Genomic DNA, 72,089 nt, shown 5'->3' on the forward strand with positions numbered 1-72,089 from the left:
CATACTCTAGATTTCTTTGTAATGATCTAGAATTGTCTAGAAGAGTCTAGAAGGGTCATGTATGTATTTAGAAGTGTATAGAAGGGCCTAGAATGGCCTAAGGACACATCAAGACACCTTAGAAGTATCTAGAAAGGACCATGGTCGACCTTAGGGGGCTTAGGTTGGTGGGAATCACTATAAATAGTCCAAAGGGGCCTCATTTGTAACCATCCCACAAATCACTCAACATCATACATCAATAAAGCCTCTCAATATTCTTTCAAACTCACCTACTTGCCCAACACCCTTCAAAACTCTAGGTTGCATACCTAAGTGTCTTGAATAGACATAAGCTCTTCTCGAAGGGCTTACTTGGTGCTCTTTGATAGCGAGATAGTACAAGTGCCGCACGGTTGGTCATCTCAAACACTGACCCTATGACATTTAGCTTGATTAGAGTGGAGCCTGATAGCTTAACAACAATATGTCTTTTGAAGACATAGAAGGTCAATTTTACAGTTGTGAGGTCCTTTGTGGAAGAGATTATGGAGTTGAATGCATGTCGGATGGGGAGTGATTTCAGCTTATCAACCATTCACAAAACCATGTGGCAGAAAAACTAATCTCTTGGGTATTTGATAGGATTTGTTCTCAGGTGTATTGGGAAGATTTCCTGATTGGATCCGCTAGCTTGCTGAGGCAGATTGTTGCCTTTTCACTTCCTTATTTGTCTTGATTATATGTTCTTCTCAAAAAGAAAAAAGAAAAAATCATCGCTACAAGATAGGTGCAAGATAAATTACATTATATTAAAGTGCAGGAAAATTACATTTATTTGTAAATAAAGTTGCTCCAAAACCTAGATCTTGTCCATACAAATGTGTCTCTTAACACATAAAGATTGTCATTTCAAGTATAAAATCGATTTTGAATTAGACATTTCAAGTTTAGAAGTTGCGAGATAGTTACGAAATAAAAAACAGTATCTAAATCAAAGCTAAAATATGTTTATATCTACCCAAAGTCACATAAAACAAGTCAAAAATGAGTTGTAGTTAGGTATTTTAGTTCGAGTAGGGCATTATGAAATCAAAGCTAAAAGACGTTCATAATTTTCTAAGGCATTTGCAATGTATGCACAAGATAAACGAAGTATACACATTATCATAAATTCTTCAAAAAGTACTACATAAAAACGAAGTATACAGATTATCGTAAATTCTTCAAAAAGTACTACATAAAAACATAAGATTGAGTTATGTTAACTTCCTTTTGCTTCATTAAAAACTCAAATGTAGATCACAATTGAATTATAACACAAGATCAGAACAAATTTCATACAAAAGCCTTGAAATATGAGAGTTTAGCAACTTCAACGAGTTAATTAACGAAAATAACAACAAAAGAAGGCAATAATCAGAATTTCAGACATTAATGGAGCATATTCAGTTTCACCAAAAAAGAGGTCTCAAATCCAAATCATAAAGTTCGCATTGCAACAGGACAATCTGGTGGAATAGTTAAATCAGATGAGGAGGTTGTTTGTTTGGTGGAAATCCAAGATTTCCATAGAGTAGGCATCGAAATTACCATATTTGTTTTGTAGTAATGTAAGATGTCCGGACATATTGAGATTTCCAAGCATCCTAGAAAGCCCTTACGGAGGACATCTCGAGAGTTTTGGATGCTTTCCTTAAACATGGGTTTCCAGTATTCTTGTGTTGAAGGCATTTCCTTTTTACTTTTTGAACCCTTCTAATTTTTTTATATATATATGAATATCACCCTTCTTTATTTTTATTTTATAATTAAAATAAATATTGGGAGCTATGCATTTCACTCTTTTTGGCTAAATTAGAGTTGTTTTTTATTTTTTATTTTTTCAGAAAGATATTAAAATTAATATTTATTTTATGAAAAACCTTAAATTAATATATTATTTTGTTTGAGAAAATGCCAAATAAAATGATAAAACTATACTAATTCTAAAGAAATTAAAAAATAGTGAAAACAAATATGTTATATAAGTTCCTACTATATTAAATCAATTATAAATTATTGAATAGTTGTAAGGGTATTCTTGGAACATTACGTAAAGTTAAAACATACACGAGTAGAAATCCTACCAAACAAACAAGTTATCCAAGTATTCCTAGATATTTTAAAATATATTACTGCAAAACAAATATGGTTATCCAAAGATGTCGGACATTTATAATTTCGAACATCTATAATTCCGAGCATGTAAAGATTCATGTTATCTACATTCACAGAAAAAGAACAACCCCTAAGTGAAATGTGCATGGACGAAATTTTGAAATTGTACAGCAAAATTTGATTTGAACGATGGCCAAATCCAATTTAGACAACAATAAATTGAGAGAAAAACTTTATTTCATTCGTTTACTGGGATGGACAAGGATAAAGAGAATAAAGATGTACTTGCTTTCAAAGACAGGAAATTTTCAAAAATAGGATAAATTTAAGGGTGTTAAAGATTTTTTAGATGGTTTTTCAAAATAAAGAGTTTTAGTACAAATGGGCGCATATGAAATGTCTATTATGTCCTTAGTGTAAAAACAACCTTTTTATTCTCTATAACACACATTTTGTGACTTTCATCCTTCCCTTCAATCTTTTCTCCAACTTCTCTCTAACTTCTCTTCTCTAAGACTCTCTTGCCATTCTCCAAGATTGTTAGAAAGTTCAACATTCTCATAATCTCATTCTATGTGGTAAGTTTTTGTGTTTTTCTTTTTTATTGTCAATAGATTTTTTTATCTCCTCCTTCCACTCATAGTTAATAGAGTTAGGTTAAGTTCTTTTTTTCCCTTTCTTTGTGCAAGGTAATTTTTTCTAGCAAAAAGTTTTTCAACTCTAGTGGGAACTACTAAACATAACATTTTTTATGTTGCGAGATAGATTTTTTTTTTTATCTCGCAACAACCTTCCAACTTCAATCATTGAAATGTCCAATTCCAAATAAATTTTATAAATACTTTAGATGATTTAGGCTAAATTTTGTACATATTTTAGATAGTTGTTTAGGTAATTTTTTTTATCTTGCAACAACTTTCAACTTTCGTACTTGAAATATCCAACCCAAAATCAATTTTATATGTGTTTTAGGTGATTTAAGATAGATTTATATGTGTTTTAGATAGTCTTTTAGATACTTTTTTTTTTTATCTCGCAACAATTTTCCAACTTCCAACCTTAAAATGTCCGACCCCAAATCATTTTTAAGTGCTTTAAATAGTTGTTTAGGTAATGTTTTTTATCTCGGTATATCTCGCTATATCTCGGAACAACTTTCTAACTTCCAAACTTAAAATGTCCAACCCCAAATCATTTTTATATGAGTTTTTGTGTTTTAGAATCGGTTTAGACATGTTTTAGATAGTTTTTTAGGCACTTTTTTTTATGTCACAACATCTCACGTTATCTCACAACAACTTTCCAACTGACAATTTTGAAATGCCTGAACCCATATCGTTTTTATATGTATTTTAGGTTATTTAGGATAGATTTAGACCTATTTTAGATATTTTTTTTATCTCGCAATATCTCATAGCAACTTTCCAACTTCCAAACTTAAAATGTCTAACCCCCTTGTCACACCCCTCCCCAGATTACCCTTTTAATCTGTGAAGAGATGTGAAGACAGCAGTTGTCAATCCTCCCATGACAATTACTACCAACATACTCCTATGAACATGTGTCCTTCATACCAATTAAACCTGATTAGTAGTTTATTTTCTAGGACTTAACATGTAATCTCAATAATAGCTCCAAGCACACAAGTTACTACTAATCAGAATATCAACTTTAACATACTTAGCAGTTTTAGAAAAAACAAACTTATTTTATGCTCTGACACAAACTCTGCCCTGTTCCCATGACATGAACATAAAAGCTAGATTAGCAAAACATGATGAGCCACCTAAGCTTCAAACTTTTTAAGGGTCTGAGAAGTGACTAACTGGCAGAACTGCTAGGCCTCAAGATGTCTACCGATATCTGGGAGGAAAACATTAAAAAGAATGAGTTGGAAACACAGTGAGTGACTTCTTTTATGAAAACATGCTTCGTAACTTATAGTATAAATAGTTTAATAATAAAACATTTTAATTAACATACCAGGGTTTAGAAATAACAATTAGGAAATAAAGAAAACATGACATGAAAACCCTAGTTTAAACTCATCAACATATCCAGTAGAATTTCTCTACTTGCTTGAACATGCAGGAGAGCCCTTTTGCTCAATCCTACTAACCTTAGTTGAGAGAGAGAGCCCTTTTGCTTGATCTTATCAACGTCAATAACATAAGCCTTACATGCATGTAGGACTAAATAGGATCTTGCTTACCTTACCATACCTTCGTTAGCAAGAATCGTCATATAACTAGGTACCTTACCATACCTTGCATACCAAAGCTTAGGAGTAGGTTTCATATTTTTATACATGTTAACATCATTAAATAACATGCGATTAAGTGTTATTATTGTAAAGAGTTTCATTATTTATTAAATCATGCATTTGATCCATCACTTTTGCCTCTGTTTACATACTATTGTGTGATAAATGCGTTTATGATTTGTTGCATGCTTAATTTCTAAAGCTTTAATCATTTTGATCATCTGGTTGAGGTTATAACTCAACTAAAACTATTTGAGAGAATAAGATAGCTAGAAACGCATTGAGTCAGAATATACTGTAGATTTAGAAATAAAAAAATACTTGTGTTTCACTCCTTTCTGTAACCAACACATCCACCCTAGAAATAGGAACATGTGTGTCATTCACATTGAGAAATGTTGAATAATAAGATCAGAGAAATAGAAACCTAACGCATCTAGAAATAAATGAATGAGTCACTCTTGAATCAAATAATACATATGTAGGTTTATCGTGAATAAAGACCGTACCATTAACAACCACTGGTGTACCCTCAGCCTTCTATTAGGTCATAGCTTAAACTTTGCCCTACTAACATGGTCGTCCCGCTGCACTTTTATAGTTGGCACTACCAGTACCCTCATCACCTATTGTGCCTAGCTTAGGCTGCATCACTTTCTGGGATGCTGCCTTCTGCTCAGTCTACGCCTTTGAAATCAATTGAGGACATTCCCTCCTGTAATGCCCAGGTTGTCCACACTGATAGCAAATATTCTATCCTTTATAGCATTGTACGGAATGAAATTTTCCACATCTAGTACACTGAAGCTTCCTACTATACTGGGCACTGACTCCCCTGAACGTCCTGATCTAGATCCCCCAACTATCTGGTTGGATCTCTGTCTGCCTCTCCTCTGTTGACTGCATGTTGTACTACCCTGAGAGGTCATTGGCCCACTAAAACGAAACTTAAAATATCTCCCGTCAGACTCTCTTAGAGTAAATTTCCTCTTCTCCCCTCAGAAGACTTCCTTGTTCTGACTGTCTTCTGTCAGGCTCCCCTTCACTTGCATCGTAGTCTCTACTAACTGGGAAAATTTGTCCAGTTAGCTATGGTTGTAACAGGAGTTCGTATCTCCTTTCTCAAACCACTCTCAAAATGTCTGTATCTATCTTTTTCTTCAGCTATAATCGTAAAAGCATATCTAGATAACTTCGTATACTTCTGCTCATACTCAGTAACTGTCATATTATCTTGAATGAGCTTCAGAAACTCGTTCCTCTTTACCTTACAGTATGAAGTAGGATAATACTTGTCTTCAAAAATCCTCTTGAACTCGTCCCATGTCGTCTCTTCTGATCTTTTCTTCTAGAATCTATCACACGCTGCCATTTTTTTGCCCATTTCTGTAACAAAAATATTGTTAACTTGATCTTACGATCATCAAGGCATTCGGTTACTTGAAAATATTTCTCTATCTAGATTAACCATGCCTTGACATCTGTAGGGTCAGTAGTACCTACAAATATCCAATTTTCCCGTGGGGACGGGGATTCCCCAATTAGGCGAGGAATGGGGGAGGGAGTGGGGGAAGAAAATTCCCTATGAGCTCAATAGGGGCGAGGACAGGGAATGCATTCCCCGTCCCTGCCCCGATTAGCTTTTACATATTTATTTAGTATAGTTATCTAATGTTATATTATTATTATTATATAAATATTACATTTAAATTTCAAATTTGATTATTTATTGGGAAAGATAATGAATTTGTTTAAATTGAATATTTAAATTTAGATTATATATATGAACACTTTGATTTATATTTTTTCTTTCTATTAAAAAAAATTAATTAGCTTTTTAAGTCAAAATTTGAGTAATTTATCTTTAAATTCAAATTATCATGTAAAACTAACCATAATAAACAATTTAGTGATCTTAATTATTTAATTAAAATTTTCTCATATTAATGATTTAAATTAATTGGCTTTTTATAAAAGGAAAAAAGAAAAAAAGGTAATGGGGAAAAATTCCTCGCAGGGAACCCGATCCCTTTGGGGAATTTCACAGGGATGGGGAATGAAATGGGAAGCGGGGACAGGGATGGGGAATGGCACCCCCGGCCCCACCCCACCCCGTGAACATCTCCAGTAGTACCCTAAAAAATAGTGGCACTCAATGCCTTCATTCTCTCAATGCCATACTTCTTCTCAGGATCCATCAATACAGATCCTACACTAGCTGACAGTCTCTCGGTGATTATATCAAAGACTTTGTCCTCCACCTGAGGATTTTCTCTGACCTGAGGGGTATTAGACTCTTCTTATGATGTAGCTTCATCTACTACTAGTCCTTTAACTAAATATGGTTTCTTTCGAGCTACGGGATCTCCAGTATGGTCACGATCCCTTTCAACCATCCGCCATGTCAGTCCATCACTTTCTTGAAGTTTGGTTCCTATAACGTATACATTATTAGGCTCATAACATTATTCACATGCTCCTAATCTAATGCATGATTATGTTCCCAAAATCTTATGCTCTGATACCAACTTGTCACACCCTTCCCCAGATTACCCTCTTAATCCGTGAAGAGATGTGAAGACAGTAGTTGCCAATCCTCACATGACAACTACTGCCGACATACTCCTATGAACTTGTGTCCTTTATACATGGTAAACCTTATTAGAGGTTTATAATTTTCTAGAACTTAACACATTATCTCAGCAACAGCTCCAAGCACACAAGTTACTACTAATCAGAATATCTACTTTAACATATTTAGTAGTTTCAGAAAAACCAAACTTATTTAATGCTCTGACACAAACTCTACGTTGTTCCCATGACATGAACATAAAAGCATGATTAACAAAACATGATGAGTCACCTAAGCTTTAAACTTTATGAGGGTCTGAGAATTGACTGACTGGCAAAACTGCTAGACTTCGAGACTGTTGGGATTGATGTCCTAAATCTCTCTTATATTCTAGTAGTTTGTAAATTATGTATAAACAAATTTTTATTATTAAAATAATTGTTATTTTATGAGCATGCATTCAATCCAATATACAAAGATCCTAGGTTATTTTAGGTAATTTAAACATGTAAGTAAAGACATATAGGTAGATCATGTTTACGGTCTGTAGTAGATGGATATGGTTGGGTACCTTATCTTGGTGACACTACGAATACGACCAGTTTTGTATATATTACAAGTGTTGTAAAGTGCTATAAATGATCTAATCCCGATCATTCATGTGGAGACATGTGAGCGAGGGTATCCTATACGAAGAGTTTGTATAAGACCGGACCACGAAATGACTAGTCTCATTATATAACGTCGTTAATAGTAGAGAGTACTTACATTTCACTAGGATGATCATAGGTAACATGACCTGAATCCTGAGTGAGTTATGAACTTTTGCCTATAAAGGCGATCCTTTGATTTGCATGGGTGACAGTGGCCAAATCGTCGACTCAATATGCCTACCAATTTAGGGATTCATCTGTTGGGGAGCTGGAAATACAGCTATACAAGACGAAATTCAATTTTTTCCTAATGTCGAGGTAAGTAGATAAATTGCTCCCTTAAAGGTTGATTCCAAAGCTTGAATAATATGGTCACACCCTCTCTTGACCCGAAGGTCATAGTTGGACTATGACTTATTGTTCATTAGAGGAATCAGTAGTACTTAAGGATTAGATGTAACTACAGGGGCAAAACAGTAATTTTGGTCCAATTGTACTTACGAGCAATTTATGAAGAGTCATCGCACTGTTGACTAGTTATATCCAATGGACATAGAAATATATCTATAGTCTAAACAGTGCAACTATCGGTCTTTAGTGAAGTGACTGATAATTAATAGATGTTGAATAATTAATTAAACAGTTTAATTAATTATTCAAGTACTATTGGAGCTTCAATCTACAGGTCCATAAGGTCCCCTCTGTAGCTCAATAAGGATTATTGAGAATTAATTTTGGATTAATTTGAATTGTTCAAATTAGTTAAGGGAACTAATCATATATGATATAATTAATATAATGTATTTGATACATTATAATATAAAGTTGTTTTTTAGAGGAATTAAATGTTTGAATGTGATTCAAATACTAATTGTGTGGATGAGATTCATATAATTGAATTTAGTATAAATGTGATTTAGACTAATGAATGACTGAGAGAAATTAAAACTATAGGTTATATGTTATATTTGATATAACATATAGTTATGTATACATAGAATAAGTTTGTTTTATATATATATATATATATACACACACATATATGTAACTATTATTTAAATTAAATTTATTTTTATTTTTAATTTAAATTTTCAAAATTAAAAGGAGGGAGTTACAATTCCCTCCCATTAATTCTCTCTCAATTAAATGTGTGTGGGGAGTTATAGGAGGTTGGCTGAAGATCTGTATCTTCTCCTCTCTTGCTTCTAACGTAGAAGTATGTACTGAAAAAAATCATTCTGGTTTTTTCTTCCAAGAAAACACAGAAGAAAAGTTGTTTTCTTCCTCCTCTCTAAAATCCTTTCCCTCTTCCTAAAATCTTAGCTGAGCCCAACATTCCTGCTTATTCTCATCCCTTAAGAAGAATACAGGAGGTTCTCTTGTGGTGATGGCCATCTGAGTTTTTGGAGATCGAAGTTTTTGTAATCGGATCGAGGGAATATGTGAAGACCTTGTGGCTTCAAGGGTAAGGTATTTTATTTCTTCCCTTCTTCCTCGATTAGCATGTTGTGAATTACTAGTTATGCATAAATTTGAATGTTCTTTAATTTTATTCTGTAAAAAATAAATTTTGGACGATCCTGCTTCCGTAGTGGACCTCATGGTTTCTTCAGGTACGTCGACCGCTACCTGGAGAGGAAAACATTAAAAAGAGTGAGCTGGAAGCCGAGTGAGTGACTTTTTTTTAAGAAAACAAGCTTTGTAACTCATAGTATAAACAACTTAATAATAAAGCATTCTTATTAACATACCGGGTTCAAAAATAACAATTAGGAAATAAAGAAAACATAACATGAAAACCCCAGTTTAAACTCATCAACATATCCTATAGAATTCCTTTACTTCTTTGCCCGAACATAGGGGAGAGCCCTTTTGCTCAATCCTTACTAACCTTAGTTGAGAGAGAGCCCCTTTGCTTGATCTCATCAACGTTGATAACATAAGTCTTACGTGCACGTAGAACTGAATAGGATCCTACGTACCTTATCATACCTTTGATAGCAAGGATAGTCATATAACTAGGTACCTTACAATACCTTCGATACCAAAGCTTAGGAGTAGGTTTTCATATTTTCGTACATGTTAACATCATTAACTAGCATGCTTGTCAAACTTACCGAAATTAGTAAATAATTCATTTAAATGCTAAGTCATGGCATGAAAACTCAAGTGGAACATATGGAAATTTCATATAAAAAATGTCTTTAAAAACATCAATCATGCATTAAACTCGATTCTCATTACTAAGAGCATCCGTTGAACATTAAAGTAAAAGTAACTATGCATAGAACATTCATAAGTAAAACATTTAGAAAATATTTTGAAAACTAGTCACTCATTGTCTTAAGCTACTTATCCAAGGGGTCTATAAGCCTGTCCTATTTCATTTACTCTGAAATATGGAAAGGTCCCTTGATCAGAGTAACTAGCTCCCTTTTGAGCTTGGTGCATAAAGTTAACTTCATTGCATACTAGTAATTCATCGCATCACAACTAGTTCAACGCATCATAACTCATCTTCACCGTATCAGTTATCCTTAGCCGTCTTACCTTATAACTTGGCTGAAAATTTGGATAGCTTTCCTCAGGATGCTCGGATAAGTACTGAAACACCTTCTTAGCCTATGTGATGAATGTTTACTATATGATGTACTTAAAGTGCCTTAATTGTGAACTTTTTGTCTACACATGAATGCATATCATCAATTGGTCAGCTGCTCGCTTGTTCTTCATATGCAGCTACCTGCTTATTCATCCACAACATCATTTCAAATTTCAAGTTTCTAGATTTCATAACTTTAATTCCAACGTTCAACTAGCTAAGCTTCATTTAATGAATTTGCTCATAAGCATCTTAACTTTTTTACCCTAGAACTTGAGCATTTCTCCCTTTGAGTTGATTGGAAATCTCCAACTTTCCTTCAAGCTTGTCGAGAACTCTTCACACTTTCTAAGTCTTTAGATGGCAGCAACATTCTTTTCCTCAAGTGTAAGAAAATTTTGGCAAACTATTTCCCTTCTTTTTAAGGTTAATTAATACTTAGGTTTGTATGAACATTCCAGCCTAATTAAACGCCACCTGATATACTTATCTTCCAATTATTATCTCTAAGACCGCCACTTGGCCTGCTTACAAATTAATTAAGTTGAACTCCTCAGCTTAACTGTGGCCTTGCGGCCACTTAAGCATTTTCCTGTCAGTGCATACTTTTATTTATCGTCATTTCCTCTGAGCAACACCTTCAACGCATGATCTTCTGTCGCCTAGCTTGTCAGCTTAACCTCAACATTGGCATACAAGGTTGGTCGCATACTTCCTCTATACCCCTTTGCTATGCTTAGCCATAAGATTCCCTTCTTGGACATCTAGCCGCATAGTTCAACAGGACTGGTCGCATGGCGCCTCATAGCTCCAATGCATGAAGTCCTCTACTTTCTCTAAGCGTTAACTTCCTCATACTTCACCCAAGAACTCAAATTCCATACTTAGCATAATTTATTGCCCTTTTTCCTAGCTTGCCATTGTTTAACCTTCTCAACTTTCTATATGTCAACTACTTAATAACCTGAGCGCATATACTCGTGATACTTAGAAAATTTTCCTTCTCTTAACATTTCAAACGCATCATTGATTAAGCATGGTTAGCTTATTTTTTTCATAATCTTAATACACATCTTTAACACATAATTAAGAGAACTTAAACTTAATTAACTAGTAAAACAAGTTTAGGGGTTTACACCCCCAAGCCCCAAATCATTTTTATATGTGTTTTATGTGATTTATGATAGGTTTATACATGTTTAGATAGTATTTTTTAATACTTTTCTTTTATTCGCAATATCTCGCAACAACTTTTCAACTTCCAAACTTAAAATATCTAACTCTAAATCATTTTTATATGTTTTTTTTAGGTATTTTAGAATCGGTTTAGACATGTTTTAGATAGTTTTCTTAGACATTTTTTTTGTTAATCTCGCAACAACTTTCCAACTTACAAACTTGAAATTTCTTACCTCAAATTATTTTTATATGCGCTTTAGGTGATTTAGGATAGATTTAGACATGTTTTAAATACTTTTTTTAGATATCTTTTTTTATCTTGCAACATCTCGCAATATCTTGTAACAACTTTTCAACTTCCAAACTCAAAATGTCAACACCAAATTACTTTTATATGTATTTTAGGTGTTTTTGTTTTATTTTTTCCTTTTGATTTTTGTAGGAATTAAAATATTTTTCGATAATTGAGGTAGTGGCGAGAGTTCGCCATCAAAAAGATAAAAGAGAATGTCGTTAGTTGTGAAGCTCCCATATTGCATAAATATGGCAGATGTAATCAAATTGCATACACTAAGAAGTCAATTGTACAAGATTAATATAAAAAATATTGTTGAACATTTTAGTTACTTTCATTATTGGTGGATATGTATGAAACTCACATAATGCTTGTTATATTGTTTCATTGTTGTAAGAGATATATGAAACACACCAATCCTAATAAATGTCACATTATTTGTTGTTGGATATATATGAAACACTTTAATTTCAAAGGTAAGATAAAAACTTGCTAAAACATGTTCTTACCCACCCTAAATTACCGAAAATAAGTATGAAACTGATTTGAAGTTAGGAGTTTCAAGTTTGGATGTTGCGAGATAAAAAAATAGTACCTAAAATTCCTAAAACATGTTCGTACCCACCCTAAATCAAAATGATTTGGAATTAGACGTTTTAGGTTTGGACATGCTTGTACCCACCCTACATCACCTAAAAAATATATAAAAGTGATTCGAATTTAAAGGTTTAACAAGTTTGAATGTTGCAAAATAATTACAAATGTTACGAGATAGTTGTAAGATAAAAAATAGTACCTAAAACTCTCTAAAAGATGTTTCTACCCACCCTAAATCACCGAAAATAAGTACAAAGGTAATTTGGAGTTAGAAGTTTCAAGTTTAGACGGTGGAAGATAGTTGCAATATAAAAAAGCAATAACTAAAAAGCGAGCCAAAACACATCCATACCCACCCTAATTAACTTGAAATACATATATAAATGTGTCACAATGAGTTAAGAGTAGAGGTTGGAAGTTTTTGTGTGTAAAGATAGTTGCGAGATATAAAAAATAACACCTAAAATGACATGAAATCCTCAAAATCACCCCAAAAAAAAAAAAAAAAAATAGCTAAAACATGTTTTGGCAACATAAACCCAACCAAAAAAATTCCAAGAAACAAACCAAAATAAACCCAACCAATAACAATATCCGCAAGTGATGTTAATAGAAAATAAATCCAACTAACAATTTTCGCAAGTCACATGTATATATGCACCCTAAATCACCTAATAATCCAACCCACAACAATTCTTTTTGCAAGAAGCAAAGTAAAATAAACCAACAAAAATTTTATGCTAAGAAAAATATGAAAAAAAGAAAGCTAAAAACCTCCAATTTTTTTTATAAAAAAAAATCAGGAAATCAATACAAAATTGACAAAAACCTCAAATATCTCAACTTTCTGTCCGTTCGAGTCAATGATGGTCCACAAAGATTAAGAAGTTGTCACTTCATAAGCTGTAGACTGAGGACACGTTGTAAAAGTTCTCAAATCCTATGTTTAATAATTGACGGGTGAATTAGGGAAATTGTCAAACATACCATGTTGAAATTTTTTTTTGAAAATTCATTGAAATAATTTTTTTTCGGTCTATCTCAAACTAGATCGCACTAAATTTAATTAAAAAATTAAATTTTTTGGTTACAATTATACTCATTTGTTCACATATTATGTAATATTCCAAATTTTATATCAAATTTTATATATTTTCAAATTTTTTCTAAATTTAGTTATCTTTACCAAATATTATATCAAAATCTTAAGTAATTTTTCAAATCTTTAGTTCAATTTCTAAGTTTCAAATAAATTTACCAATTACTCAAATATATATATATATATTATGGATCTCAAGTGATTGAATTTTGATTTTAAAATTTTGGGAAAGATTAAATTGTTAAAAAAATCAGGTAGAGATGGAAATATATAAAATCTTGTTATTAATCTCGATCAAATTAACACAGAGATCGATGAATTCTCGGGTAGATTAATACTAAGATTTTATATATTTTCTCTTTTTTTTTTGCAAAATTTAATATTTCCCAAAATTTAAAAATCAAAATGCAATCATCCATACGAAACATCTAATTGGTAAATTTATTTAGAAATTTAGGATCCGTTTGGTAAAGAATCTGAAAATATAAATTCGAAAACAAAAGATTCAATGAAAAAGGAGTTCGGATATGTATTTGGTAGCAAATTAAGAAATTGGATTCTAATTTAAACAATTGTTTAAAATGTGTTTAATACTATATTTCTAAATCATAAAACTAGTTGCAGTTACTCATTAGTATTTAGTTGACATTAAACTATAAAACTATATTAATTTATTTATGAATATGATTTATGTTTACTTAGTATATATCCTTTTGTTAAAAAAAAATGAAATTAGTTTATAACATAACATATTGTATTTCTAAATGTTTTTATCTTTATTTAATATAATTTTGCATTTTAAAATTGAAAATTCAAAATCTAGATACAATGAAAATATAAAAAATGTTGTTTTCAGAATTTGCATTATTTGGATCATAGAATCTAAAAATAGTTCAGAAACAGAATCCAAGTTGTATGTTAAAGACATATCTCTTAAATTTAGTGAATCTGAAAAACATAAAACAGAATCTGAATTCTATACAAACGAACTGAAATTCATATAGCGGAAACTGAGGTTGGCCTAAAGTTTGGAAAAATTACGCAAGAATATGATACAATATTTGGTAAAAGTAATTGAATTTGGAAAAAGTTTGAAAACATAAGATTTGGTAGATTACATGATATTTGAAAATTTTGGTAGAATCTCGGTGTAGTTTACATGTACCGAGAAGGCAAAAAACAATCGATAAATTAAAAAAGTTAATTTTTTAACTAAATCTTAGTGGTCGAGACTTATTATAATTCACTAAAAAGGTACATTGCTATATATATATAATATATATATATATATATATATATATATATATATATATATATATATTATATATATATATATATATATATATCTTGCAAAGGTATCGAATTGAATACAAAGTATATTTTTTTAGGGTTGCGAACGAGCGGCGATCAATCTCCCGAGGCGTCTGTTGTTGTCGTCGTCAATCTCCCGAGGGTTGTCGGATAGCCATTTCGGTGAGGTCGTCGTCGTCTTCGTCTATTCAGTCATCATCTGTTGCTGTCGCCATCTTCGTTCCAACGGTAAGAAGGTCATCGGCTTACGAGTAGCAGGTAGTAGGTAAGAAGGTCGCCGTCTTCTGTTCCGTGGCAGGTACATTCAATCGGGTACGGTAGCAAGTAGTAGGTAAGAAGGTAGGGCACAGAGTAGCAGACTTACAGTAGTTTCTCGTTGTTACAATCGTTAGCAGATGGTAGTTTAAGCAACGAGGACGGTGTGAGTTTAGATCTGTAGACGGTGAGGTTAGAAGGTGATGTTAGATGGTGCGTAAATGGTCCCTTTAAGATTGAAGGAGAATAATGGAGGTCGAGTTGCTCGACATCCCTTTCGTCTGCTTAGATCGGAGATCGATTCGGGATTGGGTGCTCGTTCTTTGGAGGTAAAGGGTTTTGGGATGTTTGACGGTCGTCTTGAGGAGGGTGAAGGGTCTGGTATGAGGAGTATGGCCAAAGTAGGGCTGAGGGGGTTGACAGTGGTGGATTTTGACAGTGGTCGAAGGGTTAATCATAAAGTCAGAAGAAATGAACCAGATGGGCTGGGGTTTGGGCTAGTGGTTGGGCAGAGAAGTTTGGGCTCGAGCGGAGTTGGGGTCCCAGGATGTGAGAAGTGTGTCTGAAGAGCCTTGAGGGTGTTAGGAACTGAAGAAAAACCGGGTTGTGAGGGGTGTTGGGTTGGGCCTTGAGGGAGTTGAGGTAAGCGGGGAACCTTGGTTTCCCCCCCCCCCCCCCAGGAAAAAAGTGTGATGAGGCTGGGTGAAGGGAGTGAACTGGTGCAGGTAGAGCTAGGGAGAGGGTCGAAAGGTGTGGGCACTTTAGAGGGTGGGTCGCGTGGTGCTGGGTTGGAGTTGGGAGCCTTGGGGGGGCAGAAGTTAGGCCGTGAGAAGGTCACACGGGCTGGCCTTATTGGAAGCGAGGGTCGTTCGGTGCACGAGCGGGGTTCTCGTGAGAGAGAGGAGACAGTCCTCAAAACCGGGCAGTAGGGGGGTTTGGTCCAAAGTCAGACCGGTTGAAGGAGTGGGTGATTCAGTTGGTTTCGATTCCGGTGTGAAAGGAGAAATTTCGTGGACGACCCTTTTTGGGTCAAATTTGAGGGGAAATTTAGAGTTTATTCCCCCTTTGGATGAAAATGACAAAGTTATTTGTTGAACCTTGTGAGGAGATTATTGATATAGGTGTGTGTTTATGGGAGAAATCTTTGATCAGTCAGTTTGTGATTGACAAACTCCTGTATTCTATTATTTGTTGCCTTATTCAGAGAATTTGGGGACGCGTAGAGATGCCAACTATTACCTTGTTGGAAAACAGGTTGATTATTTTTAAATTTCAAAAGGCCGAGTCACGGGATTGGGTACTGGAGAATGGTCCATGGCACTTGGGTAGCAAACTCATCTTATTATGACAGTGGTCTCCAGGTATTGTTCCTGAAACTTTTGTTTTTTATTCTGTTCCTATCTGGATTAAACTGGAGCGTGTTCATCTGGAGTTGTGGACAAATAGGGGTTTAGCAGTGTTAGCTAGTGCATGGGTAAACCAATCTCTTTTGATGTTGCAATAAGAGATTGGCAACATTTATCATATGTGAGGGTTTGTGTTCAGGTGGATGGTGATTTGTTATTGCCCTCTTCAGTCACTGTTAGAATGCAGAGTCAGGAGTTTATTATTCCAGTAGTGTATGAGTGGAAACCTCGTAGGTGTGCTTGTTGTGGTTTCTTTAGGCATACTGGGGCTGTGTGTGATAAACAATGTGTGACAAAGGATCAGGAATTGTGTATTGTGGCAGTTAATGATGGGTATTTGGGGGAGAATGTGAGACATGAGAGTGTGAGGAAGGGGCAGGATTTGGGTATTGGTGGGAGAGAAGTTAGCCCAGTGGTTGGGAATAGAGGTGTGGAAAGTGATGACAATTTTACTATGGTTAGTTGTCGTCGGCGTGATAGATGAAGTGTAGGGCACAAGGGTGGCAGTGGGTCACCGGGTTCGACACCCTTGAGGAGCAGAGTAGTTTATGGGTCCCCTGGAATTTTAGGTTTTGTAAAGCATGTTGACGAACGTAATTAGTTTGAAGTTTTGTGTGATGAGGGGAGAGACTCATTGCCATTGGCTTTAGTGCAGGCAGATCTTGATTCGTTGTCTATTATGGAAGGGATGTTCAAAAGTTTGGGCAAAACCCCAGTGGGAGGTGGTAGGTGTGATTTCTTGTAAGATTCATGATTTGGTGTTCCTGGAATGTTAGGGGATTGAATGACTCTGTCAAGTGTAGGGTGGTGGCAGACTTCCTGGCTTCCTCCTTTGTTACTTTTTGTTGTTTGCTTGAGACGAGGGTTCGTCGCGAGAACTTTGATATAGTGGTGGGTATGTTTGGTGATGCTTGGAGGTGTGTGTGTAATTATAGTGGGAGGGGAGTTGGGAGGATCTGGGTGATGTGGCGGAAGAGTGTATATGATTTTTTTATAGATGTCAATGGGGATAAGTTCATTTTTAGAACCTTGGTGGATATTGTATCTAGTGTTAGGGTTCATATTGGTGTTATGTATGCCTCTAAACACGTGAGCAAAAAAAAACTTGTGGTCTCAATTGATTGATGTGTGTGCCTCGTGGCAGCTTCCTGGAGTTGTTTTGGGGGATTTTAATGTTATTCGTAGTACTTCAGAGGATTTTGAAGGTTGCTCTAGCTTGAGGGAGATGGAGGAGTTTGATGGGACGTTGTTGGAGGTAGATCTGGTTGGGTTGGGTGTGACAGGTAACTAGATTACTTGGACTAGTAAAATTCAAGGGAATGGTATCTTGCGCCGGTTGGATCGCTGCTTGTCTAATGAGGCGTGGAAGGTAGGTTTTACGTATTCGGAGGTTAAGATTGGTCAGTGGGGGATTTCTGATCATAGCCCTCATCTGGTTTCTACGGGGGAGACGAGGAGTAGGCCACCTCCTACGTTTCGCTATTTTTCTCATTGGGCAAAGGTTGATGGTTTTATTGATACTATCAGGTCAGTGTGGAGAAAGTCAGAGGATGTGTCTCCCATGGTTAGCTTTGTGCAAAATTTGAAGGCAGTGAAGTGGGTTTTACGTGCATCGTTTGGTAGACGTATCTCTGTGTTATCTGAGGAGGTGCGGGTGGCTAGGCCGATTATGGAGGCTGCTCAGGCTGAAGTGGAGAGGGATTCTCACTCATAGTCGGATTGTGCGGAGGCGGCTCGGGCCACTGAGGTGTTCTAGTTAGTAGCTAGATTGGAAGAGGCGTCGCTCCAGCAGAAGGCTAGGTGAGGTGGCTGGAGTTAGGGGATATGAACATGACTTTTTTCCATCGTTGTGTCGATCTCGTCATAGTTGCAATGGTTTATTTACGATTATGGATGCTGAAGAGGACGCGCCAGACGGTGCATGATAGAGTAGTAGGGGTGGTGGTTGAGTTCTTTCGGGATAGTTTGAGATCTCAGCCTGTGGGGTATAGGGATTTTACTACCTGGATTGAGGATATTGTGCAGTTCAGCTGGTCTGAGGAGGGGATGGAGGCGCTTGGTAGTCTAATGAGTCAGGATGAGATTTAGAAGGCTTTATTCTCGATGAAGTCTGGGAAGGCTCATGGGCTTGATGGGTTTTCGATGGATTTTTACAGAGCTGCTTGGAGTGTGGTTGGGGATGATTTCTATGATGCTGTGCTGAACTTTTTTTAGTCATGTTACCTGTCTGGTGGAGTTAATTCTACTGCTATTACTCTTATCCCAAAGAGGCGGGGAGCTAAACATATGGAAGAGTTTTACCCTATTTCTTGTGGCAATGTTGTGTATAGGTATATCTCGAGGACCTTAGCTGAGAGATTAAGGTTGTGGTTGCCTTCTTTCATCAGTGGTAACCAATCTACGTTTGTTCTTGGTAGGTCAATTTTAAATTAACATTTTATTGTGTCAGGAGCTTGTAGGGGGCTACAGGGAGGGCATGGGGAATCCACGTTGTGTGTTGAAGGTAGATCTTCAAAAGGCATATAATTCGTTAAATTGAGATTTTCTATTTGGTGTGTCTGGTTATAGGTACGCCCCTTCAGTTTGTCAGTTGGGTGAGGGCTTATGTTACGTCACATACGTTCTCTGTGATGATTAATGGTTCCCTTTAGGGGTTTTTTTCCTGGTAGGAAGGGGTTAAGGCAAGGGGATCTGTTGTCTCCTTTTTTGTTTGTGATGGTGATGGAGGTCTTGTCCAGATTGTTGAATAAACCTCCTGTGTGGTTTAGGTTACATGATCAGTGTGAGCGTGTCGGCTGACTCATTTGGTTTTTGCAGACGATTTGATGATTTTCTATGCAGCTAAAAGAGATTCTTTGGAGTTTGTGAGGCAGGTCCTGGTGGATTTTGCAGGGCTGTCTAGGTTAGTTACAAATGTTGGGAAGAGTTCCATGTTTATGTGGGTGTGGAGCCTGGTGAGGCGAAGAAACTAGCTGCGTTTATGGGATTCTCTCTTGGTTCGCTGCCTGTTAGGTATTTGGGGTTACCGTTATTGGTTGGTCGGTTGAGGGCTGTAGATTATGCGTCTTTAGTATAGAGGATTATAGCTCGTATTAGAAGCTGGGCGGTGTGAACCCTCTCTTTTGTTGGAAGGTTGCAGCTTGTTAGGTCTGTTTTACAGTCCTTTCAGGTGTTTTGGTGTAGCATCTTCAAGTTGCCTACGTGTGTAACTCCTGAGGTTGATCGTCTATTATGTAGTTATTTATAGAAGGAAAGTACGGTGGGTCGAGGTGGTGTGCAGGTGGCGTGGGTTGAGGTGTGCTTGCCGCTGTAAGGGGGGGTTGGGTGTGAAACATGTGGCTTCATGGAATCAGGCTGCTATTATGAAGCTGCTCTAGCTTCTCTTAATTGAATCAGGTTCATTATGGGTGGCGTGGGTGGAGGCGTATGTTTTGCGTGGACGGTCTTCGTGGGCTGTTCGGAATGAGGTTGGGAGGTCTTGGTGCTTGAAGGCTATCTTGCGTTGTAGAGATAGATTCAAGCATCTGGTTCGTTTGATGGTCGGCGATGGTCGATCTTATTTCGTTTGGTGGGATCCTTGGTTGCTGGGGGGTGCAATTTTGGATTCATATGGGTCTACAGTGGTTTATGATTCAGGGAGTAGTTTGGAGGCACGGTTGTCGAAGTTCTTAGATAGTGAGGGAGGTTGGAGGTGGCTTACAGTGACTTGGGAGTTGCTTAGGATTTGGGGCCTTATTCAGGCAGTGGGGCCTAGGGTGAGAGGGGAGGATTATTGGGTTTGAGAGCCAGGTGCTAGTGGGCGGTTTTCTATCGGTAGTGCATGAGAGAGTTTGCGTCCTTGTCGTTCTAGGGTGTCTTGGGCTAGTATTTTGTAGGCGAGGGGTGGTATTCCACACCACTCCTTCTGTGCGTGGTTAGCTGTGAAGGACAGGTTGGGTACGCAGGATTGGTTGAGAAGCTAGGGTATGTTGTCAGAAAGGGTGGGGTCGGGTAATGGGGTGCGTAGTAAGTTGTTCGTGTATTCTGGTGTGCTTCCATCTACTACATCTGACAGGAGCATAATCGGCGGCTACATNTGTCTTCTGTGTGGGGAAGGTATAGAGTCTCGGGATCATTTATTTTTTGAGTGTGGGGTTTGGGAGAAAGGTGTGGTCTAGTGTGTTGCGTCAATTGGGTTCGTCACATCGGGTGGCGGGTTGGGATGTCTAGTTGAATTGGTTGTGCCGAGTGGGGTCGGGTAATGGGGTGCGTAGTAAGTTGTTCGTGTATTCTGGTGTGCTTCCATCTACTACATCTGACAGGAGCATAATCGGCGGCTACATATTGGTCGTATGAGGTCGATGTCTGCTTTGTTTCACCTTATGATCTCTACGGTTCATGCTCGAGCTGCTTCCTCGCGGGTTGATCTTCTTGGTCTTATCTATGTGTTTACGATTGTTTTTCTTCTTTTTGAACTTATTGTTGCTCTCTGTTTTGTTGTTGACCCTTGTTGTAGGGTTTTGGTTTCTCTTCTCTAGCTTTCTCCCCGGTGTTTTGGGGTTTTTTTTTACATTTATGTTTGGTTTGCTCAGGTTTTTTCTTATTGGCTTTGTTTGCATTTTATTGCCTTGTCTTTGCTTGTGCTTTGTTGCTTTGATGCCTTGATCTCGGGCTGTGGGATCCTCCTTGTTGTTGTATAATAATATCATCTATTCTAAAAATTAAAAAAAAAAATTGTATACAACTCAAATATATTCCATAATTGTTATAAAATATTCTAAAACTTGGATTATTATATTGGAATAACCATTTTTCTCAAATACCCCACGATACGAAGGTTTCAACCTTTCCATAATTCATAAGAAATTTTCTATGTTTTCATATATGAAATTCCATATATAATATAATTAACCTTCAACCATGGGGGGAGATATTCATATAATGGATCTTATCCCAATTTTGGAATCAATCATTTTATAGATCAAAAAATTCTGACTATAAATTTCATTGCTATTACATCTTCTATCTTATATAAATTACTTTTTCTCTAATGATTCCCATAGTTTTTTGCTATATCCACCACTATACACATTATATAGTGTTATATAGTCCACTCAAAATGTGGCTCTTGCATAAATATTTTGCATGTGTTTCCATGCCTCAAGTATAAACAACTTTTATTTGTAGGCTTCTCCTTTAACATTACAACAATGTGTTCTTTCAAAAAAACTTGACAAAATCAAATATTGCCATTATTTGGAATAGACATCATTAAATTTCTCCAAGATTTCCACCAACAATATGTGGTACAGTAATTTGATTTCGTTGATGAAATTTATGTGAAATCGATCACCAAATATTTGTGAAACAAAATAATAACTTTACCAAATAAGTTTTCACAAAATAAAATCAATAAGGCATCAAATAAACTTTGGACATTATTCATTAGGCTTGAAACGTAAAATACCATGAAAACATTATGCTTTATACCCATTATGCATAATAGTAACAATGTACATAAATAAGGCAATTAAAAAAGGGTTTCTACGTAGAAGGCCTAAAGAAAACCCTATATTTCTTGTCTTAAAATTTGAAATTTTTTCAAAGATGACTTTTAGGTTAATTTTGGACAATTATACTTTTATTTATTTATTTATATCCGAATTTTATATATATTTTCCTATTTCTTAAACTACTCTAATGATAGGGAGAGAAAATACATTTATTATAGAGTGAAAATGCATTTAATATAATTTTTCTCATTTATCAATTGGAGAGAGAAAATACATTTATGGTTATTTTTTCCATTTAGTAAATATAAAAAATAGAAAAAAAATAAATTTAAAAGTTGAATTGGGTCCATTGTTTGTTTGCTCCAAGTTCGCCATCACCGTTCATAGCTTCGAATTTGCTATTGTCGTTCGTCCACTTCAAGTCCGTCATTGTTGTTCGTGTCATTCCGTGCTTGCCCCATGTCATCTGTCTCCCACCTGTAACTCACACCACTAGGAGAAAAGAGAGGGAGGGAGAAGGAGAAAAGAATATATGCATGGGGAAGAGAATATATGCATGTATATATATAATGTAAGTGAGGGTTAAATTGTAAATAGATAAGAAACAAAATATATAAATATTTTTCTATACAAGAATTATGTATATATATGAAATTATTTTCCTAAAACATAATTCTAAAACTGAATATACACATACTGGTGTATCCTTACTAAAGTGAAACCAACATAAAAAAAAAAATAAAAAGATTATACCTACAAACTTGATGCTTAAAATTGTTATATTAATAATTTCACCAAAAATATAAGAAAATATATAAACTTGTAAACGTGGGAGAATCTGACCCAACGACTTCAGTGTTTTTTTAAGATAATTTTACTTACTTTAGTGCTTGAGTTTCTTGAGTAATTATCTCCCAAGATAGAACAAATTAACTTTCTTATGAGAGGAACTACTCGTCCACAAGATCCAACCAATTATACTTTGTGAAAATAAATCAAATTTGAACCAATTTATAAAAAAAGTAAAAATGTTTTTATGAAAAAAATAATGGTAAAAAAGTTCTTTTTTGTAATTTGAATAAGATTTATGACTATTCGTAGTCATTGGAATAGTTTTAAATTGGTTAATTACGAAAAGATACGTTGATTTATTAACCAATAGTTACTACTTTACACATGTCCGGTCCTTCACGGACAAACAAAGTGAGGCACTCTTGGCTGATCACTAAGAGCCCCAACAACAATACGGAAAATTTCAGAAAATGACCCGAAATCCAAAAACTTTTCTACCAATGACCTCTTCCTAAAATCTTTTCTACCACTAATCTTTTGCCCATGCGAAATTCCAAAATTACCCCTAATTTTTAAAAAGCCTTCAGACGTTTAGTGAACACGCGTCTCTATGAATACTTTACAAAGATAGGGTCTCTCTCCATTTCGTTCATTTCCTGATCGTTGAGAGAATACTAAGCGAGCGTTTAGAGAATAAAGCGAGTGCTTAGATATTACTAAGAAATCAGATAGAGATTACTAAGCGATCGTATGGAGATTACTAAGCGATCGTTTAACTAACTGTTACGCGATCATTTAGATATCCATTATGCGATCGTTTGGCTAACTGTTACGTGATCATTTAGTTTTTGTTATACAATTGTTTAGATATTTATTATGCGATCATTTAGATATCTGTTATGCGATCGTTTAGTTTTTGTTATATGATCGTTTAGGTTTTGTTATACGATCGTTTGGCTAATTGTTACGCGATCGTTAAGATATATGTTTATGCGATCGTTTAGTTTTTGTTACGCGATCGTTTAGATATCTGTTATGCGATCGTTTAGTCTTTGTTATACGATCGTTTAGGTTTTGTTATACAATCGTTTATATTTTGTTATGCGATCATTTAGTTTTTTTTATGCGGTCGTTTAGATAAATTTGTACTAAATTTGTAGAATACAATTGGTGTTGTACATTTAAATAAGCAAATAAATAACTAAGCGATCGTTTAGATAAGTTTGTGCTAAAATTACATATTGTACAGTATAATTGGTGCTAAAATTACATATTGTACAGTATAAATTTGTATAGTATAATTGGTGTTGTACAGAAAAAACGAAGCAAAAATTACATATTGTTTAGTCTAGATGGGCCAGTGCCAGGTGTTATTAATGTTTGTTTGCACGTTTTCTTATTATGTCCTCTCTGACCACATCGTATACACCTGTGTATTTGTCGTGGCTCCTCTCCAATTGAAGGTATCCTGACGGTTTGACGTTGACCTACACTTGCTACCTTTTGCGATGGTAGAATTGGTTCAAAATCTCCAACATCTCCAACATATGGTCTTTGAACCCATTCTTGACTATGTTTGACTGGGAAATTGGTTCAGCGTAAGCAGTAAGCACACACTCAACTGTAAACCATTTTGGGGGAGTCGAGACCAATAGATTGTAGCAACATTTGATGTGTATATCAAACATATGCGGATCGATATTCAGTCGTTGGTACATTATACTCACTAATTCACTGACTGTTATATCATTTCTAACTTTCAAACTTTTCATATGACCACCAATATAATTTCTTCCGGACTCATCCTAATCTCTACCAAATTGTACAAAGATGCGAAGTAGTGTTATTGATCTACAATGGGTCAAACAAATCATTGATAAGTGAACAATCGTTTTTACATTACTATGCATCGTGTATAAATTACTATGCATTATTTATACATTACCATGCGATCGTGTATAAATTACTATGTGATTGTTTATACATTACCATGCGATCGTGTATAAATTACTATACAATCGTTTATATTTTACTATGCGATCGTGTATAAATTATTACATGATTGTTTATAATTTACTATATGATTGTGTAATAAACAATTGCATAATAATGTATAAACGATCGTATTGTAATTTAATGCTAAACGACACTTATATTGTAATGAACGATTGTGTATATATTACTACACGATCGTGTATAAATTACTACACGATTGTTTATAATTTACTATACGATCGTAATTTATGAACGATCGTGTAGTAATTTATACACGAACACATGGTAAACGATTGCATAGTAATGTATAAACGATCGCATAGTAATGTATAAACCATCGTATAGTAATGTATAAATGATCGTATTCTAATTTAATGTTAAACAATACTTATTATGAAAGCGATATGAGACAAGAAATCGTACATTGAATGAAGGGCTGAAAAAACCGTTGAAGGAAGAAAAAATGTGGACTGAATCTGACGATGAAAGCAATCAACGAAGATGTTGGGCTGAAACTCCGAGAGAAAGCTACAAGAGAACAATGAGAGAATTTCGTAAGGAGTTCGACGACAGAAAGTGGATAATGAGAGTTACGTTCCATTCTCTTCAATGCTATTGGAAAAATATTAGTTGAGAAAAATGTTTTGGTGGTGTATTGAATGCACATTGAATGAATGGCCGAAGAAATTGTTGAAGGAAGAAGAAATGTGGTATGGTTTGAAGGCTTTTTAAAAATTTGGGATAACCTTAAAATTTCGCATGAACAAAATGTAAAAAGTCATTGACAAGAAAAGTGTTTTGGTCTGGAGTCATTTTGTGAAATTTTCCCAGCAACACCGAGTTGTCCGTACGGTTCAAACAAACTTTCCTACCTGAGAGGGGAGGAGCGAAAGTGGACCCTTTCACTTAATTGATACGTTACCGCCGTCCGAAGGTACTGTCGCCCGTCCGATATCACTTGTCGCGCGAGAGAGAAGAAGACAGCGTGAGATTCCTTTTACTTCGTTTTAGGGCTTTTTTCCCATTAGGGACAACTTGGACATTTCATTTCATATGTCCATTTGTCCCAAAAATCTTTATTTTGAAAGTTCGAAGCACAGGTGAAAAACAGCCGAGAGAGAAGGGTTTTAGCTCACTACTCTTAAAACACTACTCTCAAAACTTCCATGGAGATCGGAGCGAACTGCAGGGTTTTGGATCAGCCCCGATTCTTATGCGCGGCAAAGGGTTTTCAAATCCCTAGAGAACCCTCAAGTATTTTTCCAAATGCTTCCTTTTATAAACCCCCAAGAAATTTCGATTGCAAAGCCATTCTCAAAGACTTCCAAGTACCCATGGAAAAGGTTGTTCTTCTATGCTTGTTAAGCTGAACTTCATGGTATTCATTGCTTTTAGAGTTAGTGTTTCGATTCTGTTTCTTTAGATATTTGGACGATGATGATAAATGAGTTATTTCTGTTTCTTTTATGTTGGGTTGTGATTTTGTTTTTTTTGTTTTTTTTTGTTTTTTTTTGTTTTTTTTACATTTTACTCAGAAGAAGATCAGTGTTATAAATGAGCTTTCGAGTTTGGTGGCTTTATCCCCTTTAGATGGTCGTTATTGGGGTAAGGTCAAGGACTTGGCCCCTTATCTAAGCGAATATGGGTTAATCTTCTTCAGGGTTCTGGTTGAGGTACTTGTTGAATTTGATTGATTGATTGATTTCGTAAGATAGTTCTTATATAAATTTATTTGATGTTCTCCTTGCAGCGAAGGAAAGGTGTTTTTGTTTCTCAGTTTCTAAGTTTTATTTTGATTATAGTGGGACAGGAGGAAGGTCTTTGTTTTTATAATGTTATCTATTGAAGGGATTTTGTGTTTTCTACTCTGCTTTAGATCAAGTGGCTAGTGAAGCTGTCGGAAATACCTGAAATCATAGAGGTCCCAAGATTCAGTGAAGATGCTTCTTCCTTTTTACAAGGGCTAATTGACAATTTCTGTGAGGATGATGCTTTGGAGATCAAAAACATTGAGAAAGTGACGAATCACGATGTGAAAGCTGTCGAATACTTCTTAAAACAGAGGTGTCAATCACATCCTGAGATTTCTAAGGTGGGATTTACCTTGCTGTTTCCCGTTTATATAAAAGATGTTTTTCTTGTATATGTTTGTAGAACATTGTAAGATCTTTTAAAGATTCTTTTTTGCATTCCAGGTGCTTGAGTTTTTTCATTTCTCTTGCACATCCGAGGACATTAACAATCTTGCCCATGGACTCATGCTGAAAGAGTCATTGGAAAATGTTGTGCTTCCTTTTATGGACAAGCTGACAAATGCAATAAGCACCATGGCCAAAGATAATGCTTGCATTCCAATGCTTTGCCGCACCCATGGACAGGTTTTAGGCTGACCAAAAATGTGATGTATTCATCTTTTTGACTGTTTAGACCCTAAACTATTTCATGATTTGGTGCTTGTGCCATTTTTAGTGTGTTAGATTAAGATTTTCAGTGACTTAAAAATGTGTGATATTCTTATGAGCAAAACCCTCATATGTTATTTTTTTCCTTATTTTGTATAGCCAGCATCACCTTCAACCCTGGGAAAGGAAATGGCAATTTTTGCTGTCAGACTAAGTAGAGAAAGGTTGGAAGTTTCCAAGGTCAAGATAATGGGAAAGTTTGCTGGCGCAGTTGGAAACTATAATGCACATCTTGTTGCATATCCGAATGTTAACTGGCCTAAAGTGGCCGAAGAGTTTGTGAACTCTTTGGGATTGAGCTTCAATCCCTACGTAACTCAGGTTTGTCTTTATATTGGAATTTGACTTGCCTTTTGATGAAATGTTTTGTGTAGGCTTTTTTCTTTGGTGTTTCATTCTTTGCTAGGCTTAAGTTTGACTTTATATTCTTTTCTCGGCTTGATGGTCTCATTGGTATACTAATAATACTAAAAGGGGAAGAGGCTCTAGGCTGTGGGCTGGTATTCTTAAACATAAAGAGCAATTTTTTAACTTCACAGATTTTCTAGTGGGTGATGGGAAAACTATCAGATTTTGGATGGACATATGGTGTGACACTCAACCCCTCGCTCAGAAATTTCCTGATATTTTTTCTCTGTCCTTGAAAAAAGGACGCCGTGGTNCGCCGTGGTTGCGGATTGTTGGTGTGCTTCCAATCAGTCTTGGGAGCTTGGCCTCAGAATAAATGTTTTGGATGGAGAGTTGGGAGATATGATAGCTGTGGTGGAAATCTTGAACTCTTGGGCGCCTCAGAGTGGACGTGACTGCCTTAAATGGAAGTTAGACCCCTCGGGGAAATTTACAACTAAAACTACCTTTTTGAAATTCAGAGAATCTCTGTCTCCACTTTTCTGTTGGTGAGTCTTGTCTGGAAGCTTAAAATCAAAAAGGTGAAGTTCTTCCTTTGGTCCCTTACTTATAGAAGCCTAAATACACACGATAAGCTTCAAAGGAAACTCAAAATTTACTCTCTTAGCCCCTCTGTCCGCTGCCTTTGCCTGAAAAAATGAAGAGACCCTTGATCATATGTTCCTACACTGATAAGGGGGGACTCTCTTATTTAGAACTTTTGGGTTAGATTGTTGCCTCCCAAACAAAGTTGTCAACTGGATGCTGGATGGGCTCATTGGTAGACCCTTTGGTGCTAAAGGGAATATCCTTTGGAGATGTGCTTCGCGGGCCCTCTTGTGGTGCATTTGGAAAGAAAGGAATAGTATAATTTTTAAAGATAAGTTTGCTTCTTTTGATTATTTTTAGACTATTGTTCAACATACAACTTCTTGGTGGTACACTTATTACACCAAATTCTTTTGTAATTATAGCCTTTCGATGATTTTCACCAATTGGAAGGCTCTTATACACTAGTGTTTTTTTTTTTTTTTTGGGGGGGGGAGGTCTTCTCAACCCCCTGCCCTTAGGCTGTTCTCGTTTGTTCTCCGATGGATATATGAGCTTGTTTCTTATCAAAAAGAAAGAAAAGATTGTTTTAGTCTACATGGTTGCAATGCTTATCTTCCGAAGTTATCTAATAGACATATATATTAGACACTAGGTGGAATAAGCTTTTAGAGTTTAAAATTAGACAATTTGATTACTTTCCCAAATTGCTAACTGTATTATTGTACTCTTTTTTTCAGATTGAAACTCATGACTACATGGCTAAACTCTTTTTTACCATTGTGAGATACAATAATATCTTGATTGATTTTGACAGAGATATTTGGGGTTATATATCTTTGGGCTATTTTAAACAGGTGAGTGTTTTAATGCATCTCATCGTTATTATCTCTGGAGGAAAAGATAGATTATTTGATTATTTACCATTTTATGCAGATAACAAAGGCAGGTGAAATTGGTTCTTCGACAATGCCTCACAAAGTAAACCCCATTGATTTTGAAAATAGTGAAGGTAATCTTGGTGTAGCTAATGGAGCATTGGCCCAATTAAGTGAGAAGTTACCCATATCTCGATGGCAGGTATACCTTTATCTTGACATTTGATTTTTTCTTCAATTCTTTGAGTTGGTAAATGGTAATTATGTGTGAGATGTGACAATGTGAGTGTAGGCTCTAGTACCATAATCGTGATTTCTGAAGTCTTGGGCTATGGATTTTATTTTTATTACAACTATGCTAAATAACACAAAAATGTATTTAATAATGTAAAAACTGTATTCGCTAGTCTATCTTTCACTGACTCATCAAAATTTTCATTTCATGTAGGTCTTCAGTTATTGTATTTAACTTGGAGAACTTCTGTCTCTTTTGCAGCGCGACTTGACTGATTCTACTGTTTTAAGGAACATGGGAGTTGGACTTGGACACTCTCTTCTTGCCTACAAAAGCACACTTCAGGGGATATCAAAGCTTCAGGTACTCAGATAATCATCATAAACGTTAATTACCATTAGTTTTGTGAAAAATTGTAGTTGTCAGATAATCGTCTTCCACTTTTTTGGTGGGTTATAATTTGTGACTACTCAAGTTTGCTGATGTATAATGGGAGAAATAAAGTTAATGAGAATAAAAACAGTGAGTGAGCGTGCAACATTAATGAGAAAAAGAGGTAGAGATTCAATAGAATTGGACGCCTGATTTGTGGTTAAGAAAACTGATAACCCCTTAATGTTCATCTATTGATTGGTAAGAATGAAACTTTAAGTCTGTTATTAACTTATCCAAATGAAAGAATTCATCTGCAGATGTGCTGAAGTAATAAAATACTGGCTACTAGGAAGCACAAATAACCTTTTCCATCATATGGGTGATTTAGAAAAACCACATGTAACAAACTGACGGAATTAACTGTTACTTTGCTTTTTAAATCTCATATGTTTCAAGGTTCTTAACACAGTTTCTTCCTCCTGGTTTGTTCTGTCCATATAGTCTATATGGGGCATTTCTTAAACTTAATTATCATTGCATTGTAGGTTAATGAAACCCGTATCAATGACGATTTGGACCAATCATGGGAGGTCCTTGCCGAACCCATACAAACGGTACGTATGTTGATAAGCATTTTTCTTTAATTGCTCCTTTGGTGCTTGTGTTATATAAACTCTACTGAGACTGCTGGTTGTTTGCTTGGAGCGGGTTACGTTGCCCCCATTTAGTAGCATTTTGCTCAGCTCATTAGCACTGTAGTAATCAGATCGGTCACACCAAAGTTAGATATATCTATTTGGTTCATGAAGTTTCATAGGGATAGTCCAATGATATTGTATTTCCATAATCATCAATTATCTATTTCTTGAAGGTCATGCGACGATATGGTGTCCCTGAGCCTTATGAGAAGCTAAAGGAATTAACCAGAGGAAAAACAGTTACTAAGGAAAGCATAAGGAGATTTATTGAAGGGTTGGAATTACCAAATGAAGGTAAGACAATTCTGTTGAATCTAACACCTCATAGCTATGTTGGAGCAGCGGTTGAATTGGCCAAGGATGTAGACATGGCCTTGAATCTTGTGAACAGAGGAGAGCTCTTCTAAATTCTAAGGGGGCATTGATTTCACTAGGTCACATTTTTGAAGTGTTGTATAACATTTAAACATTCAACTTTGGTTCTAGCCTTATATTCCTGTTCCCATTTCTGACCTGTTTACAAGATAAAAATTTATGTAACTTAATAAACGCATGAAGTTTGCAGAGGGTAAGTGTTTGTATATTGACTGTGGCTAATTGGAAAAACTATGTCAACTTGAGCATAGCTCGATTTAGGAATATAACAATCGTCCATCTTTACATGAGGTTTGAAGTTTGCACTCAAAGAAAGAAAACATATTTGTGAATATTTAGAAAAAAAAAAAAATTGTATGTAGCAGAGATATGGTAGATGAGGAGTGATGACTGATGAGCGAGTAGATTGAGAAAAAAAAATTGTGAATATTTAGAAATAATAGAGATTTGAAACAGAGGTCATCAAGTTTTTCTCTGATTAATTGATTGTCACATCATATGAATGATAAGATTTTAAGAGTTTGATAATTTAAACTAAATCATACAACAATTTTAATATTTATTTTAAGAAGGATGATGCTATTACTTTACAAGTGTAACTATTCATAAATTCTTTTATCTTTAAAAATTAATAACTTTAATTATTCTAAACATACACCATCATGATAGTTGACTAAAGTCTTAAATTTTAGACAAATCAAATAATAAACTTAATTTTATTTATAGATAGCTTCAAAATCTTTACAAACATAGTTGCGTACCAAACTAACTTTTTCTAATGCGAATTATATCTGCTAAAATTTAGAAAAAAAAAAAAAAAATACTTGGAATGCAATCTAGATCACTTTTTAACTTTCAAAAATATTTTTGAAGATTTTTTTATATATAATTAGAGCAAGTTACATTTTGATATGTATTTAAATATTACTCAATTTTAAAAAAGAAAATTTGAATAGGACTACATTTTCTTGAATAGATGGACCACATCTCAAAAATAAAATATCATAATCTCACGATTTTTTTTTTAAAAATCTATAAACGTATTTGATTTTTTAAAACTAATTTAAGAATCATTATATTTCATAGGTAAGATCTTAGAACCTAATATCACTAGTCAATTAAAATATAACTCAATAAATAATGTATCGATTACCATCTAAAAGTTGATATCAAATTCTCCACCTCTGCAAGTTTTTTATCTCCAGCAAAATATAACCTATCATTACCATATGAAATTAAAATAAACAATTTATTAATTATGTGAGGAAGTAACTTGAGGAGATTCATACGAACGACCTGAAGAATTGTACGAAAATGAAATTTAGCATGATTGCATAGAATCAAGTAATTAGAATGAGTATCGAGTAGTTAGGCCACCAGCATGTTTTTCAGGGATGTTCCAGTAATTTCACGATGTGATTACGTACACAAGGTAAAAAAACATTTTAACTTTTCAAAACTCTCGTCTTTTTCATTTGGGTCCATAAAAAGAGGTGATTTTTGTAAGAATGACTTCTTTTTAGGGGCTCAAATGAGATCTAACTCTACCTTTTGAAAACATAGTTTTCCTTTATTTATTTATTTTCTTTAGCTTTTTGCTTACTTCATGATGGGTGAAATTACCAAAATGACCAAAATACACGTGATATCCGAGGATCTCACTTTCGCTTTCTTGATTCCTGCTCCTCTAATCTCCTCCTCAATTTACTTCTTCTATGATTATAAATTTCTCACCACTCCATTGTCACCCTCGCTTCTCGATTCTGGGTGAATAGATTGTGCTTCTCGATTTGTCTGAGAGAGAGAGTCCGATTCTGATTCACGCTTATGGAGAAGAGGGATGATGATGGAAGATTGCGCTCATCGAAGAGAGAGCTCTTGCATAACGAAGAAAAAAGTCTAGAAGGTTTGAATCCAAGAGGTTGTAGAACAAAGAAATAAGCTTGAAGAAAGAAAAGAACTGAACTGGAAGCGAGAATCAAGAAACAAAAACCCATCGTGCGTGCATTTTTAGTTGTTTTAGTAATTTCACCTTATGCTGCTATAAGCAAAAAGCCAAAAGCCAAAAATCGTAAATTGTTGAAAGTCGAATCTCATTTGGGTCCCTGAAAATAGGTCACTGATAAAGAAGTTTGCCCCCCATAAATAAAAAATCACTTCAAGACGACAGAGTATAAAAGAATGACCGTGGTTGATGGTTTGATTTTTTAACTTATTGAGTACTAAGGATACCATGCCAGCATATACCGTGGTTGATGGTTTGATCTCTCCTGTAATGATTGAGCAAAAAAGAAAAGAAAAGAAAAAAAAAAAAACTACAGATCTTCACTTCTTTATAGTTCTGGTTTTTCCTAATTTATCTCACCCCTGGAAGGTTGAAGAAGATCACTCTGCCCATTCTCTTTCTGATTTCTTGATCATTGCTTCGAATCTTTTACAGACCCATCGCCAAAACAGTAGATGTGTCGCTTTCGCTTACATTTGGGTATTATTTTTCTTACGTTTTCCGAGTTTTTCCCACCTCCCGGACAAAACCCATAAAATAGAAAGTCTCGTCTCTTAGCCCAGAAATCGATAGCTTATGACCCACCATAAATTTCTGTGTTCAACTTGGTAACTGTTGGCTTATCGACCAAAATTATTGGTATGATGTTCATATCCAATCCTGAATCCTTCGGTATTTGTTTACTTCTGATCTAATTCTAGATGGGTTTTGAAATTGGGTTTCGTTTCACAGATTGATTGAAGAGCTTTCTGCTTCTGAGTAAGTCAACAATATAAAGCTTACTTGCAATTTTTTATTTGTTCTGTGCTGGGATGTTCAAACTTTTATTTGAAATTGCTTTTCTAGGCTTTCGAAACTGAACTCTGATTATCGATTGCACATTTGGGATGTTTACAGATGACCCTTATGCTGAGGATTTTTCTTTTCTGAGATATTGGAAATTGTTTGAACAATGTCTGCTTATGGGAATGAAATGGAGCGCCAGTTCTCTACTCAGAGTCATTCTACTGGGGGAAGTTCTGGGAATTCAGGTGTGGAATTTAATACATCCTTCTCTTTCCCTTATGGTCTCTTTTCATGAAGTTGAATCAGTTTACTGAAAGAGAAGCATGTTTGGCTTGTTTCATAGAAGCAACAAGAGAATTCAAAAACTTCCAGATATGGAATGTTTGATTTCATGAGGATTTGTTATTGCCTGATATGATTTCCTTTATTTTTATGTCAAAGATTACTAAAAACATAGTTGAGAATTTAGATAAGTTTTTCAGGCTGTTTTATGATCAGTTTTCTCTTTGTTAGTAATAACTAATAAGAAAGATACAGGATATTCTGATGTTGAGGATTCTCTTTTAGCTAATTATTGTCAGAAAATAGATTACATTGTTAAAAAGCAGAAAACAATATACATATGAGAAACATAGAAGAGGATATGCACTGATGTAAAGATGTGCACAAAGAGGAGGATAAGTTATCTCTAAAAGAAAGAACAAAGGAGATTGCAGAAAGTATTTGAATTAGCATCAATGGAAAAGAACTGATAATCACAAAATATCTGGCGACTAATATTTACTTTTCATATAACCTTTTTTTTATTGAATTCTACAGTATCTACCATCTACTATCTAGTCAATACAATGAACAGGAAAACCATGAATGAATGAAAACATTTAATTAAAAAATCTTTGCAAACAACTTGTTGGACTAGGAAACATTTCAGATATAATTTTTGAATACTCATTGAAACAAGCCTTACCTAGTATCATTAATAGGCCGTAATTTGAAAACGAGTGAGGCTAATCTGATAGGAGATGTACTGTGCCATCGTCTTTGCCGTTCTTGTGGTAGTCAACATTGCAGTTATTAGATTATTGATGTATAACAATGTGATGGAAGAACTTTTACTGGTATTTGAGGATCATTTGAATGCATAGTTATTGTTATCCTTTTAATGAGGCAGATATGGGAAGCCGCTATATCATAGAGTCGGGATTCTACATGGCACCTTTAACAGCAACAATTTTCATTGGTGCACTAGTTACTGTTGGAGTGTTACTTATCACTTTACTGGTCTCATTGACTGTAATGTTGCAATATTGTCAAAACAGAAGTGGAGGAATTGTTGAGATTCAAAAATCAAGTGTTGATTATGACTATTGCAAGGCTCTATCTGTGCATTTGGAGCTAAATAGCCTGGAAACAGATGGGATACCTTCATTTTGCAAGGATGTTTCCATTCAATACATTAAAAGCGGGCAATATGAAAGAGATTTGTATTCTATACTGCAGGTGGTTGACAAGTATTTCTGTAGTGCTGCCAAAGTAGGCAACAGTCAAGATATCGTGCTGATGGACATAGATGACCTTCTTTTCACTAACCGTGATTACAACGACCTGCTAATCTCTAGGTACTTTCCTGATATCTGTGTAGTGTTCTTTCTTTCTGTTCTATCATTGATAATTATCATTATTGGTCATGATAACACCAAATTTTATATTATTCTTTTACTAGGTTGTTTCCCATAGCATTATATTTCATCTTCATACTTTTTGAAAACTCAAGATCCTTTTCCACCTTGAAATTAGATTTTCAATGGACTTTACCTTCAACCGTGAGAAATGCAATATGTTAGAACATTATGGGTGTGAATATCAATATTTAGGCTCCCTTTGGTAATCATTTTGTTTTTTAAAATTAAGCTTATAGACACTACTTCCACCTCAAATTTTCTTCCTTTGTTATCTGCTTTTTACCAATGGTTTAAAAAACCAAGCCAAATTTTGAAAACTAGAAAAAGTAGCTTTTAGAAACTTGTTTTGGAATTTGGAACTTGGCTAAAAATTTAACCATCGTACTTAAGAAAGATGCAAATCATGGTAAAAAAATGAGGAGGAGATGGGCTTAATTTTCAACAACGAAAAACAAAAAAACGAAATTGTTACCAAACAAGACCTTAGTATTGTTGTATTACAGTCTTCTGCTTCGGTTCCTGGTTGAGTAACATAAAAATAAATTCTCTTGATCAATTTAATTATGGGTGCAGTAGTTGTGTCGACCAGGCCAAGAGATTGAAGCAAAACTTTCTTCTAAAATTGTACAAGAAACTCAGATCTTGCAGATGGCCTATAACCTTAATATCAAGAAAGTCAGACGTTAATAGGAATGCCACTATTGAACATCTTACTTCTGCAGGGTATAAAGGTTGGCTACAGTTGATTATGAGGTATCTTCAATATTTCCATTTTATAGGCAGGCTTTACAATAAAAATTTACCTTAGTTTACGATGTTGTTGAAATCCTTCTTCCTCTTCCTCTTCCTCTTCCTCTTTTGATTTGGATCAAGGTGCTCTGTTTCATATCAGATCAAAATTATTGCTCAAACAAAACTTGTTCAACTAGTTGGCAAATCCTGGAAATATTCAACAAGACTGCAAGTTTTTGATAGAACCCAAATATATAGATAAAATCAGTATTCGAGGTACTTGGACCATCCCTCTTGAGATTGCTTTCAAACCCTAAATCACTCACTAAAATTTTCTCAATCTCCCTCCTATTTATAACCAAATTCCATAACGACCTCTCTAACTAATTACGAACATACTCTCTAACTAATAGCATTCCTATCATTTTTTTCGGGCTTTCCCATTGAAAAGTGAAAAAGATATAATGCAATTGTTTATCATGCATGCTGTTTCTCTATCTGTGATATAATTGGAGCCTAGCTTTTTTTTTTTCTGCCTATGTGGGCATAATTTTTATGTTCTATGTATAGATTTTGTCTTTCTTATGACCATTATGCATATTTAAGAACATTTTGTTTGAAAATTTCTTGCAGGATGGATGATGGAATGAAGATAGATCATCGGGAATACTTCAGTCAGCAACAAGCTGTATTGCAGAACGAGGGATTCCGTGTTGTAGGTGTGATGAGCAGCCACATGGATGCCTTGTCAGCACCATCAGTTGGAACTCGTATTTATAAGCTTCCAAACCCCATGTACTTAAATATCAATCATCAAAAATTGAGTAAACACACAAAGAAAGTGATTTACTCTGGAAATTTGTTGTCATGTGAGCCATTCCAAGATATTGCACGGTATAAGTCAATTTAGGCTTCTCTACAGCTGGTTGAGTCTCACACAAGTTCTCTTATGTAAAATGGTAAAAAAGAAGCACATACAGTCGGAGGAGTTGCTATGGATCATCATGTTCATGCCATTCAATGGAGGCAATCACGAATGTAAGGAGACAGTTGCATGTTCATTTTGTTGTATATAATTTGATTTTGTGATGAGTTTCACACAATCCTACATTCCTCGTCTTCAACGGCATCGACACCAACAGCCAGGCACCAGCAGCTGTACACATTATTTGTTATATTATGCCCTCTTCTCCATGTTCATACCAATTTGTTTGCTGACCAAGAAATTTTCAACAATTTCTTTGTTTGACACCTTTCGGTTTTTACTTCCCTAGTTCCCTCTCTCAAGACCAGTGTTTCACTTTTGTTTTCCTTCAATTATTCATTCAATCAATCACCAACTGTTTAGGATCCCCCACTCACCTACCATCTTTTTGGTGATAGGGAACACTTTGTCCTTAAAACACTGAAATCTAATAGTGCTTGAATAGTGTTTTTTTTTAAAAGGAATTTCTAAGTTTAGAATGGAAAATAATGATATGCATGTACTTCCATTCCCAATGCAAATGACATACTTAACAATGTTAAAAGATGAGTTTGGCCAACTTACTACCAATCATCATACACCATATCCAAATGATTCAACAAAAACAATAAACAAAAAGAGGCAATCTCTGTGGAAAATAAGAACCAAACTTCATTGAATATTCTATGAAAGATTCTAACTCATCTGAACACAAATTCAGAAAAGGAATTTGCAGCCATTGACATTTAAACAAACGATGAAAGCTATCTCTAATAACAAGGGAGGTTGCCATAACAAGAACCAGCAACACAAAGCTCAAGAATCACAGGATTCACAAAACGCAGGTTAAACTCATCAGGAATTAGAGCTGAACCTAATTCAGAACCTAATGAAAAAATTACGAAAATGAAATGAGTAAGATGTTACCACAACTTCGTTAGAACAAAAACCCCAAAATACCAGGCTGCAATCTTCAGAAAAGCACTTTGCTCTCCAATTCCAGCAGACTTGGAGAAGACGACATCATACTTCCTAGTCATATTGGGATACAGAAGCCCCCATTTTCGCACAGGTCGAGCTCCCTGTTCTTCTTCCCCATCAAACAGCTGATATATGTAAGTTTGCATCACTCCTTCCCTCCTCAACGGCGTTCCAAAACCCGATTTCAGGTGTGCAACCAACCCCTTCAGGTACATTTCTGCATAAGCATGATTCGCTTCGACCTCGCCGGAGTCGGTCCCCAAGCTTGGCCACCCAGTCTCCGTCACGATCAATGGAACATTCTCGTGTCCGGCCACTACCATTGCACTAATCACTGCATCTACCATGGAATCAAAAAGATTCTGGTACCGGACACCAGTGATCACATCATCCCTGAAATTGAAAGGGTGATTCTGAAACAGAGCATATGCAATTGGGATTTCGGAGTTCAATCTGTACAAATTGTAAGGGTAAATATTAATCAAGAACGACGAATTGGTGTCTCTTAGAAACTGAAGCAAAGGCCTAATCACAGTTTCGGAAACGGGATCTTGAAACCTAGCCGCCGAAGGAGGGAACGGAGTCGCCATTATACTGACGAACGAGAACGTAGTAGAAACCGAAATTTGACGAATCCCTAAATTTCGAAGCGCCGTGTAAACATTTCTGATTGCGGGCAAAAGAACCGTCGCGAATTCAGGGGAAGCTTCGAGAAAGTCGTTGCCGACGGAGATGGTGGTGATGATCGTCCGAGGGTAGAAGGGGACGACATGAACGTAAAGCCATCCGAGAGCGGCGGAGCGATTGGCGGCGATGGGGGCGACCATGAAATTAGGGATTGTGAGGAGAAGTGTGATGTTGGTGTAGGCGAAGGCTCGGACTACGTTGGGGTCGGAATCTTCAAGTCTCACGGCGGTGAGTTTGAGAGAATCTATGGCTTTGGCCACTGAGTCGGGTGGCTGGAGGCGGTGGGTGGAGTTGACGGTGGCGGCGGAGAAGGTGACGCCGATGGTGGTGAGGGAGTTGGTTGGATGGGGAAGTGAGAGAAAGAAGAGAGGAAGGGAAATGGTGAGGAAGATTGACCGGAGCGGCATGGCGGAAGACGGCCGGAGAGAGAACTGATCGGCGGCGGTTGATTTGGCAGTTTAGATTGGGGGAATGTGTGGAATGTACACTGCTTCACTGTTACGGAGAGTGAGTTGGATTTGGCGGGAATTTCCGTTGCGATTGCAATTTAGTCCTCATAATTTCTTCAAGGGCAAAATTATTTTATTATTCTCAATTTGGGGTTACTTTTAAAATTTTCGATTCTACTCCTAAATTTCAAATATACTGAGATTTTCAGTTACGTAATAATTTGAACTCTCACATCTTTTAATGGAGTAGCATATGAGTGNATTTAAAATATCAATAGAAATGCCGAAGTTTTGATCTTACAGAAATATTGATGAAAATACCATGGTTGATGAAAATTTCGAAAAACTTTATGGAAATTGATTTAAATTATTATAATTAGTTAATGAAACTTTCATTGTGTTTTTAATTAGATTATAACTAATCATTTTAATTATCATTTCTATATAATAAGATAATAATAGATGTATATTGTAAACGTTTGTGTAATGTAGTTGTGTGAGTAAAAAATTTAAAAAGAAATGGAAAAATAATATAAAGTTTATGAATATTTTTAGGTGAAATTGTGTAAAAATGAATATTTTGGATGGTAAAAGAAAAATTAAAAATAATTCAATTTTTGGTGAAATGATGTGAAAATTTAACGAAGAAAGTTTGAATGAGGTTAAAAATAAATATATGTTGTTATTTTTCAAATTCAATTTCTTTAGATATGGAAGTTTTGGATAAAAAATAAAGCTAAAAATTGAGAAAAATTAGAAATTAGAAAAAGTAGCACATAGAAAATTTTAAGTTGGAAATTAGAAAAAGTAGCACATAGAAAATTTTGTTTCCTTCATCTAAATGATATTGACGATACATTAGCGTGTGAAACTATTCAATTACGTCTATTTAGAACCATAAAATTGTAAAAACTTGAACTGAATTAACATAACTAATTCTTATAAAAAAAAATTTGTGCAAATTTTCCGCCATGGTTGCCAAACATATTAAGACAATAATTTAATATTATGCAATTTTGTGTCAACAAATTCTAACAAAACTTTTAGGGAAGTATCTAATTGAGAATTATTAATGTATTGAACATTTCAAAAGAAGCATAACATAAGGGGTGTTCGTGGATTGGGTTGGGTTAGATTGAAACATTTTTTATATCCAATCCAATTATTCAGGTTGTAATTTTTTTCACCTTAAATAACTCTTATTCACTACAAGATTTTGGGTTAATCCCGACGCTGGGGGCCATCGACAGAAGCTAAAAAGGTCGTTGGGACAATCTTTCCCGACGGTTGACACGTCGTCGGCAAAATCGTGGGGGGAAGCTTCGTCAGGAAAACCTTTCCTAACGGTTTGGAAGCCCTACCATAGGGAAAAAGAATTATCTCGACGGATAAGGATGAGACTTTTCTCCCGACCCTAAAGAAAGCCATCGGAAAAAAGGCATAACCCTGATGGTATACCGTCGGGATTGGACTATTAGCCTGACGGTCTGTGAACCGTTGGGATAAGGTAATTTATCTTGACGGTGAGGGTTCTGTCGAGCATTTTACTTTTCACCCGACAGTGACGTAGACTGTCGGGATATATCTATCGCCCGACAGTTAGAGACCGTCGGGCTATGTCCTTTACCCCAACGGTCTCCAACCACTGTCGGGATATCTTTAAAGCCCGACGGTTTCTAGTCACCGTCGGGAGTTCTTTGCCCGACCCCTCTACTATCGGAATTTCTTTAAATAAATAAACAGATTTAAATAGTATTTAAATCTGTTTATTTATTTTCTTTTCTTAGATTTATTTTTTTTTTCCAAATGTCATACCTGTTTGAATCTTACAAATATCAATTAAACTTTTTATATTTATATTACAACTAAGAATACCCAACAGTTACATGGAACCGTCGGGCTTTAATATAAATCCCCGATGGTCCGACGCCTATCGTTGGGTGAACATAAAAAATTCTAGTAAATGGGTTTTGTATACTGCACACCTTGCCCGATGGTAGATTGACCACCGTTGGGCTTGAATAAGAACTCCCGACAGATTTTGCTAACCATCAGGATAAACTAAAAAGTTGGACGGTCGAATAGAACCGTCGAGCAAAAGTACAATAAGTCCGACGGTGTCTTAGGAGACCGTCGGGAGTATTTAAAATCCCGATTGATTTTTCGTATATCGTCGAGATAAATATTTCTCTCGACCCCTTATTTCCACCGTCGGGATAGGTTGAAACTGCCGACTCTTTTTTATTTGTGGGCCAAAATATTGTCAAGAATAATCAAAATTCTTGTAGTGATTAAATAATGAACCCAACCATGAAATATTGGAGTTGGGTTGAATCGGGTTGGTCAGGTCATTTATTTAAATGTTTGTTCTAAAAATAAGTAATATTTTAATATATAAAATTTGTAATTATTTTCATGTATTGAATTAAGATTAGTAATTCAATGTCAATTTATATTATAAAAATTATCTTCCAAAGTGTTAAAAAATTGTTTTTAGTAGTTGTTGAAGAATAAATTAATAAAATAATCATGAAATAAAATAAAATGAAAATAAATATGTAAAAATAATTGTTTCATAAGTAAAAACAACATAGTTTTAAAATTAATAATAAATTTGGATTGGTTCGGATTGGTTTTGGTTATTTTAGGTGAAACCATAAACCAACCCAACCCATAATTTTTTATTTATTTATTTGAATCCAACCCAATTCGAATAAATTGATAACCCAATCCAAACCGTATGATTTGGTTTGGGTTGATTTGAGTTTTTTTGAGTAATCAGACTTTTTTAACATCCCTACATAATATATCGATTAGGGCTTTTTACACTAATAGCCTACTTAAGTAGGCTCAATTACAAGAGTGTCCTAAATCTTTTTTCATGAATAACCTAATATTCTAGGATATTGCATAAAAGTCGGGCCTGAAAGTCTATTATACCCCTACATAAATATAACCTTTAAAAAAAACACGAAAAGTCACATATGGAAAAAAATAATAAAAACTTGCACCTAAATATACTTTTCAGACAATAAATAAGGGAAGTTCTAACATCTAAAGATTTCCATTTGTGAAGTCTATCGAATTAAAAGAAAGAAAAACATGTCAAATAAAACATATATATAATAAAACATCCAACATGAAGTAAAAGATACATTGTAATATATTAAATAGACGTTTCTTAATTCAGTAGTATAGTTTTGTTGTTTAACCATATAATATATTGTATTACATATGGCGAATAAATCAATAAAATTTATAAGATCAATAATCATATACATTGTAATATATACTGTACTTTTAATTCATGTTCATAATCAACTTTCGCTGAAATAATGTAATATTACAAAAATATGGTGAATAAACCACAATGATAATAAAGCATTGTATAACCAATAATAATCTACATCGTAATATATTAAAAACCCAAAAGAAGAAATCGAATTTAGCGATGCAAGGAAAAAAAAAACGTAAGTGACATATAGTATTCCTTAATTCTAGGAATATATACCATATTAGTTAATAATTAAAATAATATTTATTAAATGAAAACCTGATTTTAATGAGGATTTCTTAAATATAAAAAAATTATTTAAAAATATTTATACTTTATAGCAAAAAATTTCAAAATTACAAAAACTTATCGAATTGGGATTTTTCTAGGGGCACTTGCAGTCATGTCTAAAAATATTATTAAAATTAGACCCATAGTTTCAATTATATGGATTTCTAAAAAATGGCAAAATACATCAGCCCAATCCAATTCCACTCATGGATTAATAACCAAAAGTCCAAAATACCCCCACGATTGAAAACCTATTCGTGCCTAGCTTCTTTGTCTTCACAAAAGTTTCAGGTTTAGGAAGCTGGTTCTTTCTTCACTTTCTTCTTCGACAGATTCTCCTGCGATTTCTTCTTCATTCTCCTTCGATTTCTTCCTCTTTTGATTTTCTACTTAGGGCGGCAGTTGTCGCTTGAAGTTCCAAAGAAGAATGAGGTGTGATTTTTATATTTTTAAATTTCTATCATAAACTTCATGCTTCTTTGTTCCTGCATGGAATATGCTGTTAAAATTATTAATGATTTTTCATTCTTCTCAACTTATGTTTATGTACTTTTATGTTTAAAACCTTCATTTACTTGTTTCTGCATGCAATATGCTATGTTTTTGTTCACTAATTTTTTTTGCTTTTTTATTCTTTCAATTCGAAAGATGTTCGACGTTGTTGGTCTTTTGATTTCTTGGATTTAGGTTTTGGAGGTAATAGATAAGGATGTTTATGAGTTAGATTTGATTGCATTTGATGATGTGTTGAAATATTAGTTCGTAATATTGCCATGTGATTGACAACCAATTACTATCTTATTACCTTCTATTTTTTCTCAACTATTTCAAACATCTGATAGTCAACTGATTCTGTTGTGATTGATATATGTTTATTTTTTGTTATTGCAACCAATAGGAAGGCCAAAGAGGAAGAAAAAAGCAAACAAAAAATAAAATAAAATAAAAGAACAACGAAATTTGAGAAGTGTGAAACATCAACAACAGACAAAAGAAAATAAACAAAAATAACAATGAGGTGATTAGCATATTACAACATGGTTAGATTGCCTATTGATTTACGTCTGTTTTACTTCATGTAATAACTGAATACTGTATGTTGCACTCATTTAGTAAAATTAATAAATTTTCAACATACTTTAACAGGACATTCCCCTCATGGGTACAAGGTTCATTATTATTCAAAACTTGAAATGATAGAAAAATTGCTTAGATCACTCACACGAGAACAAAAAGAAAAGTTTAGAAGTAGACCATTTGGGTTCTTTTTAGATTATGGGATAAATAAGTTTTTAAGGTCAATTACTTGTTCATCTATTAGAAAGACTATTTGAAAAAGATAACAATGATGAACGATTGGTCTTTCATTTAGAAGGATATAAAGTTCAATTTTCCTTGAAAGACTTTTCTTTGATAACTGGTCTTAGATGTCATCCATTCCCAAAGTCCATAGAATTAAGTAATCGAGAGGATAGAATACATTTGTTGAGAGATAATGTCTTCAACAACTTAGATGTCATTGATAGGAATAACATAGCTGCTCCTTTAGCAGTACGTAAATATGACGATGACTAAATGTTTAAGCTTACCAACTTGTATACCTTGGAATTTTTTTCTTAACTGCAAGCAAAAGGATGATTAGGTGGAATGGAAGAACGTAGAGATGATTGAGGATGATGACACTTTAAACACATTTCCTTGGGGTAGGTTAGCTTTTACATTGACAGTAGAATTCTTTAGAAGGGTTGCTCAAACGAAAAGTACAAATTGCACCTTACAAGGATTCTCTCAAGTCTTATTATGTTGGGCCTATGAAATAATCCCAAAACTTTCTGAGCAAGGTGTTGGAGTTGTAACACATGTGAATGAAGAATGCCTAAGAATGCTAAGATGGAGACCAATAAAGAAGCTTGATTGGAACTATCTCCAAGAGCGCATCTTCAAAGCGAGCGATGTAAGTTTATCAACCATTGTGATTTCATTGTTATCTACTGATGAAAATAATAAACGAAGAAGAATAAGGACACAAAAGGTTTACGTAGAAAACCCTAGAACCAGGGAGAAAAAACCACGATAGAGACTTATGTTTTATTATTGAAGTTGATACACATAATACAAGGGGACTGCTTAAATAAATAGACAAGAGGAAACCCTAGGTCAATGGCAAAATTACAAATATGCTCCTAGGGTAATACATTTATTTTCGACACTCTCCCTCAAGTTGGGGCGCAGATATTAATAAGACCCAACTTACTAATACAATAGCCAAAACTCTGTCTCAATAATCCTTTTGTGAGAACATCTGCAACCTACTGATTTGAAGGAATGTAGGAGATGCATATGCTTCCATTGTCTAGTCTCTCCTTGATGAAATGTCTATCGATCTCAACATGTTTATATCATGCTGAACTGGATTATTCGCAATACTTATTGCTGCTTTATTGTCGCAAAACAATTTCATTGGAAGTTCGCTGTCTTAATGAAGATCTATCAACTCTTTCTTCAACCAGATCTCTTCACATATCCCTAAACTCATGGCCGGTACTCAGCTTCAACACTACTTCTGGCTATAACACCTTGTTTCTTACTTCTCCAAGTGACCAGGTTGCCCTAGACAAATGTGCAGTACCCAGACGTCGACTTTCTATTAATAACAGAACCTGTCCAGTCAGAGTCAGTGTAGGCTTCAATGCAATGTTTATTGGACTTCCTAAATATTAAGCCCTTACTAGGAGTTGCCTTCAGATATCGTAGCATGCGTTCAACAACGGTCATATGTTCCTCGCTAGGGGCCTGCATGAACTAACTGAAGACACTCATTACATAGGATATATCGGGTCTAGTGTGGGATAAGTAGATTAACTTCCCAACTAATCGCTCATATCTCTCTTTGTTGACGGGAACTCTGTTGTCTGTATTGCTAAGCTTCGCATTATACTCCACAGGGGTGTCCACAGGTTTACACCCAGTCATTCCTGTCTCTTTGAGAAGGTCAAAAGTGTACTTTCGTTGAGAGATTGAAATACCTTCTTTTGACCGAGCCACTTCCATCCCAAGGAAATACCTCAACTTTCCTAGGTTTTAATTTCAAATTCCTCGCCCATTCTTACTTTAAGTCTCATAATTTCAACATTATCGTCACCAGACAGCACAATATCATCAACATAAACCATAAGAACCACGATCTTCCCTGAACCTAACTTTTTTGTGAACAATGTATGGTCTGAATGTCCTTGATTATACCCCTGAGCTTTAATAAAGGTGGTGAATCTATCAAACCACACTCTCGGGGACTATTTCAGCCCATATAACAACTTCCTTAGTCTACAAACCTAGTGCTTAAACTGGCTTTTGAAACTGGGGGGAAGGCTCATATAGACTTCCTTTTCAAGTTATCCATTAAGAAATACATTTTTACATCTAATTGATGAAGGGGCCAATCTTTATTCACTGCAACAGACAACAACACCCGGAAAATATTAAGTTTGGCCACAGGGGAGAATGTCTCAAAATAATCTATTCCAAAGTTTTGAGTAAAGCTTCTAGTGATCAGTCTAGCTTTGTATCTATCAATCGTGCCATCAGACTTGTACTTTACGGTAAAGACCTATTTGCATCCAACCATCTTGTGTCCTTTGGGAAGAGCAACCTGATCCCAAGTCCCGTTTTTCTCTAGAGCCCTTATTGCTTCGATCACTACAGCCTTCCATTCAGGAGTTTCCATTGCAACATGTATGCTACTCGAAACCATAATTGTATCTAGACTAGTAGTAAGAGCCTTGAACTTGGGAGATAAGTTACTGTACACCATGTAACTATGCATAGGGTACCTGGTACAAGATCTAGTGCCTTTTCTCAGGGCAATAGGAAGATCGAGAGAAACATCATGGCTTTCCATTTTGTCAAGTTTCCCACTGTAATCCGTCGTCTATTCCAAGGGTCCTTCTTTAGAAGGACCTTCTACAAAATCATCTTCCTTTGCATTGCTTTCATTCTCTGGAGTTATTTTCTCAGCATTCTTATTTTTAGTAGTCTCTCCATCTTCCATAGTTTCCTCGGTTTCCTCAGCACTATCACCCCTTTCTATATCCTTACCCATTCTGCACGTGTTAGTCTCAACACAATTATCAATATCACCAGTAGAAATACACATACCCAGAGCTGAAGCCGAGTCAGACTTTTGGACTGGAGTCGGAGAAACCACAGATGGCATTGTTTCCTTCCTGAGATTCTTCTTATAGTATGTTCTCCACGAGATTTGATTGGTAGGGAGGACGGAACCGACATGATCTGGTTCAGGCGGAAAATCTCAGGGAATTGAGTACGTGGACCAATTAGTCTCTTCGCTAGGACTCTCCCCCTGAAGATGGCTAATGGGAAAGAAGGCTGATCCTCGAGAAAGGTAACGTCCATGAAGACGAAGTATTTTCGAGAAGGTGGATGGTAACATTAAACCCACGTTGGTGGAGAGGATACCTAACAAAGACACACCTTTGAGCACGAAGGGTAAACTTCGTGCGATTTGGACCATGGATATGAACAAAGACGACACATCTAAACACTTGGAGAGACACATCAGGAATCAATCGGGTGGTAAGGTATGACTCTTTGAAACAATCAAGGGGATTGTGAAAGTCTAGAACACGAGAAGGCATGCGATTTATGAGGTGGGCAACAGTAAGAATGGCATCCCTCTATAAGCAGAAAGGAAAGGAAGTGGACAACATAAGGGAAATGAGCAACTTCCACCAAATGACGATTTTTCTACTCAGCCACTCCATTCTTCGGAGGAGTGTAGGCACACGAGCTTTGGTGGACAATCCCTCTAGATGCAAGGAAATCCCAAAAAGAATTTTTAAAAAACTCACGCCCATTATCACTTCGCAGAATTGCGATTTTTGTGTTAAATTGAGTTTCTACAGTAGCATAAAATTATTAGAATACAGAAGACACCTCAGACTTATCATTCAGAAGGAATACCCAAGTAAGCCGAGTGTGGTCATCAATAAAGGTGACAAACTAGCGTTTACCTGTAGAAATAGTGGTTGGTGAGGGACCCCAGACATCACTATGGACAAGGTTAAAGGGTCTAGATGGTTTGTAGGGCTGAGAATGAAAGGGAACACGACTTTGTTTGGTCCGGATACACACGTCACAATGTAAGGAAGATATATTAATATTACGAAACAAATGCGGAAACAAATATTTCATGTATGAAAAATTTGGATGCCCAAGGCAATAATGCCATAACATAAAATCATTCTCAGAAGTAGAAAAATTTACAAAAATGAAACTAATTCTATAACCATCCATAGAAGAAGCATCGTCAGTCAGGAAATAGAGCTCCCTATCGTGCTGGACAGTGCCAATCGTCATCCCCGAGCTCAGATCCTGAAAAAAACAGAGTCGAGTGAGAAAATCGCGTGACAATTCAAATCTCTTGTAAATTTACTAACAGATAATAAGTTATATGAAATCTTGGGGACATGCAGCACATCACGCAACACTAAACCCTCAAACAGAGAAAGATCCCTTTTCCAGCAATAAGTCCAAAGGACCCATCTGCGATTTTAATTCTTTCATTGCCAATGCTCGGATGGTATGAAATAAAGTGATCAGAAAAACTAGTTAGATGCTCTATGGCTCATGAATCCACAATTCGGATTTTTTTACCATTAATGCTAATAAGACCAAAGGACTGAGTCGTACCTGAGTGTGCAATAGCACTGACACCGACATCACTTAAGTTATTTTGATCGTCTGCTTGAGCTTACATTTGGGTTTTGTCACTCGTCGAATTGTTCACTAAAGCACGTCCAGGTCCGGACGTGTCATGAGATTGACGTCGTCTATTATTTTGAGGTCTCCCATGCAGCTTCCAACATTGGTCTTTTGTATGCCATGGCTTTTTGAAGTGCTCACAAATAGGTGGAGGTTTCTTATCACTATCAGGTCCAGAGGATTTCGTAGCAAAAGTAGCAGCATCAGTAGATGTAACTACTGAATTATTCATCGCACTAGATCTGTCTTCTTCCAAGTGTATTTCTGAATAAACTTCCATAAGAGAAGGTGTGGGACGTTGGCCCAATATTCGGCTACGAACACCATCAAATTTTAAATTCAGCCCAACTAGAAAGTCATACACTCGATCAACTTCCTCAATTTTTGAATACTGAGTCCCGTCATATGCCCATTTCCAGATAATTTCATGGCATAGATCATATCTTGCCATAATAGGGATAATTTGTTGAAGTACGATCTCACGTCCATGGTCCATTGCTTGCATTCGTGGACTTGCTTGCGTATTATATATAGACGAGATGCATTATGCTTCTTTGGATATAGCTACTGCACCGCATCCCAAATAACTTTGGCAGTCGCCGCATAGAGTAACGGTCGACCAATTTGGGATTCCATGTTGTTAACCAAAACTGACCGCAACAACGAGTCTTCCCCTTTCCAAATGCTTTCTTGGGGGGGTACCAGGTTCAGGTTTTGGTATCTTTCCAGTTAAATACCCAAATTTATGTCTTCCTTTTAGAGCTATTTTGATAGATTGAGACAAGGGAAATAATTTTGGTCATTCAACTTTTCTCCAATAATGAATCTTGCAGAATTTTTCACTGATCCAGACAACAAATTTGTAATAGGTAAAGTATGGAAAGAATTTATCGGGTTTTTTAGAATACAATGGAAGATTAGTGGGTGGATTTGGTTGAACACTTTGCGAGTTTGTAACAAGAACCGTTCCAAAATTCACAATCTGTTGCTGAAGATAAGCAAATCGCCTTTGGATCTCACTAGGGAAAACATCCATAGACTGCCCATTGCCTGTAGCGCCATTCAAATCCATTGGATTGAAGTTATGAGCCTCGTCGCTGCTGTCGAACGTGACTGGACCAATCGGTAGTGGCTACTACTCAACAGAAACACCACGGCTGGTCGAGCCAATAAAATTGACGTAGCTGGTCGTCTGCAGCATTGGGTGCGAAGCCGTTTGGAGAAGCTGACGCGGCTGTCTGCACGATCCACGGATGGGCTAAAGCAACTAGATCGCCGTTTGCCTGATTGTCGAACGACTGGGCTGGATGCGGCAAATCGGGCGGCTGGGCTGTCATGTCACGGCTGAGATGTGCTATCCGACACAGGTCTGTGGCAGAATAAGACCGGCTGCACGACTGATCTGTAAAGATGAGGCAAGGCACCTCCAAGTATTGTTGGACAACCATCTGAATAGTGGCAGTCATCTCGGGTTTGGTTGTTGAAGAGGTCTCATTAATGACGGCTGGTGTTTTGTTATTTAGCTCTGATACCATGATGAAAATAATAGACGAAGAAGAAGAAGAAGAACACAAAAGGTTTATGTGGAAAACCTTATAACCAGGAAGAAAAAACCACAATAGAGATTTATTTTTTATTATTGAAGTTGATACACAGAATACAAAGAGATTGCTCAAATAAATAGACAAGAGGAAACCCTAGGTCAATGGAAAAATTACAAATATACCCCTAGGGCAATTCAACTATTTTCGACATAACCTTTAATTTACTCTTGCCTCATTCATTTGTTTTCATTTTATACAGTTTAAATTTGTCCACTTGAATCCATTTGAAGATCAATTACATTCAAACTATTTCCAATATTTTGTAAATGAGCCACTAGAAGTAATTGAAGAAAGATAGAAATATAAGAGGTCAATCTGCTTAGATGATGAAGAAGTTTGGAATGATTAAGACGTTCAAAGCTTAGGTGTAGATGGTTCTATTAGAGGGGACATCAAAAAAATAATAAGAGGAATTGGAATCTTTGAAGAAGAAAATTATTAAGATTTCGAAAAATACAGCTGCATTGTTTGAATTGTTCAACTCCATGAATGAAAAATTAGCTGCAAAAGACATGGAGAAGCAATCTCAAGACTCCTTCCATCCTAATAGACATTCGAAAGCAATCCTTCAAAAAATTAAAGATGAGATGAATATCCAACGATTGGAAGACAAAGAGGTAAAATGTTTATTATATTTGTTTACTAATACAATTTGATGTACCTTAACTTACTAATAATGATTACTTTTCATTGCTTACTAAACAGGAAGAAGAAAAAGATGGGGAAAATGAAAGACAAGAGGAAAAAGAAAATCGTGAAGAGATACAAGAAGACCAAAAAGATAAAGAAGATGAAGGAGAAGAAGCAGAACGAGAAAAAGATGAAAAGAAACAATAAGAAGTGCCAAAAAATGATGGAAAAGAACAACAAGAACGGGAAGAGTTAGAAGATCTTTTGGAATCAATTGATGAAATAATCAACATTAACCAGGTGATTGCATTAATTAGTTTATGATTTTCATCTAATTGACATCTAATTTCCATCTTATTGCATTTTGATTTCTATTCGATTACATCTCTATTTTTTGGTAGATAGCAGTTTTTGATATCTGATTTCCATCTTATTACCATTTGGAAATCCATCAGCTTGTTAATGCTAAACAATCTCAGTTTTTTTATTTTGTATATAATAGCTTGTCAAAGATATTAAAAAAGAAGAAAAAAGAGAAGAAAAAGAGAGAGAGATAAAAACAAAGAAAAAGAATGACAAAGAGAAACAACAGGTAATAAAATTCTCTTAATATTAAGTAGCCATCTGATACACTTGATTAATACACTTGGAAATGTGTGTTTTGATAACAGGTTGAAGAAGACAAATCCAAAGAAGAAAATGAAGATAAAAGGACAAAGAAGAAAAAAATTGCAAAGAAAAGATACCGATAACATTATTCTCTTCACTTCAATTATTTTCTTATTACCATGTGATTGTTATCTGATTGCCTTTTGATTTCCAAGTAATTGCTTTTCAATTAGAATTACCTTCTTATTACTATCTTATACTTGTTTCTAATTTATTCTTTATTTGTTTTAGGTTGTTTAGAATAGAATGCATACAAGAAAGTTTTCACAAGATAAGCCTGAAGTAGAATATGAATGACCAAGAAGAAAATTGAAACCCACACCCAAGACTGTTGATTTGGAAATGGGGAAAAAACACAAATCTTCAAAGAAGATAAGAAATACAAGCACAGTTATTTAACCACCTTCTTTTGATTTGCACATTTCACAACCAAAATGAAAATGAATTTCTTGGTAACTTTTGTAGGCTTTAGTGTTGATGTGGACTTCCTACACTAGTTTTGTGTTAGTTTTGTGTTGATAATTTCTTCAAGTTATAATATTTTGTTGATAATGACTTTGATATTAGCACATATGTTGATAGTGAAACAGATGGACTTGTTATTTGGGAATGAAAGGTTCTTAATTACCTAAATTGTGTGTATTACATATATAACATTGTTATTCATGATCAGATAGTGATATTGCTATTAGATTGTTTTTTTATTACTATCTGATTAACTTCTAATAGAAATATATTCAATAGCAATATAACAATGTGGATTATGAATTGAAAGCTTAGAAAACAGGTTTAGGGATGGAGATTTATGCGAAAGAAAACTTTCTATAAAGAAAAGGCAAAACATTTTGATTGCCATATGATTGCATTCTGATTGCATTCTGATAGTTATTGATTGTATTCTGATTGCATTTTATTTTTGTTAATTCTTCTCTATTCCAAATTGTAATAATTCTTTGCCATATTGTTATCTGATTACCTTTTAATATGAATGTATTCAAGATTACCTGACTTGCATATCTATAACTTTAATGTGGTGCAGAGAATTTGAGTTTCACTAAAAGGATAATAGCAACATTATTCATATACTAAAAAAAGATGCAAAGTAAATTCACTAATATACTAAAAAACCAATACAATGTTATACTTAACCTATCAAAACAACAAATTGTTCTTACTCAAATGAGAAAAAATATACTCAAATGAAAACAAATAATAAAGCTATCTTTAACGGCCACAATCTGATCATTCAAATAGGTTGACTTTTACATGTTCTTTTATTGTGACCACTACGCTTACAATGGGTACACTTCTTGCGCTTTTCCAATTCACCAATTGAAGTGATTCTTTGCTTTGGGGTCTTCTTACTGGACGTTTAACAATCAGAGGCAATATAGTGTCATTCATTTCTACAATACTCCATTCATTATGGTTACCGACAAGGCGAACAACACCATTATAAGTTGATGCCAATGTGCTAGCAAAATAATACTTTGAGACAAAAGAATAAGGATTTAAATCAAGAGTGCAAATAACAATAAGAGCATGACTGCATGGTATTTCTTCCAAATCTCAAACATGACAAGTGCAACTATTGTAATTCAACTTTACCAAAAATGTTTTACCTCCATAAGTACTTGATATTCATAATCATCAACGGGATTAACCTAACAAATTGTAAAATCAACATAAGTAATGTAATTATGGCATATACAAGATAATAACTCCTAAACTAATTTATAAAGTTTAATACAATCAATATAATATGGCGATCAGATAACAATTTGACAATAATCAGTATAAAATAACGATGCAGCAATCAAATAGCAATTACATACAGTGAACCTCCGTGATTCATTAGCTAGATTTCTCATCACACCTTCAGCCCAAGCAGTCAATATACTCTTCAAAGAGGAAGCTAATTTACTTCTATCATAAAACTAATGTTGAAGTAACTCTCAAATTGCATCAAGTAGTGAAGGGACAGGTAAATTTCTATCATTTTTCAACACTGAATTCAAACTCTCGGAACCATTAGTTGTAATCATTTGGTATCTTCTTTGCTTAGAGTAGACACAGGCCCATCTCTCAAATCTAACATTCCTAAGATATTATCTAATATATGGGTATATTTGATCTATCCATCTCATATACAACTTAAAATAATCTATTGTGTATGATTTTACACATTGGCGAAAAACTTTTTCTATTGTAGAATCTTTGAATGAAAGCCTCAAGTTGTTCAAGAGATGTTCCATACAAACACAAAATTGAGCCAATGGAAACACATTTGAAATGCTTATATGCCTATCAGATACAATAATTAATCTCTCCTGATCTCAAAAAAAACTTTTAACTTCTAAAAAAAACCATATCCAATAGAAATCATTTTCTGAATCTACTATACTAAAAGCAAGAGAAAAATTATTACTGTTACCATCTATTGTTGAGGCAGTCAATAACGTTCCAACAAATTTACGCTTTAAACATGTCTCATCAACAGAAATATTTGGTCTGCAATACGTCCAACCTTCAATTGATGACCCCATAGCTACGAAGCAATATTTAAAATGACCATTTAAATCTAATTCATATTCAGTAAATGACCCTATAAAAAAGAGGAGAAAAAAATAAAGCACTTAGTATTAGTACAAGTTTTTCACTGATATACTAATTAATAGGTATATTAGTGAACTGATTACAATAAAATCGATCAATGTCAAACCAAACTAAATGAACAAACAAACATGGATTCATTTCTTTGAACTTCAAAAAGAATTTGGGAATCAAGCCATAAGATTCACCAGCATCTCCTTTCAACATCTTCATAATGAATTCTTTGCCCTCCAAGCTTTATAATAACTAACAACAACCTCATAGTTCATTTGCATATGATGTATTATATCATTTGGTGTTGAATGATCATAGCTATGTCTAAAATTTTCAACCATACAATGACTAATAAATTATGAAGATGTCTGCCTATGAGAAGCACGAACCATCCAAGAGCAATTATGTTTACTAATATACTTTTGAATCATCCACAATTCACTACTTTTATAACGTGATGCTCTAACAAACCATTGACAATCATCTTAAGTGAAGTATAAAAATAAGCTCAAGCATACAAATCAAGAGTTCAACGGCTATTTACACTTTCTTTACAATTTGTTATGTAACTACTTGTATCAGCTCAAAGTATAAATATGCATCATTTACATTTAGTAGATAGATCTTTTTACAAACTTACAAGGAAGTTACAAGATCTGTAAAAGAAAAGTGGCATAGCTCTTGAATAATAGAAGTTCTTCTCCTTCCCGTGGATGTAGGCACTTCGTTGCCGAACCACATACATCTCTGTGTAGCTCTTCTCCTCTTCTTTCTCTTGATCACATTGCATATTTCATCTTCTTCTTCATTCACACAACAAACTCACACAAATGATCAAACAAGAAGAGGGTTAGTGAGAAAGCTTCTATAAACAGAAGTTTGAAACGAGAGAGAAAGAAAATCAGATTGTTTTGTTATTTTCCCCTTTTTTCCATCAGAGTGGTGTCACTTCCATCAGGCAGTGATAGTGGTGATTACTACATGTTGCACATCAGCTGGAAGATCGTGGGCCTTTTTAGCTGAAGAAATTTTCATCTTTTGGGCTTGTCTTGGTCAAACAATTAAATGAGCAAGCCCAACAAAGTGGTATCAGAGCAAAAAGACTGTAGCAAGATTTGAAGTAGAGAAGTTCGATGGTAAAGGAGATTTTGGTCTATAGAAGGACAAAATTAAAGCAATTCTTGGCCAACAGAAGGCTCACAGAGCTCTCCTTGACCTATCTACACTCGCAACCTCAGTGAAAACTCAAGAAAAGGAAGATTGGGAGCTGGCAGTTTATGGTACGTTAGTCTTAAACCTTAGTGATAATGTTTTAAGGCAAGTTTTAGATCAAGAAACAGCCTATAGGATATGGACTAAATTGGAAGACTTATATACTACAAAGGATCTTCCTAGTAAAATGTACCTTAGGGAAAATTTCTTTACATTTAAAATAGATTCATCGAAGTCTCTAACTTATAATCTAGATGAATTCAAGAAAATTGTTGCTAAATTCAAAACCTTAGGAGAGAAACTTGGAGATGAAAATGAATCCTATGTGCTTCTTAATTCTCTGCCTGAACCCTATAGGGAAATAAAAAATGCTCTAAAATACGGAAGGGATAACATGAGTTCTGATACAATAATATAAGCTTTAAGAACTAGAGAGCTAGAGTTACAAACTGTCAACAAAGATCATCCTAGTGGTGAAGGGTTGTTTGTTAAAGGAAATTTTAAACCAAATCACTCGAAGGATAGAAAACCACATAATTCAGAAGAAAATAAGCCTAAACAGAAACTAAAATGTAAATACTGAAAAAAAAGGACATTTAATCAAAGATTGTTTTATTCTTAAAAGGAAAAACCAAGAGAAATAAAAAGACTCTAAAGGTAAACAGCCTGAAGCTTCTGTGGTAGAAGGATCTTATATCTACTCAGATGCTCTAGCCTCAACCTTAGATAAATCCAACCATGTAAATCCCCTAGGAAAACATAATTGGGTCCTAGATTCTGGATGCATCTATCACATGACCTCTATAAGACCATGGTTCAACACCTATAAAGAAATTGAAGGAGAAATGGTTTACATGGGAAACAATCAAGGTTGTAAGATAGAAGGCATTGGCTTTGTTTCTATGAAACTTAAGGATGGAACTATAAACTTCTTAGAAATGTAAGATATGTTCCACTTCTTAAGAGAAACTTAATTTCCTTAGGAATGATTGATGCAATTGGGTGTGAATACAGAGACAAAGAAGGAACTCTTGAGGTGCTAAAAGACTTTAAGGTAATACTTGTTGGAAAAAAAGTAAATGACTTATTTGTGGTTAAAGAAGTTGAAATGATGACATGGACATATGTTGCCACCATAAATGAGATCACTAAGGCTAATGTTTGGCATAAGAGACTGTCTCACATTAATGCTAAAGGCCTAAAGTCTTATCTAAGCAAGGGATTCTACCTAAAGGTCTCTCAGATAATCTAACTTTCTGTGAACATTGTGTTTTAGGAAAGGCTACAAGACAAAGTTAAAACTAAAACACAACATACCGCAAAGGCTATCCTAGATTATATTCATTCAGACCTATAGGGTCCAGCTCCTACACCTAGCCTAAGTGGCTCAAGGTATTTACTCTCTTTCACTGATGACTTCTCAAGGAAAAATTGGGTTTACTTCCTTAAAACTAAAGACCAAGTGTTTGATAAGTTTAAGGAATGGAAACTCATGATAGAGAAGCAAACTTCTAAAGAAATTAAATACCTGAGAACTGATAATGGACTAGAATTCTGTAGTGAAGAGTTTAATAAGTTTTGTAAAGAAACGAGCATAACTAGGTATAGGACTGTTAGACTTACTCCTCAACAGAATGGAGTTGCTGAGAGACTTAATAGAACAATCATGGAAAGGGTTAGATATCTTCTTTCAGATGATATTCTTAGTGAAAAGTATTGGGCTAAGGCAGCAAGCTACACTATTTTCACCTTAAATAGGTGTCCTCATTCCTCCCCAAACTTCCTAACTCCTGAAGAAAGATGGAAAAAACATCTTCCTAACCTAGATAATCTAAGGGTATTTTGATGTGTAGGCTATATTCACCAAAGTCAAGGGAAACTAAAATCTAGGGCAATGAAGTGTATGTTTGTTGGGTTCTCAGAAGGTGTTAAAGGCTTTAAGATGTGGAATCCTATTGACAAAAGATTTGTTGTAAGCAGGGATGTTACTTTTAGAGAGAAAATGATGTTGATGCAAAAGGAAAAGACAATCTATGAAGTTCCTAAAAGCCCTACTACTACTAGGATTGAGGTGGAGGCACCTAAAGATTCATCCACTAGTTACAATCCTTCTAATGAATCTAAAGAAGAAGAAGAGGAAAACTCTGGTGAGTCTACTGAGCATACTGAAACTCAACCTGATTTGAGTCAGTACTCATTAGCTAGGGATAGACAAAGAAGAGTGATAGTTCCTCCAGCTAGGTATACTGAAACTAATTACATGAACCTAGTTCTAAATGCAACAATAGCTTCTAATGACTAAAAAATTGCTACTTTTGAAGAGGTAGTGAGCTGCCTTAATGCTAGGTCTTGGATTGAAGCTATGTGTGAAGAAATGGAATCACTTAGTGTCAACAACACTTGGACCCTAACACCTCTTCCTAAAGGATGCAAGCCTATAGCTTCCAAGTGGATATATAAACTAAAGGAGGGTTCTACTAAAGAAGAAAAACCTAAGTATAAGGCTAGGTTAGTGGCTAAGGGATTTACTCAAAGGGAAGGCATAAACTATTCTGAAATTTTTTCATCAGTAGTAAAGTAAATCTCTATCAGACTTCTACTATCTCTAGTTGCTCATTACAACCTTGAATTATATCAATTAGATGTTAAAACAACTTTCCTTCATGGAAACCTAGACCTAAAGGGTTTGAAGAAAGAGGAAAGGAAAATCTTTATTGTCTCCTAAACAAATTTATATATGGTCTTAAACAATCCCCTAAGTGTTGGTACAGAAGATTCAATGACTACATAGAGAGTATTGGGTTTTCAAAGGAGTACCTATGACATTTATTCTTATGTTAATTCAACTACCTATAAGGACAAAGTCTATTTACTCCTCTATGTGGATGATATGTTGCTAGCTGGGAAATCCAAGGAGGATATAAAACATGTCAAAGATCTCCTAAAGAAAGAGTTTGACATGAAAGACTTGGGTCAATCTAAAAAGATTCTTGGAATTAAAATAAACAGAGACAGGGTTTCCTCTATCCTCACCATCAGTCAAACAAACTATTGTGAAAAGGTTATTAAAAGGTTCAATATGTCTAATGCTAAGCCTATTACTACACCTATTGCTAGTCATTTTAAACTTTCCTCAGCTAATTCACCTAAGGAAACAGATATAGAACATTTAACTCAAATGCAATTAATCCTTTACAACCAAGCAGTAGGTAGTTTAATGTATCTAATGATATCAACTAGACCAGACCTATCTTATTGTACTAGTCTTGTCAGTAGATATATGTCTAACCCTAGAAAAAGGCACTGGGAAGCAAAAAAATGGATATTAAGATATTTAACATGGTCTAAACAATCTAAATTAACATATCAAAGTACAAAAGAAACAGAATTAGAGCTATATGGATATGTTGATTCAGATTTTGCAGGTGACTAAGACAAAAGGAGATCATTAATAGGTTATCTATTCTTATATGGTCCTAATTTACTATGTTGGAAAGCAAACCTTCAGTCATCACAACCCTTTCTACTACTGAAGCAAAATACATGGCATTATTAGAAGCCATAAAAGAAGCGTTGTGGTTAAAGGGGTTGATGAAGGACTTTGGTATCAATCAAACAGTAGTTAAGATCTACTGTGATAATCAAAAGTGCCATTCATCTTTCCAAAAACCCTCAATACCACTCAAGGGCCAAACATATAGATATAAAATATCATTTCGTAAGGGACAAAATAGAAAAAGGTAAAGTCGAAATTCAAAAAGTCCATACCACTGAGAATGCAGCTGATATGCTTACCAAACTTGTTTCAAAGCTTAAGCTCTCCAACTGTCTTGGTCAGATCGGCTTCTAGCTATCTGAAAAGGGGTGAAGACCAGTTAGATCTGGGAGGAGAAAATCTTGCATGTTGAGCTTAAGGTGGAGATTTGAAGTATAAAATTAAGCTCAAGCATACAAATCAAGACTTCAATGACTATTTACACTTTCTTTACAATTTGTTATGTAACTACTTGTATCAGCTTAAAGTATAAATATGCATCATTTACATTTAGTAGATAGATCTTTTTACACAAGGAAGCTACAAGATCTGTAAAAGAAAAGTGGCATAGCTCTTGAATAATAGAAGTTCTTCTCCTTCTCGTGGATGTAGGCACTTCGTTGCTGAACCACGTACATCTCTGTATAGCTCTTCTCCTCTTCTTTCTCTTTATCACATTGCATGTTTCATCTTCTTCTTCATTCACACAGCAAACTCATGCAAATGATCAAACAATAAGAGGATTAAAGAGAAAGCTTCTGTAAACAAAAGTATGAAACGAGAGAGAGAAAGAAAATCAAATTGTTTTGTTTTTTTTCCCTTTTTCCATTAGAATGGTGTCACTTCCATCAGGCAGTGATAGTGGTGATTACCACGTGTTGCACATCAGCTAGAAGATCGTGAGCCTTTTCAACTAAAGACATTTTCATCTTTTGGGCTTTTCTTGATCAAGCAATTAAGTGAGCAAGCCCAACATTAAGTACATTTCAACTCAACAGATTTTGAATTTGACCTCAAAGTTCTAAACTCAAAATTATTCTTTACAGTTATGAACCGAAACAGTTTCAACAAAATTTCTATATTAGCATGTTGTTCTTCAAAGACAATACAGAAGACATATTGTTGATATAAAAATCTGGCAAAAAAATTCTAATTCACCTTCAAAATCAGCCTCAATTATAGAAGAAAGGAAGCAACTAAAACCTCTAAAATCGTATTCACAACATGAGCAACTAAAGGATATTTCGTAAATTCATCCTTAATCACAGTTAGAAACTAACATACATCTTTATCTTCAAGAATCTTAACAACATGTTGAACCCCATTGCTACCTAAGTTCAATAAAACTGAAAGTTTAATAAATGAATGAAGCTGAAGTTCCTTCCGTATGAAGTTAACGAAAGATTAAAAAAGCATTGCTTCCTCTACCAAAACAGCAATGGTTTTGTAACCTACATAGCATTGTCGATCATCCCATTGACCACTATGAAAAATGACTATTGGAAGTTTAACCATAACTACAAAATGCTGCAAAAATATTTTAAAAAATAATATATAACTCAATATCGTAATCTAATTGCCATCATAAAGTAATCACATGGAAATCAAATAGAAATCAGATAACAAACACAATGATATAACTTACAAAAAATAGCCATCACATGACAATCAAATAATAATCAAATAGAAATCACTGACTACAAAGTATTAAATAGAAATCAAATGCCAATAAAAAAAACACAAACTACTTATTATCAAATAGTAATTAGATATCAATCTTAGAGTAAGATACAATGTTATTATTCTCTATTTGTGAAAAAAATCACAAACAAAGAAGGCAGAAACTGAGAAATTTGAGAATAACCCTCCACAAACTGAGAAATTCTTCTCTATTCCAAATTTACTGAGAGATCCAATACTAAGAATAAAAGAGTACAGATCGATAATGAGAAATTCAAAAATAAACCCTCCACAAATTCCAATAATATCAAGTTTGTTTTCGAAAACAAACCATCCATAAAATCGAAATCACAAGTTTGTTTTTTTAAAAAAAAAAAAAAAGAAAGAAAAACTCCACAAATCGACTAAGAAATTAGAAATCAAAACCTAACAAATTCAAAATCAGAACGTAATCGAAACCTAAGAAATTTGAAAATAAACTTGACAAATTCGAAATCAACATATAATCAGAACCAATTGAGCGCGATTTTTAAGGCTGGTTATTGTAACAACCATTCATAAATTTGAATTTCTCAACTTTGATCCACAAATCGATTGCGAAAGTAGAAATCAAAACTTAAGAAACTAAAAAACACGAGAGAAAGTTGATTGCAAAATCGAAATTGGCTAAGGAATTGACTTCAATTCTTCCTGACTGGTTGAAGAAACTTAGATGCTGAAGGAGAAGAAAAGCGGGAGACAATTTCACGATGAATATTTGGGAAATATACCTTGTGAGGGTAATTTTGGAATAAAGAAAAATTCTCCAGCAAATAAAATCTAAATATTTTTGTTATATTTTTTTTATATATGTTTACCATATTTGCATTTTTTAAAAAAAAGATGATATGGATGCCAATATATTTGTTAAAAAAGTTACTTGATGCAATTCCCTATTTTTCTATTTATAAGAATTTTCCTTATAATGTAATTAATGTCTATTCAAAAAATAAAATCTATAGATAATTAATACTATATTTTCGAATTGAATATTTTTCTTTTTATAATTTTAATCATAAAATAATACGAATATTAAATATGGAAGGGATTGTACTAAAATGTTAAATGGTTTTATTGAATATTTTGTTAAACCTAACAAAAAGTTGGGAAAGAGATGAATTTTGTTAGTATCCCAAAATTAAAATATTTATGTATATCGATATACTTGTAAATCAGAGTGTTCGACATCAATATTAATATTAAGAATCAATTAATATCTCCAATACCTTTTATAAATACCTATAGACCATTAAAAAAATAAAAACTAATCATATATCAATCTCAAAATAAATATATATACTAATAACAAGATTTGTAATTTCATTTAAAATTAAAAACAACTTAATTATTAAAATTAAATAATTTTTATAATATTTTATTAACAAAAATATAGGTCAATAGTCATTTATCAATATATCCATAAAATTAACCTTCCAACATAGTATCAACATTGATTTCTTTAGTGGACGAACTCAATGTTCTATGTGCTGTTCAAATTTCATTACCACTTTGTACTTAACTCTTTTTTATGGAAGGAGAAGGACCCAATTGAGACAAGGTAATAAATTAAAAAATGCACTAATTTTATACATGTAGCTAATATATTCTGTACTGAGTTTTTTTATAAAAAAAAATAGAAAAAACTAACTTACATAAGAATAAAAAGGCAATCAATGGCAAGAAAAAGGGAATAAAAAAAAAAGTCAAGAAACTCTGTACTCCAGAAACTTCTCCAACCAAAAATACTTTGGCACTGCCAACCAGCTCTGGATTCATGGGAAGAATTTGCACTGATTCTTCAGATTATTGAGTCCCCACTAACTATAATATGCTAAGGCTTAACAGTCAACACAATCTGTGATGTTCAATCCTGTTAAAGATGTAGTAAGCGAAACCAAGTTTTGATGATCCTTGTGCTTGTTCCAAGCTGCTTGAAACTGCACGCCTTTGCTCCTGAAAACAACCAAAATCAGAACCTGAAGATTCAATCAGGACAGGCAAACATGATATGAGAACGCCCTATTCTTACTGTTGGAGCAGGATAAGTGCATCAACGACATGCTTTCTGATTGCATCACCAAAAGTTCTTGATTCGGCCTTTTCGTATAACAGTGCAAGCTCATCCACCAATCTGCCACCAGTATACAACCATATGAGTGGAACTTCTAAAGCAATTGATAGATGCAGCAGCATGTGGCACAAATATGAAGATGGCCATTAAAATGGTGTGAGAAATAAGTGCTGTCCTGTTATTATAGTTGATGGCTATATTTTATTGTTTCTAAAGATCTTCATGGACACCAGAAATTAATCCATTTAAAGGTCATGCAACAGTAGTAATGCAAAGAGAATAACTGTATTATGATCTTGAAAGAACTATGGTTGAACTTCATGGAACACTAAAAAAGAACAGAATTAGGGAGGTCTCCAGTCCTCTCCAATACTCAATTGATGTATTTCCTAGTTCCAAAATTCAGATAGGGGGACACTGTAAAATCTGACTTTCTTTATTACCTACCACTTTCTAATCTCTTTCCTTTGCTAACTAGTTTAACAACTGAATGTTGGTCCCATATGATGGATAGGATAGCTTGACAAATGCCCTATGTTCCCACACAGATTCTCTCCCATATTTTCTTCTTAAATAACCATGGGTATGTGACTATTCCTACAGAACACTGCTTGATCAAGCACAGGACAGGTGAAAGTACGCAAAGAAAGCACGATTGCTTGATTTGAACTGGAGATAGTTTCATTAAGCACTTGAAAACAGGTGAAAGTAACGAAAGCACAGCAGAATCTGAACGGGATGAAATTGTGAACGTAACCAAAAAAGATTACATCAAAAACTATAAATTATAAAAGAAAAGAAAAATAAAGATATCATCAAATTCAAGAAACGTAAAACATAAAAATCCATAACCTTTCAACATATGGCGTATTCCTTATCCATGTTAACCTCACAACTGTTTGTATTCTCTGTAGAACCTGCCCAATGATAACAAAATAAGTTTAACTAATGAAATCCAGGAACTGCACACAAAATGAACTAAACTTATGCAATAGTGTCCGTCAGAAAAAGGCAACATGTTCGCATGAGAAAGAAGTCTCCAGGAGTGAGCACTGCGAAACTCTAGCAAGGTGTGAAACCCTGCTCATCAGCGCAACTCCAGGGACTAAAATCACAAATATAAATAATCACATAAAAGTTCTCTCACTTTCAAGAAATGACACTGATACAAGTTACAAGTGGACTAGTTACAAAAAGATTTATTGTAGGACTCAAATGCAGAGCAGCGTCAAGAATCGAAAACCTATTTGATCAGAAAATTAGTTTTCGAAATAAGAGTTACGTTATTTAGAGGTCCATGAAGTGACTTCTTCTCAACTGAGAAAAAGTGAGTTCATGAAATTCATTATAGACATGTATGGTTCTTTAAATATTTACCGTTTAAAGGTATGGTTGATACAAATCCCAACTAAATACCTATAAAAATACAGAAAATAAAAGGTAGAAGGAAAAATTGGACTGCTCTTTCCTACGCATAGCAAAACATTTGTAAGAAATTTAAGGTCCCCCTTGCCCTTGCATTCCAAAATGAAGACGGTTATCCAAAAGTTATTCGTTTGATGCTTGAACTGAAAGGCTGCAAATCAGGAAATCGACACAAGAAAATTTCCGGTAGGAACTGGCAGAAGAAAGTTCACTTTAAAATCCTCTGATATATTCTCAAACAAAAATGTTTTCTTCCTAACAGAAGTAGAAGAGTCATAACATCTAAAGAATTCAGAGAATAGAAATAATATGAATAATATTTAATCTACCTACTAACACCATTAAAAAATTAACAGTTATTTATTGCTTTGAAAAAAAAAAAGAGAAAATCTCCCTTCTCTCATTCCTATTTTCCATTCTTCTCTTCTACTAGTAAAAAAAATAATGGCCCCCAGTAGATGCAATCAGGAAGTATTATTCACCATATAATATTATCCTGTATAATTAAATGACAAAAATCATATATCTCTTACTAGTAAAGTGGTTTCATCATCTTCAGCATTCATCCACTGGAAGAAAAGTGGAAATATGCGCCTTGTATGAGCCAACAACACCAAACCCATACAGTTGAAAAGAGGTTCAATGTGTTGAAGCCATGCAATACGGCGTTCCTTGTTTCTTGGCTGCCGCTCCAAGTGACCCAACATTTCATTAACCATCCTTTCAATCCTATGCAAGCATACAAATGAAAAAAATTTATATGTGTGTTTGACACGACCAAACCCATACAGTTAAAATGACTAGGTCAGATAAGCATGAATTCTAGCAGTGTTGCCACTTATTACCAAAGAGAGAATGCATTACAACAAAAAAGTTTACCATGAGCTACGGGGATTCATTTTATGAATGCTAGTTGCAAGAAGAACCGACATTTCGACAACGTAAGGCCATATCTCATCACTTGAAGGGACATTTGAGCAGCACGCATCAAGAATCACATCATCGTACCGACCAAGCTCTGCAGCATTGACATTTTTTGCAAGATGTATAAAGCTAACCATGCCCTGCCCCTGAAAATAGACAAAGAAATTATAATTTTTCATTTAGTACAGAAGCAACTGCAAACTATGAAATTAAGAGATAAGCTTCTCGTTCACACAGCATAAATCTGAATCAAAATACTAAGTTCCATTTCCAGCATGAAAAAGCATGATATTCAATAGAGTTGGCAAGTATCAGAGATGGCAAAAAGGGAAATCAGAATGCTTACTTTGACTTCCGGTGACCAGTGATCAAGAGCAGTCAGTGCACAAGGAATCACCAAATTACACAACTTCCCTAAATGTGGATAATCAATCTGCAAGAATTTCTCCAAAAACAAAGCCCAAATCAACACAAAATACCAGCAACACACGGAACTACAGTATACCTAACAAGAACAAAACCTCAGACCTGAGTAATGAACCATCCAAGTTGATGGGCCGCAACAATAGCAAACCCCACAGGCACCCTCGCTGATGCAGCGGAAACCTCATCAACCTCGTCAGATTTATCTATAGAGCTCTCCTTAATCCTCTCCTTCAACAACGGAAGCACCTTAGGAATGATTTCCACCACCAATCTTTTCTCCTCCGGTATCAAACTAAAATCTAAACCCAGCTCCTCAATGTTCTTCGAAAACCCATCGCAGGATGCAGAGGCATACGCTTTCGAGAGCATTCGAAACGCTGACTCGGCAGCAAGTGAGAGGTCTTCCGGAATCCATGAAAGAAGATCAAAGGTCGAGGAACGGGAAGACAATATTAAAGCACATGCTAGTGCGAAATCTTTGATGGAGGAGTAAATATCATCCTCAGAAGGATTAACTGAAACTGAGGTTTTTCGAGGTAGAAGGGATTCAAGAATGGCTTTAACAGAGACATTCGACCCCTCTGAAGGTTTATCGCAGATTTTCGAAAGGGATTTGATGATTGGTTCCGAAAACCTAAAATCACAAAAAAGGATAAATTACATTCAAGAAATGCGAGAAGAAGAGAAAGATAGAGCGTGTGCACAAGAGGGACTTACTGAATACAGAGCTCATGAAGAAGTTGAAGGGAGTTCGGCATTGTTATGACTCAGTTGAAATCGGCTTCTCTTCCAACGGATTAATAGTTTGACCAGAAAGTTCTCGCCGGAGCGCACAGCTCAACAAACACGGCGGAGGTGATCGGAGAAAATGGTTGCAACCCCAATTCAGTAAAGAGGATTGCGGAATACGAGATGCTGATAGCAATGGGCGCCAGATATGTATTAAGTTCCTTCTTCATGTTTAAGAGATCATTTCAACAGGGAGGTGTTCTTCTGAACATATTATTAGTATCTTGAATATTCTTTTACAAAAATTTCACAAAATGACCCAACACCCCCAAAAGTTCTAACTTTATCCATTCCTAAAAACTCGATTGTTGTTAATATTTTTACATGTGAAGTACCAGATTTATCCCTAAAATTAAAACCTCTTAATCTACCTACCTTCTTCTTCCAATTTCTTCCACGATTTAGCACATGTATTCAATATAACACCAACATTCCAAGAGAGCATTTATTCTCAATTAATATTCTACCAACAACATTGAATGTTATTGATATCGAGAATGTAAGGTCAGTCTTGTTTGTTCATTTTTATTTGAACTGCCTAACTTTTTCTCTCAGAGTTTCAGTCCAACATTCTCATTGTCGATCGCTTTCATCTTCGTTCAGTTCATTTTGTCTTTTGGTACACAGAATTCACGTTCATTAGAACAAAAAACAGAGAGAATGTAAGTGTTCGCGTAGTATTTTTCTTCCAAGATCGCTTTCATAAAGATAGGAGATTGTCCACCATAATGTAAGTGATCGTTCAGTATTATATAAACGATCGTTTATATACAACTAAACAATCACTTACCTTAATATGGGTGATCTCTTATAATTTACTAGGCAAATGCTTATAATTTTTTATGTGATTTATTATAACTTGTTGGGCGATTTATTATAACTTGTTGGGTGATTGCTTGCTTTAATAGCAATTTGAATCCAATTGTGAATTTCTGATTGCAGATCAATGACGTAACTCTTATCGTTGTACGATTTTGGTGGGGAATGGGACCAATCCGGAAGCAATTATGTTGGAGGTCTATGAAAGGTTTGAAGGTTGGAAATGATATAATGTGTGGTGAACAGAGTACTTTGCACCAACAACGGAATATCACCCGGATATGTTTGATGTACGCATCAAGTGTTGTTACAATATATTGGCCTCAATTCCCCAAATTGACATAGTTAATGATGAAGATCTTAGTTTCTTTTTAGAAGACAATGATTAGAGATGTCCATTTTTCCTATGAGGGCGAGTCCCTCAACGGGAATCCCCGATTAGATAGAGAATGAAGGAGGGAATGGGGAGAATTTTCTCCCCGTTAGCCAAACGAGAACACGAGGAATATTCCCCGTCCCCCGCCCCAACTCCCCACCCTGTCTCGCCATATATATGTGTATGTACTATAATATACATATATGTATTATATATATATAGATGAAGTATGATTATGATTTATAACTCACAACATATATTTATATATTTTGTGAATTATATATATATAGTTTTATGAAACTATAGTTTTTATTAATTAGTCTTTTCCCAATTCTCATCATAAGTTTTTTCATACTTTAATGTTCTTTTAAAATAGAGACGTCAAAACTTTCTTACTTTTAAGACGTGTATATTGTAATGTTTAAGTTGAAAGCTAGTGATTAGTATTTACATTTTAACTTTTAGAAACTATGAGATGAACTATTCTAGTTATATCTATGCTAATAAAATATTGTTGTTTTTATATATTAAAAAATTATAGTGTTTTATTTAAATATAAATGTATTGGAAAGGATGATTTAATATAGAAAGTTCTAAAAAAATTATATCGTTGAGAAAATTTTTTTAAAAAAAAACTTGTTAAATAATAAATAAATTAAAAAAAAAACTAACGAAAAATTTTCCCTGTGGGGATGGGATTGAATGGGGGTCAGGGACGGGGACGAAAAAGCCTTCCCCATCCGTGACCACCCCCCTGGATATCTTTAGCAATGATGCATCCTGGATGTCGTTGTTTTCATCAATTGGTCGAATACCGCCTAAGGGATATAAATGAAGATGTTAAGCGAGATTATGGGGTGAATATAAGCTACAGACGGGCTTATATGTAAGAGAGTATGCATTGACGTTCACACAAGGGTTGCTGGAAGGATCATATGATAAACAATACTTTAAGTACGTTTTTGTGCATTTGGTCCGTGATTAGGGGATTCTTGAACTGTATCCATCTTATACTCATTATTGATGGGCCCTATTTGCACGAAAAATACAAAGGTATGTTGTTAATAACAACATTTATTGATGGCAATAACAACATATATCTTATCGCGTTCAGTATTGTAGATGGTGAGAATGATGCATCATGGACTTGGTTCATGACTCATTTGAAGACTTCGATTGGAGACACTCCGAATTTAGTGATTATATTAGATCATAACATCTCTATTGAAGTTGTCTCAAGTGTATTCCTCAAGGCATTTCATGCCCTATATGAAGGAATTGAATTCCCCAGTGGAAGCGCGTGAACGTGTGTGCTTTCAAAGTTCATTTTAGAAATCGTGAAAAACAGAGAAAACATACAAATCAGTATAAGATAAACATACGTATATATATAAGCATGTTTTTACAGATAAGAATGTATTAGAACTAATCCTTGAAAACTATCTTCAAGAAATTCTTCTCTACAACTCACGAACAACCATGAACTTCTCTATACAGACTTCTCTTTCAAACTCAACGTAAAACAGGACACCACCACTGAGCTTTCCTTGCTATTCTTCAAAATAAGAATCAAAGATGTGTGGGCTCCTTGATTTTGGTAAGGGAAGTCAATTTGAGAGAGGGAGAGACAGAGATATTTTTTTTTATTGAGAGGAAGACGAGTGAAAAATATCTACAGAAGAAATCACTTCTTCTGTGTTTCAACAAGAACTTACTTCCATGTTTTACTCATGTGAGTGGAGATAACTCCCCTCAACTTCACGTCAACTCCCTTGCTAACTACTGAGGAATCAACATTAATATCTAATTTAATATTAAATTAAATCCTACTTAATTTAATTTAATTAAATTCAAATTAATTAATATCAATTAATTAAGTGTCATATATTTAATTAATATTGAAGGGATTGGAATTCCCCGCAGCAGAAGTAATTGGATGTCGTTGTCTTTTAATTTCGTTTTATAGAATAATTCAAAGCGATGGAAACACAAGGATAAACATAATAAACTAAGCATGCTTGTATTGTGATGAAAATAGAGAAGAGGGGAAAGATATATCACTTACCCTTAAAGTTCCGTATTCTCGCTTCCTCTCCACACCATGTCTTCTTCTCCCGATCTCACGAACCTGACACCACGAACACAACAACAAAGAAGGGGATACCACCACGAGAAATTCCTTGTTATTCTCATGGATGAGAATCATGTAGAGTTTCGTGTGCTTGCACTCAATCTTGGTAAAAGGGAAGAATGAGAGCTTGAGAGATTTTTTTTTAGAGAATCACATAGAGAGATATAAAGAGGGATGAAGAAGAAGATGATCATCTCTCTTCTGTTTTCACATTTTTTGGAGGTTGGGGGTTGAGAGAGTTATAACTTCATCCCTTTTTAATTTTAAAATTCAAATTCAGAAAATTTTGAATTTTAATAATAATATAATATATATTAACTAACTTACTACATATATAAATATTAAACTATATGTTATATCACATATAACATATAACCTATAGTTTATATTATATCACATACAATATAAATTATAGTTTTTATATAATTACATTTTTATAAATCAGTATTTGAATCATGTTCAAATAACAATATAGTTGCAATACGAATCATATTCACATTAATTTTAACTTATAGTTTCTATATCAATCATATCCATATAATGAATTATATTCAAATATTTATTTCTCTCATAAAACTATATAAATTTAATATGAATCATGTTTATATTAATTTTAACATATAGTTTTTATATGAATCAATATTCATATAAATAATATTTGAATCATATTCAAATATTTATTTATCTCATAAAACTATATAATGTGTCAACATACACTATACTTTGTAATGTATAAACATACATTATTTAATTGTATCTCATACAATTAATTTCCTTGAAATAATTTGAACAATTCAAATTAAATCAAAATTAATTTGATTCTCATTAGTCCTTATAAGCTAACAAGGGGACTTTATGGACCTATAAATTAAAGCTCCAATAGTACTTGATTAATTAATTAAATTAACCAGCCTTGATTAACTATCGATCGCTCCACTAAAGACCAACAATTGCACTATTCGCACTATAGATATATTTTTGTGTCCATTGGATATAACTAATCAACAGTACGTTGCTCCTTCATAAATTGCTCGTAAGTACAACTGGATCAAATTATCGTTTTACTGTTGTAGTATTACATCTAACTCCTTAAGTACCACTGATCCCTCTAATGAATAATTAGTCATAGTCCAACTATAACTGAACCCTTATCCGGCCAGGAGAGGGTGAGGCGCCTCATTGTTCAAGTCCCGAAATCAACTCTTTAGGGAACAATTTATCTACTTACCCTAATAATAGGGAAGGAGCGAATTCCTTTTTGTGTAGTTGTATTCCTAGCTTCTCAATCAGGTGAATCCCCAAAATGGTAGGCTTATTAAATCAGAGAATCTGGCCAGTCTCACTCATACAAATCAAAGTACTGCCCTCATAAGCAACAGTTCACAATTCCCTCGGGATTCAGGTCAAGTCACCTATAGTCATCATAGTGAAATGTAAGTTTTTTCCAACAACGGTGTTATAAAGAGAGACTATGCATTTCATGGTCCGGTCTTGTATAAACTCTTTGTATAAGATACTCCCATCACATATCTCCACATGAATGATCAATGATCATTTGTAGTATTTTACAACAATTGTAATAACTACAAAGCGGGATGTATTAATAGTTTTACCAGGATAAGGCACCCAACCTTATCCACATACTATATACCATTTAGATTATCATTTAAACATGATCCACTTGTATGTCTCCACATACAGTTTAAGTTACATAAGGTGATCTTGAATCTTTGGTTAATGGATTATTGCATATAAAACTAATCAACCATTGATTCAAATAACATATAACTACGAGGCTTTAGGGCATACATCCCAAGTCGAGGAAATGTAAGCCAATAAGACATGTGTCCTAGGGCATATCCTATATCCTACATGCTCTCTCACTTGCCTTAGCACACTAGAGACATGTCTCGTAGTCCCAGGCTGTCTAGGAGATTCTCTCACACTTTAGTCTAGAGAATCCTTTTATATAATTCACACTGTTATGTCAATAAAAACCATCCGTTCACCAGCAAGATGGTTCTCTTATTCTGTTTTATTCCTACAACTTGGTGGTTACATATGTCCTCAAACTCAATTCTTACACCACATTATTTCATAAAAGTGGATAGATTAAGTTATATCTGAAACAACTTTCAAATATCTTAGGACACACTTGACTTATGCAAATTATTGCTTCACACACCAAAAATTGCCTTATCGACTATACACCAACTAGGATAAAACACGAATTTCTCTAAATCTAATATGAAATAGGGTATCCTGTAAAAGATCAAATCTTAAACTATATACACCTATATCTCATTATTAATAAATTTTAATTTTCAAAACTCAATGGTCATACCATCAATTTTACCAATTTAATTAACCAATTATATATCAAATGTTAATTAAGTTTCATGTAAGATTTACACCCCCTCAACATTTGAGGTATCTTAGGAAACTTTTTCCTTAGACATATCAATTTTATTGTAGAATGGTACATTACCATTCCATTGAAGTAATTGTATCGAACATTTAACAACTACTTTGTAAACGTAAGATGCATGAGACAAATTTAACATCATATCCTAAACATCTATATATGGACTTTTTGTTGGGGCTGATGCCCTAAATCTCGTGGGCCTTGTATTTTGTAATTTTATTATACAAACATTTTATTTATCTAATAAAATTTGAAGCATTTTATTTGATATTTAGTAGCATTAACCCATAAAACCAATAAACTAAAATCTAAGATTATCTTCTGTAACTTAAACATATATGTGGAGATATACAGGTGGATCATGTTTAAGTGATAACCTAAACTGTCTGTAGTAGATGAATAAGGTTAGGTATCTTATCCTTGTGACACTACGAATATGACCAGCTTTTTAGTTGTTACAATTGTTATAAAGTGCTACAAATGATT

The 72,089-nt window shown here is 34.7% G+C and overlaps 4 protein-coding genes across 12 annotated transcripts; 2 read left to right on the forward strand and 2 right to left on the reverse strand.

Annotated features, from left to right (window-relative positions):
* Positions 1 to 25,471: 25,471 nt before the first annotated feature.
* On the forward strand, positions 25,472 to 30,873 carry LOC120081791 (adenylosuccinate lyase-like). 5 transcript variants are annotated; one of them, XM_039036957.1, is made up of 11 exons: positions 25,475 to 25,635; positions 25,751 to 25,993; positions 26,186 to 26,323; positions 26,527 to 26,742; positions 26,846 to 27,028; positions 27,212 to 27,433; positions 28,789 to 28,905; positions 28,985 to 29,128; positions 29,423 to 29,524; positions 30,082 to 30,150; positions 30,408 to 30,873. In XM_039036957.1, exons 2-11 carry the CDS (start codon positions 25,817 to 25,819, stop codon positions 30,639 to 30,641), a joined length of 1,602 nt encoding a protein of 533 aa, XP_038892885.1. In that variant the 5' UTR covers positions 25,475 to 25,635; positions 25,751 to 25,816; the 3' UTR covers positions 30,642 to 30,873. The 5 variants fall into 5 exon arrangements, with proteins under 5 accessions (XP_038892886.1, XP_038892887.1, XP_038892884.1 ...); XM_039036958.1 differs by having other exon boundaries at positions 25,472 to 25,993; positions 26,189 to 26,323; XM_039036956.1 differs by having other exon boundaries at positions 25,474 to 25,993.
* Positions 30,874 to 32,356: 1,483 nt separating this feature from the next.
* LOC120080736 (uncharacterized protein At2g39920) lies at positions 32,357 to 37,087 on the forward strand. 5 transcript variants are annotated; one of them, XM_039035360.1, is made up of 6 exons: positions 32,357 to 33,253; positions 33,347 to 33,373; positions 33,512 to 33,645; positions 34,572 to 35,019; positions 35,656 to 35,835; positions 36,448 to 37,087. In XM_039035360.1, the coding sequence occupies exons 3-6, from the start codon at positions 33,567 to 33,569 to the stop codon at positions 36,722 to 36,724; spliced, it is 984 nt and encodes a 327-aa protein (XP_038891288.1). In that variant the 5' UTR covers positions 32,357 to 33,253; positions 33,347 to 33,373; positions 33,512 to 33,566; the 3' UTR covers positions 36,725 to 37,087. The 5 variants fall into 5 exon arrangements, with proteins under 5 accessions (XP_038891288.1, XP_038891287.1, XP_038891286.1 ...); XM_039035359.1 differs by having other exon boundaries at positions 32,357 to 33,373; positions 33,461 to 33,645; XM_039035358.1 differs by having other exon boundaries at positions 32,357 to 33,373.
* A 356-nt stretch (positions 37,088 to 37,443) lies between these two features.
* LOC120082035 (glucan endo-1,3-beta-glucosidase) lies at positions 37,444 to 38,974 on the reverse strand. The gene has a single exon (XM_039037249.1). It carries the CDS (start codon positions 38,851 to 38,853, stop codon positions 37,702 to 37,704), a length of 1,152 nt encoding a protein of 383 aa, XP_038893177.1. The 5' UTR covers positions 38,854 to 38,974; the 3' UTR covers positions 37,444 to 37,701.
* A 22,791-nt stretch (positions 38,975 to 61,765) lies between these two features.
* On the reverse strand, positions 61,766 to 66,040 carry LOC120080894 (uncharacterized protein At2g39910). Its single transcript, XM_039035564.1, has 8 exons — positions 65,781 to 66,040; positions 65,166 to 65,697; positions 64,984 to 65,070; positions 64,593 to 64,783; positions 64,247 to 64,442; positions 63,141 to 63,205; positions 62,247 to 62,348; positions 61,766 to 62,170 (listed from the first exon to the last, which is right to left on the reverse strand). Exons 1-8 carry the CDS (start codon positions 65,819 to 65,821, stop codon positions 62,056 to 62,058), a joined length of 1,329 nt encoding a protein of 442 aa, XP_038891492.1. The 5' UTR covers positions 65,822 to 66,040; the 3' UTR covers positions 61,766 to 62,055.
* Between the last annotated feature and the right edge of the window lie 6,049 nt (positions 66,041 to 72,089).

This window comes from Benincasa hispida, chromosome 7 (assembly GCF_009727055.1).
Source record: "Benincasa hispida cultivar B227 chromosome 7, ASM972705v1, whole genome shotgun sequence".
Classification (NCBI taxonomy): domain Eukaryota; kingdom Viridiplantae; phylum Streptophyta; class Magnoliopsida; order Cucurbitales; family Cucurbitaceae; genus Benincasa; species Benincasa hispida.

Coding starts and splice junctions, on each gene's coding strand:
- LOC120082035 (XM_039037249.1), bottom strand. CDS start 38,853: ATGCCGCTCCGGTCAATCTTCCTCACCATTTCCCTTCCTCTCTTCTTT.
- LOC120080894 (XM_039035564.1), bottom strand. CDS start 65,821: ATGCCGAACTCCCTTCAACTTCTTCATGAGCTCTGTATTCA. Junction 64,443..64,592: donor ATGAATCCCCGTAGCTCATG/GTAAACTTTTTT, acceptor ATGCTTGCATAG/GATTGAAAGGATGGTTAATG. Junction 63,206..64,246: donor ATGATGAAACCACTTTACTA/GTAAGAGATATA, acceptor ATCATTGGGCAG/GTTCTACAGAGAATACAAAC.
- LOC120080736 (XM_039035359.1), top strand. CDS start 33,567: ATGTCTGCTTATGGGAATGAAATGGAGCGCCAGTTCTCTACTCAGAGT. Junction 33,646..34,571: donor GGGAAGTTCTGGGAATTCAG/GTGTGGAATTTA, acceptor TTAATGAGGCAG/ATATGGGAAGCCGCTATATC. Junction 35,836..36,447: donor TGGCTACAGTTGATTATGAG/GTATCTTCAATA, acceptor AATTTCTTGCAG/GATGGATGATGGAATGAAGA.
- LOC120081791 (XM_039036956.1), top strand. CDS start 25,817: ATGGAGATCGGAGCGAACTGCAGGGTTTTGGATCAGCCCCGATTCTTA. Junction 26,324..26,526: donor TCTTCAGGGTTCTGGTTGAG/GTACTTGTTGAA, acceptor ACTCTGCTTTAG/ATCAAGTGGCTAGTGAAGCT. Junction 29,129..29,422: donor TACCCATATCTCGATGGCAG/GTATACCTTTAT, acceptor TCTCTTTTGCAG/CGCGACTTGACTGATTCTAC.